The sequence below is a fragment of the Ovis canadensis genome, chromosome 26, assembly GCF_042477335.2.
Source record: "Ovis canadensis isolate MfBH-ARS-UI-01 breed Bighorn chromosome 26, ARS-UI_OviCan_v2, whole genome shotgun sequence".
Taxonomy (NCBI): Eukaryota; Metazoa; Chordata; class Mammalia; order Artiodactyla; family Bovidae; genus Ovis; species Ovis canadensis.
In genome coordinates this window covers 7,805,328-7,876,254 of record NC_091270.1, presented here as the reverse complement: position 1 = coordinate 7,876,254, position 70,927 = coordinate 7,805,328, and positions in this window count along the sequence as shown.

Here is a 70,927-nt window from a genome sequence, read left to right as displayed (position 1 = left end):
TTTCCCTGCACTGCCTTGACGTTCAAGCCGAGGATCGACTCCCACCACGTGTGCACGTGGGACAGCCCTGTGGGAAAGCCTCGTGGGAAAGCCTCGTGGGAAAGACTCGAGGGAAAACCATAGATCCTTTGATCCACGCGGCGGACTGCGTGACACTGCTGCTACCGCTCTGGAGGAAAGCGCAAGTGCATGCCCGCATTCGAGACGAGGACTGACTCCCCTGGGGAGACTCCAGAAGTACCCCAAGATCCATGTCAGCGCTGGAGAGGAATGCTCTGGTTCCGGCCCCGACTCCACACAAGGTCTTCGGCCCCGGCATCGACGGGAGAGGAATCCCGAGAGGCCCCCAGGAACTCGCATGGGGACTGGCCTTTCCTGAGGCCACCAGAGCGGGTCCCTGAGGTCCCCGTCGTAAGTCGAGAGCACCTGCCGCAACTCGACGAAATCCAGGAGGTTTTGCCCTCCAGGCGAGATGAGGCCCATTTCCGCTGAGGCTTCTCGAGGCCAATCACATCTAACCACTGGAACTCCCAAAGGGTCCTTCACACCATTGCTGCAACTCAAGAAGTTCCCCGACATACCCGTCTCCACTCAAGAGGAAGCACGTGGGGTCCCGCACACATCCAGGGGAGCCCCGTTTCCGCCTCCTAGCTCGAGATGAGGGAACCTTTCCCTGTTTCGTAGGGAAAGAATTCCCGGCGTTCCCGTCGCATCTCAAGAGGAGGCGCTCTCCGCAGGAAAGGCGAGAGGAACTCCAGGGTCCTGCCACCATTCCAAGAGCCCCCAGATGTGTCAGTCCATTCCAGAGGAACCTGTTTTCCCTGCACTGCCTTGACTTTCAAGCCGAGGATCGACTCCCACCACGTGTGCACGTGGGACAGCCCTGTGGGAAAGTCTCGTGGGAAAGCCTCGTGCGAAAGACTCGAGGGAAAACCATAGATCCTTTGATCCACGCGGCGGACTGCGTGACACTGCTGCTACCGCTCTGGAGGAAAGCGCAAGTGCATGCCCGCATTCGAGACGAGGACTGACTCCCCTGGGGAGACTCCAGAAGTACCCCAAGATCCATGTCAGCACTGGAGAGGAATCCTCAGGTTCCGGCCCCGACTCCACACAAGGTCTTAGGCCCCGGCATCGATGGGAGAGGAATCCCGAGACGCCCCCGAGGAACTCGCATGGGGACTGGCCTTTCCTGAGGCCACCAGAGCGGGTCCCTGAGGTCCCCGTCGTAAGTCGAGAGCACCTGCCGCAACTCGAGAAAATCCAGGAGGTTTTGCCCTCCAGGCGAGATGAGGCCCATTTCCGCTGAGGCTTCTCGAGGCCAATCACGTCTAACCACTGGAACTTCCAAAGGGTCATTCACACCCTTGCTGCAACTCAAGAAGTTCCCCGACATACCCGTCTCCACTCGAGACGAAACACGTGGCTCCCGCACACATCCAGGGGAGCCCCGTTTCCGCCTCCTAGCTCGAGATGAGGGATCCTTTCCCTGTTTCGTAGGGAAAGATTTCCCGGCGTTCCCGTCGCATCTCAAGAGGAGGCGCTCTCCACAGGAAAGGCGAGAGGAACTCCAGGGTCGTGCCACCATTCCAAGAGTCCCCCAGATGTGTCAGTCCATTCCAGAGGAACCTGTTTTCCCTGCACTGCCTTGACGTTCAAGCCGAGGATCGACTCCCACCACGTGTGCACGTGGGACAGCCCTGTGGGAAAGCCTCGTGGGAAAGCCTCGTTGGAAAGACTCGAGGGAAAACCATAGATCCTTTGATCCACGCGGCGGACTGCATGACACTGCTGCTACCGCTCTGGAGGAAAGGGCAATGCATGCCCGCATTCGAGACGAGTACTGACTCCCCTGGGGAGACTCCAGAAGTACCCCAAGATCCATGTCAGCACTGGAGAGGAATCCTCAGGTTCCGGCCCCGACTCCACACAAGGTCTGAGGCCCCGGCATCGACGGAAGTGGAATCCTGAGAGGCCCCCGAGGAACTCACATGGGGACTGGCCTTTCCTGAGGCCACCAGAGCGGGTCCCTGAGGTCCCCGTCGTAAGTCGAGAGCACCTGCCGCAACTCGAGAAAATCCAGGAGGTTTTGCCCTCCAGGCGAGATGACGCCCATTTCCGCTGAGGCTTCTCGAGGCCAATCACGTCTAACCACTGTAACTTCCAAAGGGTCCTTCACACCCTTGCTGCAACTCAAGAAGTTCCCCGACATACCCGTCTGCACTCGAGAGGAAGCACGTGGGTCCCGCACACATCCAGGGGAGCACGGTTTCCGCCTCCTAGCTCGAGATGAGGGATCCTTGCCCTGTTTCGTAGGGAAAGAATTCCCGGCGTTCCCGTCGCATCTCAAGAGGAGGCGCTCTCCACAGGAAAGGCGAGAGGAACTCCAGGGTCGTGCCACCATTCCAAGAGTCCCCCAGATGTGTCAGTCCATTCCAGAGGAACCTGTTTTCCCTGCACTGCCTTGACGTTCAAGCCGAGGATCGACTCCCACCACGTGTGCACGTGGGACAGCCCTGTGGGAAAGCCTCATGGGAAATCCTCGTGGGAAAGACTCGAGGGAAAACCATAGATCCTTTGATCCACGCGGCGGACTGCGTGACACTGCTGCTACCGCTCTGGAGGAAAGCGCAAGTGCAGGCCCACATTCGAGACGAGGACTGACTCCCCTGGGGAGACTCCAGAAGTACCCCAAGATCCATGTCAGCACTGGAGAGGAATCCTCAGGTTCCGGCCCCGACTCCACACAAGGTCTTAGGCCCCGGCATTGACGGGAGAGGAATCCCGAGAGGCCCCCGTGGAACTCGCATGGGGACTGGCCTTTCCTGAGGCCACCAGAGCGGTTCCCTGAGGTCCCCGTCGTAAGACGAGAGCACCTGCCGCAACTCGAGAAAATCCATTAGGTTTTGCCCTCCAGGCGAGATGAGGCCCATTTCCCCTGAGGCTTCTCGAGGCCAATCATATCTAACCACTGGAACTTCCAAAGGGTCCTTCACACCATTGCTGCAACTCAGAAAGTTCCCCGACATACCCGTCTCCACTCGAGAGGAAGCACGTGGGGTCCCGCACACATCCAGGGGAGCTCCGTTTCCGCCCCCTAGCTCGAGATGAGGGATCCTTTCCCTGTTTCGTAGGGAAAGAATTCCCGGCGTTCCCGTCGCATCTCAAGAGGAGACGCTCTCCACAGGAAAGGCGAGAGGAACTCCAGGGTCGTGACACCATTCCAAGAGTCCCCCAGATGTGTCAGTCCATTCCAGAGGAACCTGTTTTCCCTGCACTGCCTTGACGTTCAAGCCGAGGATCGACTCCCACCACGTGTGCACGTGGGACAGCCCTGTGGGAAAGCCTCGTGGGAAAGCCTCGTGGGAAAGACTCGAGGGAAAACCATAGATCCTTTGATCCACGCGGCGGACTGCGTGACACTGCTGCTACCGCTCTGGAGGAAAGCGCAAGTGCATGCCCGCATTCGAGACGAGGACTGACTCCCCTGGGGAGACTCCAGAAGTACCCCAAGATCCATGTCAGCACTGGAGAGGAATCCTCAGGTTCCGGCCCCGGCTCCACACAAGGTCTTAGGCCCCGGCATCGACGGGAGAGGAATCCCCAGAGGAACTCGCATGGGGACCCCGGCATCCACGGGAGAGGAATCCCGAGAGGCCCCCGAGGACCTCGCATGGGGACTGGCCTTTCCTGAGGCCACCAGAGCGGGTCCCTGAGGTCCCCGTCGTAAGTCGAGAGCACCTGCCGCAACTCGAGAAAATCCAGGAGGTTTCGCCCTCCAGGCGAGATGAGGCCCATTTCCGCTGAGGCTTCTCGAGGCCAATCACATCTAACCACTGGAATTTCCAAAGGGTCCTTCACACCCTTCCTACAACTCAAGAAGTTCCCCGACATACCCGTCTCCACTCGAGAGGATGCACGTGGGGTCCCGCACACATCCAGGGGAGCCCCGTTTCCGCCTCCAGCTCGAGATGAGGGATCCTTTCCCTGTTTCGTAGGGAAAGAATTCCCGGCGTTCCCGTCGCATCTCAAGAGGAGGCGCTCTCCACAGGAAAGGCGAGAGGAACTCCAGGGTCGTGACACCATTCCAAGAGTCCCCCAGATGTGTCAGTCCATTCCAGAGGAACCTGTTTTCCCTGCACTGCCTTGACGTTCAAGCCGAGGATCGACTCCCACCACGTGTGCACGTGGGACAGCCCTGTGGGAAAGCCTCGTGGGAAAGCCTCATGGGAAAGCCTCGAGGGAAAACCATAGATCCTTTGATCCACGCGGCGGACTGCGTGACACTGCTGCTACCGCTCTGGAGGAAAGCGCAAGTGCATGCCCGCATTCGAGACGAGGACTGACTCCCCTGGGGAGACTCCAGAAGTACCCCAAGATCCATGTCAGCACTGGAGAGGAATCCTCAGGTTCCGGCCCCGACTCCACACAAGGTCTTAGGCCCCGGCATCAACGGGAGTGGAATCCTGAGAGGCCCCCGAGGAACTCGCATGGGGACTGGCCTTTCCTGAGGCCACCAGAGCGGGTCCCTGAGGTCCCCGTCGTAAGTCGAGAGCACCTGCCGCAACTCGAGAAAATCCAGGAGGTTTGCCCTCCAGGCGAGATGAGGCCCATTTCCGCTGAGGCTTCTCGAGGCTAATCACGTCTAACCACTGGAACTTCCAAAGGGTCTTCACACCCTTGCTGCAACTCAAGAAGTTCCCCGACATACCCGTCTCCACTCGAGAGGAAGCACGTGGGGTCCCGCCCACATCCAGGGGAGCCCCGTTTCCGGCTCCTAGCTCGAGATGAGGGATCCTTTCCCTGTTTCGTAGGGAAAGAATTCTCGGCGTTCCCGTCGCATCTCAAGAGGAGGCGCTCTCCACAGGAAAGGCGAGAAGAACTCCAGGGTCGTGCCACCAGTTCAAGAGTCCCCCAGATGTGTCAGTCCATTCCAGAGCAACCTGTTTTCCCTGCACTGCCTTGACGTTCAAGCCGAGGATCGACTCCCACCACGTGTGCACGTGGGACAGCCCTGTGGGAAAGCCTCGTGGGAAAGCCTCGTGGGAAAGACTCGAGGGAAAACCATAGATCCTTTGATCCATGCGGCGGACTGCGTGACACTGCTGCTACCGCTCTGGAGGAAAGCGCAAGTGCATGCCCGCATTTGAGACGAGGACTGACTCCCCTGGGGAGACTCCAGAAGTACCCCAAGATCCATGTCAGCACTGGAGAGGAATCCTCAGGTTCCGGCCCCTACTCCACACAAGGTCTTAGGCCCCGGCATCGACGGGAGAGGAATCCCCAGAGGAACTCGCATGGGGACTGGCCTTTCCTGAGGCCACCAGAGCGGGTCCCTGAGGTCCCCGTCGTAAGTCGAGAGCACCTGCCGCAACTCGAGAAAATCCAGGAGGTTTTGCCCTCCAGGCGAGATGAGGCCCATTTCCGTTGAGGCTTCTAGTGGCTAATCACGTCTAACCACTGGAACTTCCAAAGGGTCCTTCACACCGTTGCTGCAACTCAAGAAGTTCCCCGACATACCCGTCTCCACTCGAGACGAAGCACGTGGGGTCCCGCACACATCCAGGGGAGCCCCGTTTCCGCCTCCTAGCTCGAGATGAGGGATCCTTTCCCTGTTTCGTAGGGAAAGAATTCCCGGCGTTCCCGTCGCATCTCAAGAGGAGGCGCTCTCCACAGGAAAGGCGAGAGGAACTCCAGGGTCGTGCCACCATTCCAAGAGTCCCCCAGATGTGTCAGTCCATTCCAGAAGAACCTGTTTTCCCTGCACTGCCTTGACGTTCAAGCCGAGGATCGACTCCCACCACGTGTGCACGTGGGACAGCCATGTGGGAAAGCCTCGTGGGAAAGCCTCGTGGGAAAGACTCGAGGGAAAACCATAGATCCTTTGATCAACGCGGCGGACTGCGTGACACTGCTGCTACCGCTCTGGAGGAAAGCGCAAGTGCATGCCCGCATTCGAGACGAGGACTGACTAACCTGGGGAGACTCCAGAAGTACCCCAAGATCCATGTCAGCACTGGAGAGGAATCCTCAGGTTCCGGCCCCGACTCCACACAAGGTCTTAGGCCCCGGCATCGACGGGAGAGGAATCCCGAGAGGCCCCCGTGGAACTCGCATGGTGACTGGCCTTTCCTGAGGCCACCAGAGCGGTTCCCTGAGGTCCCCATCGTAAGTCGAGAGCACCTGCCGCAACTCGAGAAAATCCAAGAGGTTTTGCCCTCCAGGCGAGAGGAGGCCCATTTCCGCTGAAGCTTCTCGAGGCCAATCACATCTAACCACTGGAACTTCCAAAGGGTCCTTCACACCCTTGCTGCAACTCAAGAAGTTCCCCGACATACCCGTCTCCACTCGAGAGGAAGCACGTGGGGTCCCGCACACATCCAGGGGAGCTCCGTTTCCGCCCCCTAGCTCGAGGTGAGGGATCCTTTCCCTGTTTCGTAGGGAAAGAATTCCCGGCGTTCCCGTCGCATCTCAAGAGGAGGCGCTCTCCACAGGAAAGGCGAGGGGAACTCCAGGGTCGTGACACCATTCCAAGAGTCCCCCAGATGTGTCAGTCCATTCCAGAGGAACCTGTTTTCCCTGCACTGCCTTGACGTTCAAGCCGAGGATCGACTCCCACCACGTGTGCACGTGGGACAGCCCTGTGGGAAAGCCTCGTGGGAAAGCCTCGTGGGAAAGACTCGAGGGAAAACCATAGATCCTTTGATCCACGCGGCGGACTGCGTGACACTGCTGCTACCCCTCTGGAGGAAAGCGCAAGTGCATGCCCGCATTTGAGACGAGAACTGACTCCCCTGGGGAGACTCCAGAAGTACCCCAAGATCCATGTCAGCACTGGAGAGGAATCCTCAGGTTCCGGCCCCGACTCCACACAAGGTCTTAGGCCCCGGCATCGACGGGAGAGGAATCCCGAGAGGCCCCCGAGGAACTCGCATGGGGACTGGCCTTTCCTGAGGCCAACAAGCGGGTCCCTGAGGTCCCGGTCGTAAGTCGAGAGCACCTGCCGCAACTCGAGAAAATCCAGGAGGTTTTGCCCTCCAGGCGAGAAGGCCCATTTCCGCTGAGGCTTCTCGAGGCCAATCACATCTAACCACTGGAACTTCGAAAGGGTCCTTCACACCATTGCTGCAACTCAAGAAGTTCCCCGACATACCCGTCTCCACTCGAGAGGAAGCACGTGGGGTCCCGCACACATCCAGGGGAGCTCCGTTTCCGCCCCCTAGCTCGAGGTGAGGGATCCTTTCCCTGTTTCGTAGGGAAAGAATTCCCGGCGTTCCCGTCGCATCTCAAGAGGTGGCGCTCTCCACAGGAAAGGCGAGAGGAACTCCAGGGTCGTGACACCATTCCAAGAGTCCCCCAGATGTGTCAGTCCATTCCAAAGGAACCTGTTTTCCCTGCACTGCCTTGACGTTCAAGCCGAGGATCCACTCCCACCACGTGTGCACGTGGGACAGCCCTGTGGGAAAGCCTCGTGGGAAAGCCTCGTGGGAAAGACTCGAGGGAAAACCATAGATCCTTTGATCCACGCGGCGGACTGCGTGACACTGCTGCTACCCCTCTGGAGGAAAGCGCAAGTGCATGCCCGCATTTGAGACGAGAACTGACTCCCCTGGGGAGACTCCAGAAGTACCCCAAGATCCATGTCAGCACTGGAGAGGAATCCTCAGGTTCCGGCCCCGACTCCACACAAGGTCTTAGGCCGCGGCATCGACGGGAGAGGAATCCCGAGAGGCCCCCGAGGAACTCGCATGGGGACTGGCCTTTCCTGAGGCCAACAAGCGGGTCCCTGAGGTCCCGGTCGTAAGTCGAGAGCACCTGCCGCAACTCGAGAAAATCCAGGAGGTTTTGCCCTCCAGGCGAGATGAGGCCCATTTCCGCTGAGGCTTCTCGAGGCCAATCACATCTAACCACTGGAACTTCCAAAGGGTCCTTCACACCCTTGTTGCAACTCAAGAAGTTCCCAGACATACCCGTCTGCACTCGAGAGGAAGCACGTGGTGTCCCGCACACATCCAGGGGAGCCCCGTTTCCGCCTCCTAGCTCGAGATGAGGGATCCTTTCCCTGTTTCGTAGGGAAAGAATTCCCGGCTTTCCCATCGCATCTCAAGAGGAGGCACTCTCCACAGGAAAGGCGAGAGGAACTCCAGGGTCATGCCACCATTCCAAGAGTCCCCCAGATGTGTCAGTCCATTCCAGAGGAACCTGTTTTCCCTTCACTGCCTTGACGTTGAAGCCGAGGATCGACTCCCACCAGGTGTGCACGTGGGACAGCCCTGTGGGAAAGCCTCGTTGGAAAGACTCGAGGGAAAACCACAGATCCTTTGATCCACGCGGCGGACTGCGTGACACTGCTGCTGCCGCTCTGGAGGAAAGCGCAAGTGCATGCCCGCATTCGAGACGAGGACTGACTCCCCTGGGGAGACTCCAGAAGTACCCCAAGATCCATGTTAGCGCTGGAGAGGAATCCTCAGGTTCCAGCCCCGACTCCACACAAGGTCTTAGGCCCCGGCATCGACGGGAGAGAAATCCCGAGAGGCCCCCGAGGAACTCGCATGGGGACTGGCCTTTCCTGAGGCCACCAGAGCGGGTCCCTGAGGTCCCCGTCGTAAGTCGAGAGCACCTGCCGCAACTCGAGAAAATCCAGGAGGTTTTGCCCTCCAGGCGAGATGAGGCCCATTTTCGCTGAGGCTTCTCGAGGCCAATCATATCTAACCACTGTAACTTCCAAAGGGTCCTTCACACCCTTGCTGCAACTCAAGAAGTTCCCCGACATACCCGTCTCCACTCGAGAGGAAGCACGTGGGGTCCCGCACACATCCAGGGGAGCCCCGTTTCCGCCTCCTAGCTCGAAATGAGGGATCCTTTCCCTGTTTCGTAGGGAAAGAATTCCCGGCGTTCCCGTCGCATCTCAAGAGGAGGCGCTCTCCACAGGAAAGGCGAGAGGGACTCCAGGGTCGTGCCACCATTCCAAGAGTCCCCCAGATGTGTCAGTCCATTCCAGAGGAACCTGTTTTCCCTGCACTGCCTTGACGTTCAAGCCGAGGATCGACTCCCACCAGGTGTGCACGTGGGACAGCCCTGTGGGAAAGCCTCGTGGGAAAGCCTCGTGGGAAAGATTCGAGGGAAAACCACAGATCCTTTGATCCACGCGGCGGACTGCGTGACACTGCTGCTGCCGCTCTGGAGGAAAGCGCAAGTGAATGCCCTCCTTCGAGACGAGGACAGACTCCCCTGGGGAGACTCCAGAAGTACCCCAAGATCCATGTCAGCACTGGAGAGGAATCCTCAGGTTCCAGGCCCGACTGCACACAAGGTCTTAGGCCCCGGCATCGACGGGAGAGGAATCCCGAGAGGCCCCAGAGGAACTCGCATGGGGACTGGCCTTTCCTAAGGCCACCAGAGCGGGTCCCTGAGGTCCCCGTCGTAAGTGGAGAGCACCTGCCGCAACTCGAGAAAATCCAGGAGGTTTTGCCCTCCAGGCGAGATGAGGCCCATTTCCGCTGAGGCTTCTCGAGGCCAATCACATCTAACCACTGGAACTTCCAAAGGGTCCTTCACACCCTTGCTGCAACTCAAGAAGTTCCCCGACATACCCGTCTCCACTCTAGAGGAAGCACGTGGGGTCCCGCACACATCCAGGGAAGCACGGTTTCCGCCTCCTAGCTCGAGATGAGGGATCCTTTCCCTGTTTCGTAGGGAAAGAATTCCCGGCGTTCCCGTCGCATCTCAAGAGGAGGCGCTCTCCACAGGAAAGGCGAGAGGAACTCCAGGGTCGTGCCACCATTCCAAGAGTCCCCCAGATGTGTCAGTCCATTCCAGAGGAACCTGTTTTCCCTGCACTGCCTTGACGTTCAAGCCGAGGATCGACTCCCACCACGTGTGCACGTGGGACAGCCCTGTGGGAAAGCCTCGTGGGAAAGCCTCGTGGGAAAGACTCGAGGGAAAACCATAGATCCTTTGATCCATGCAGCGGACTGCGTGACACTGCTGCTACCGCTCTGGAGGAAAGCGCAAGTGCATGCCCGCATTCGAGACGAGGACTGACTAACCTGGGGAGACACCAGAAGTACCCCAAGATCCATGTCAGCACTAGAGAGGAATCCTCAGGTTCCGGCCCCGACTCCACACAAGGTCTTAGGCCCCGACATCGACGGGAGAGGAATCCCGAGAGGCACCCGAGGAACTCGCATGGGGACTGGCCTTTCCTGAGGCCACCAGAGCGGGTCCCTGAGGTCCCTGTCGTAAGTCGAGAGCACCTGCCGCAACTCGAGAAAATCCAGGAGGTTTTGCCCTCCAGGCGAGATGAGGCCCATTTCCGCTGAGGCTTCTCGAGGCCAATCACATCTAACCACTGGAACTTCCAAAGGGTCCTTCACACCCTTTCTGCAACTCAAGAAGTTCCCCGACATACCCGTCTCCACTCGAGAGGAAGCACGTGGTGTCCCGCATACATCCAGGGGAGCCCCGTTTCCGCCTCCTAGCACGAGATCAGGGATCCTTTCCCTGTTTCGTAGGGAAAGAATTCTCGGTGTTCCCGTCGCATCTCAAGAGGAGGCGCTCTCCACAGGAAAGGCGAGAGGAACTCCAGGGTCGTGCCACCATTCCAAGAGTCCCCCAGATGTGTCAGTCCATTCCAGAGGAACCTGTTTTCCCTGCACTGCCTTGACGTTCAAGCCGAGGATCGACTCCCACCACGTGTGCACATGGGACAGCCCTGTGGGAAAGCCTCGTGGGAAAGCCTCGTGGGAAAGACTCGAGGGAAAACCATAGATCCTTTGATCCACGCGGCGGACTGCGTGACACTGCTGCTACCGCTCTGGAGGAAAGCGCAAGTGCATGCCCGCATTCGAGACGAGGACTGACTCTCCTGGGGAGACTCCAGAAGTACCCCAAGATCCATGTCAGCATTGGAGAGGAATCCTCAGGTTCCGGCCCCGACTCCACACAAGGTCTTAGGCCCCGGCATCGACGGGAGAGGAATCCCTAGAGGCCCCCGAGGAACTCGCATGGGGACTGGCCTTTCCTGAGGCCACCAGAGCGGGTCCCTGAGGTCCCCGTCGTAAGTCGAGAGCACCTGCCGCAACTCGAGAAAATCCAGGAGGTTTTGCCCTCCAGGCGAGATGAGGCCCATTTCCGCTGAGGCTTCTCGAGGCCAATCACATCTAACCACTGAAACTTCCAAAGGGTCCTTCACACCATTGCTGCAACTCAAGAAGTTCCCCGACATACCCGTCTCCACTAGAGAGGAAGCACGTGGGGTCCCGCACACATCCAGGGGAGCCCCGTTTACGCCTCCTAGCTCCAGATGAAGGATCCATTCCCTGTTGCGTAGGGAAAGAATTCCCGGCGTTCCCGTCGCATCTCAAGAGGAGGCGCTCTCCACAGGAAAGGCGAGAGGAACTCCAGGGTCGTGCCACCATTCCAAGAGTCCCCCAGATGTGTCAGTCCATTCCAGAGGAACCTGTTTTCCCTGCACTGCCTTGACGTTCAAACCGAGGATCGACTCCCACCACGTGTGCACGTGGGACAGCCCTGTGGGAAAGCCTCGTGGGAAAGCCTCGTGGGAAAGACTCGAGGGAAAACCATAGTTCCTTTCATCCACGTGGCGGACTGCGTGACACTGCTGCTACCGCTCTGGAGGAAAGCGCAAGTGCATGCCCGCATTCGAGACGAGGACTGACTCCCCTGGGGAGACTCCAGAAGTACCCCAAGATCCATGTCAGCACTGGAGAGGAATCCTCAGGTTCCGGCCCCGACTCCACACAAGGTCTTAGGCCGGGGCATCGACGGGAGAGGAATCCCGAGAGGCCCCCGAGGAACTCGCATGGGGACTGGCCTTTCCTGAGGCCACCAGAGCGGGTCCCTGAGGTCCCCGTCGTAAGTCGAGAGCACCTGCCGCAACTCGAGAGAATCCAGGAGGTTTTGCCCTCCAGGCGAGATGAGGCCCATTTCTACTGAGGCTTCTCGAGGCCAATCACATCTAACCACTGGAACTTGCAAAGGGTCCTTCACACCCTTGCTGCAAATCAAGAAGTTCCCCGACATACCCGGCTGCACTCGAGAGGAAGCACGTGGTGTCCCGCACACATCCAGGGGACCCCCGTTTCCGCCTCCTAGCTCGAGATGAGGGATCCTTTCCCTGTTTCGTAGGGAAAGAATTCCCGGCGTTCCCGTCGAATCTCAAGAGGAGGCGCTCTCCACAGGAAAGGCGAGAGGAACTCCAGGGTCATGCCACCATTCCAAGAGTCTCCCAGATGTGTCAGTCCATTCCAGAGGAACCTGTTTTCCCTGCACTGCCTTGACGTTCAAGCCGAGGATCGACTCCCACCACGTGTGCACGTGGGACAGCCCTGTGGGAAAGCCTCGTGGGAAAGCCTCGTGGGAAAGACTCGAGGGAAAACCATAGATCCTTTGATCCACGCGGCGGACTGCGTGACACTGCTGCTACCGCTCTGGAGGAAAGCGCAAGTGCATGCCCGCAATCGAGACGAGGACTGACTCCCCTGGGGAGACTCCAGAAGTACCCCAAGATCCATGTCAGCATTGGAGAGGAATCCTCAGGTTCCGGCCCCGAGTCCACACAAGGTCTTAGGCCCCGGCATCGACGGGAGAGGAATCCCTAGAGGCCCCCGAGGAACTCGCATGGGGACTGGCCTTTCCTGAGGCCACCAGAGCGGGTCCCTGAGGTCCCCGTCGTAAGTCGAGAGCACCTGCCGCAACTCGAGAAAATCCAGGAGGTTTTGCCCTCCAGGCGAGATGAGGCCCATTTCCGCTGAGGCTTCTCGAGGCCAATCACATCTAACCACTGAAACTTCCAAAGGGTCCTTCACACCATTGCTGCAACTCAAGAAGTTCCCCGACATACCCGTCTCCACTAGAGAGGAAGCACGTGGGGTCCCGCACACATCCAGGGGAGCCCCGTTTACGCCTCCTAGCTCCAGATGAAGGATCCATTCCCTGTTGCGTAGGGAAAGAATTCCCGGCGTTCCCGTCGCATCTCAAGAGGAGGCGCTCTCCACAGGAAAGGCGAGAGGAACTCCAGGGTCGTGCCACCATTCCAAGAGTCCCCCAGATGTGTCAGTCCATTCCAGAGGAACCTGTTTTCCCTGCACTGCCTTGACGTTCAAACCGAGGATCGACTCCCACCACGTGTGCACGTGGGACAGCCCTGTGGGAAAGCCTCGTGGGAAAGCCTCGTGGGAAAGACTCGAGGGAAAACCATAGTTCCTTTCATCCACGTGGCGGACTGCGTGACACTGCTGCTACCGCTCTGGAGGAAAGCGCAAGTGCATGCCCGCATTCGAGACGAGGACTGACTCCCCTGGGGAGACTCCAGAAGTACCCCAAGATCCATGTCAGCACTGGAGAGGAATCCTCAGGTTCCGGCCCCGACTCCACACAAGGTCTTAGGCCGGGGCATCGACGGGAGAGGAATCCCGAGAGGCCCCCGAGGAACTCGCATGGGGACTGGCCTTTCCTGAGGCCACCAGAGCGGGTCCCTGAGGTCCCCGTCGTAAGTCGAGAGCACCTGCCGCAACTCGAGAGAATCCAGGAGGTTTTGCCCTCCAGGCGAGATGAGGCCCATTTCTACTGAGGCTTCTCGAGGCCAATCACATCTAACCACTGGAACTTGCAAAGGGTCCTTCACACCCTTGCTGCAAATCAAGAAGTTCCCCGACATACCCGGCTGCACTCGAGAGGAAGCACGTGGTGTCCCGCACACATCCAGGGGACCCCCGTTTCCGCCTCCTAGCTCGAGATGAGGGATCCTTTCCCTGTTTCGTAGGGAAAGAATTCCCGGCGTTCCCGTCGAATCTCAAGAGGAGGCGCTCTCCACAGGAAAGGCGAGAGGAACTCCAGGGTCATGCCACCATTCCAAGAGTCTCCCAGATGTGTCAGTCCATTCCAGAGGAACCTGTTTTCCCTGCACTGCCTTGACGTTCAAGCCGAGGATCGACTCCCACCACGTGTGCACGTGGGACAGCCCTGTGGGAAAGCCTCGTGGGAAAGCCTCGTGGGAAAGACTCGAGGGAAAACCATAGATCCTTTGATCCACGCGGCGGACTGCGTGACACTGCTGCTACCGCTCTGGAGGAAAGCGCAAGTGCATGCCCGCAATCGAGACGAGGACTGACTCCCCTGGGGAGACTCCAGAAGTACCCCAAGATCCATGTCAGCACTGGAGAGGAATCCTCAGGTTCCGGCCCCGACTCCACACAAGGTCTTAGGCCCCGACATCGACGGGAGAGGAATCCCGAGAGGCCCCCGAGGAACTCGCATGGGGACTGGCCTTTCCTGAGGCCACCAGAGCGGGTCCCTGAGGTCCCCGTCGTAAGTGGAGAGCACCTGCCGCAACTCGAGAAAATCCAGGAGGTTTTGCCCTCCAGGCGAGATGAGGCCCATTTCCGCTGAGGCTTCTCGAGGCCAATCACATCTAACCACTGGAACTTCCAAAGGGTCCTTCACACCATTGCTGCAACTCAAGAAGTTCCCCGACATAACCGTCTCCACTCGAGAGGAAGCACGTGGGGTCCCGCACACATCCAGGGGAGCCCCGTTTCCGCCTCCTAGCTCGAGATGAGGGATCCTTTCCCTGTTTCGTAGGGAAAGAATTCCTGGCGTTCCCGTCGCATCTCAAGAGGAGGCGCTCTCCACAGGAAAGGCGAGAGGAACTCCAGGGTCGTGCCACCATTCCAAGAGTCCCCCAGATGTGTCAGTCCATTCCAGAGGAACCTGTTTTCCCTGCACTGCCTTGACGTTGAAGCCGAGGATCGACTCCCACCACGTGTGCACGTGGGACAGCCCTGTGGGAAAGCCTCGTGGGAAAGCCTCGTGGGAAAGATTCGAGGGAAAACCATAGATCCTTTGATCCACGCGGCGAACTGCGTGACACAGCTGCTACCGCTCTGGAGGAAAGCGCAAGTGCATGCCCGCATTCGAGACGAGGACTGACTCCCCTGGGGAGACTCCAGTAGTACCCCAAGATCCATGTCAGCACTGGAGAGGAATCCTCAGGTTCCGGCCCCGACTCCACACAAGGTCTTAGGCCCCGGCATCGACGTGAGAGGAATCCCGAGAGGCCCCCGAGGAACTCGCATGGGGACTGGCCTTTCCTGAGGCCACCAGAGCGGGTCCCTGAGGTCCCCGTCGTAAGTTGAGAGCACCTGCCGAAACTTGAGAAAATCCAGGAGGTTTTGCCCTCCAGGCGAGATGAGGCCCATTTCCGCTGAGGCTTCTCGAGGCCAATCACATCTAACCACTGGAACTTCCAAAGGGTCCTTCACACCATTGCCGCAACTCAAGAAGTTCCCCGACATACCCGTCTCCACTCGAGAGGAAGCACGTGGTGTCCCGCACACATCCAGGGGAGCCCCGTTTCCGCCTCCTAGCTCGAGATGAGGGATCCTTTCCCTGTTTCGTAGGGAAAGAATTCCCGGCGTTCCCGTCGCATCTCAAGAGGAGGCGCTCTCCACAGGAAAGGCGAGAGGAACTCCAGGGTCGTGCCACCATTCCAAGAGTCCCCCAGATGTGTCAGTCCATTCCAGAGGAACCTGTTTTCCCTGCACTGCCTTGACGTTCAAGCCGAGGATCGACTCCCACCACGTGTGCACGTGGGACAGCCCTGTGGGAAACCCTCGTGGGAAAGCCTCGTGGGAAAGATTCGAGGGAAAACCATAGATCCTTTGATCCACGCGGCGGACTGCGTGACACAGCTGCTACCGCTCTGGAGGAAAGCGCAAGTGCATGCCCGCATTCAAGACGAGGACTGACTCCCCTGGGGAGACTCCAGAAGTACCCCAAGATCCATGTCAGCACTGGAGAGGAATCCTCAGGTTCCGGCCCCGACTCCACACAAGGTCTTAGGCCCCGGCATCGACGGGAGAGGAATCACGAGAGGCCCCCGAGGAACTCACATGGGGACTGGCCTTTCCTGAGGCCACCAGAGCGGGTCCCTGAGGTCCCCGTCGTAAGTCGAGAGCACCTGCCGCAACTCGAGAAAATCCAGGAAGTTTTGCCCTCCAGGCGCGATGAGGCCCATTTCCGCTGAGGCTTCTTGAGGCTAATCACGTCTAACCACTGGAACTTCCAAAGGGTCCTTCACACCCTTGCTGCAACTCAAGAAGTTCCCCGACATACCCGTCTCCACTCGAGAGGAAGCACGTGGGTCCCGCACACATCCAGGGGAGCCCCGTTTTCGCCTCCTGGCTCGAGATGAGGGATCCTTTCCCTGTTTCGTAGGGAAAGAATTCCCGGCGTTCCCGTCGCATCTCAAGAGGAGGCGCTCTCCACAGGAAATGCAAGAGGAACTCCAGGGTCGTGACACCATTCCAAGAGTCGCCCAAATGTGTCAGTCCATTCCAGAGGAACCTGTTTTCCCTGCACTGCCTTGACGTTCAAGCCGAGGATCGACTCCCACCACGTGTGCACGTGGGACAGCCCTGTGGGAAAGCCTCGTGGGAAAGCCTCGTGGGAAAGACTCGGGGGAAAACCATAGATCCTTTGATCCACGCGGCGGACTGCGTGACACTGCTGCTACCGCTCTGGAGGAAAGGGCAATGCATGCCCGCATTCGAGACGAGGACTGACTCCCCTGGGGAGACTCCAGAAGTACCCCAAGATCCATGTCAGCACTGGAGAGGAATCCTCAGGTTCCGGCCCCGACTCCACACAAGGTCTTAGGCCGCGGCATCGACGGGAGAGGAATCCCGAGAGGCCCCCGAGGAACTCGCATGGGGACTGGCCTTTCCTGAGGCCACCAGAGCGGGTCCCTGAGGTCCCCGTCGTAAGTCGAGTGCACCTGCCGCAACTCGAGAGAATCCAGGAGGTTTTGCCCTCCAGGCGAGATGAGGCCCATTTCTGCTGAGGCTTCTCGAGGCCAATCACATCTAACCACTGGAACTTCCAAAGGGTCCTTCACACCCTTGCTGCAACTCAAGAAGTTCCCCGACATACCCGTCTCCACTCGAGAGGAAGCACGTGGGGTCCCGCACACATCCAGGGGAGCTCCGTTTCCGCCCCCTAGCTCGAGGTGAGGGATCCTTTCCCTGTTTCGTAGGGAAAGAATTCCCGGCGTTCCCGTCGCATCTCAAGAGGAGGCGCTCTCCACAGGAAAGGCGAGAGGAACTCCAGGGTCGTGACACCATTCCAAGAGTCCCCCAGATGTGTCAGTCCATTCCAGAGGAACCTGTTTTCCCTGCACAAGCCGAGGATCCACTCCCACCACGTGTGCACGTGGGACAGCCCTGTGGGAAAGCCTCGTGGGAAAGCCTCGTGGGAAAGACTCGAGGGAAAACCATAGATCCTTTGATCCACGCGGCGGACTGCGTGACACTGCTGCTACCCCTCTGGAGGAAAGCGCAAGTGCATGCCCGCATTTGAGACGAGAACTGACTCCCCTGGGGAGACTCCAGAAGTACCCCAAGATCCATGTCAGCACTGGAGAGGAATCCTCAGGTTCCGGCCCCGACTCCACACAAGGTCTTAGGCCCCGGCATCGACGGGAGAGGAATCCCGAGAGGCCCCCGAGGAACTCGCATGGGGACTGGCCTTTCCTGAGGCCAACAAGCGGGTCCCTGAGGTCCCGGTCGTAAGTCGAGAGCACCTGCCGCAACTCGAGAAAATCCAGGAGGTTTTGCCCTCCAGGCGAGATGAGGCCCATTTCCGCTGAGGCTTCTCGAGGCCAATCACATCTAACCACTGGAACTTCCAAAGGGTCCTTCACACCCTTGTTGCAACTCAAGAAGTTCCCCGACATACCCGTCTCCACTCGAGAGGAAGCACGTGGTGTCCCGCACACATCCAGGGGAGCCCCGTTTCCGCCTCCTAGCTCGAGATGAGGGATCCTTTCCCTGTTTCGTAGGGAAAGAATTCCCGGCTTTCCCATCGCATCTCAAGAGGAGGCACTCTCCACAGGAAAGGCGAGAGGAACTCCAGGGTCATGCCACCATTCCAAGAGTCCCCCAGATGTGTCAGTCCATTCCAGAGGAACCTGTTTTCCCTTCACTGCCTTGACGTTGAAGCCGAGGATCGACTCCCACCAGGTGTGCACGTGGGACAGCCCTGTGGGAAAGCCTCGTGGGAAAGACTCGAGGGAAAACCACAGATCCTTTGATCCACGCGGCGGACTGCGTGACACTGCTGCTGCCGCTCTGGAGGAAAGCGCAAGTGCATGCCCGCATTCGAGACGAGGACTGACTCCCCTGGGGAGACTCCAGAAGTACCCCAAGATCCATGTCAGCGCTGGAGAGGAATCCTCAGGTTCCAGCCCCGACTCCACACAAGGTCTTAGGCCCCGGCATCGACGGGAGAGAAATCCCGAGAGGCCCCCGAGGAACTCGCATGGGGACTGGCCTTTCCTGAGGCCACCAGAGCGGGTCCCTGAGGTCCCCGTCGTAAGTCGAGAGCACCTGCCGCAACTCGAGAAAATCCACGAGGTTTTGCCCTCCAGGCGAGATGAGGCCCATTTTCGCTGAGGCTTCTCGAGGCCAATCATATCTAACCACTGTAACTTCCAAAGGGTCCTTCACACCCTTGCTGCAACTCAAGAAGTTCCCCGACATACCCGTCTCCACTCGAGAGGAAGCACGTGGGGTCCCGCACACATCCAGGGGAGCCCCGTTTCCGCCTCCTAGCTCGAAATGAGGGATCCTTTCCCTGTTTCGTAGGGAAAGAATTCCCGGCGTTCCCGTCGCATCTCAAGAGGAGGCGCTCTCCACAGGAAAGGCGAGAGGGACTCCAGGGTCGTGCCACCATTCCAAGAGTCCCCCAGATGTGTCAGTCCATTCCAGAGGAACCTGTTTTCCCTGCACTGCCTTGACGTTCAAGCCGAGGATCGACTCCCACCAGGTGTGCACGTGGGACAGCCCTGTGGGAAAGCCTCGTGGGAAAGCCTCGTGGGAAAGATTCGAGGGAAAACCACAGATCCTTTGATCCACACGGCGGACTGCGTGACACTGCTGCTACCGCTCTGGAGGAAAGCGCAATGCATGCCCGCATTCGAGACGAGGACTGACTCCCCTGGGGAGACTCCAGAAGTACCCCAAGATCCATGTCAGCACTGGAGAGGAATCCTCAGGTTCCGGCCCCGACTACACACAAGGTCTTAGGCCCCGGCATCGACGGGAGAGGAATCCCGAGACGCCCCCGAGGAACTCGCATGGGGACTGGCCTTTCCTGAGGCCACCAGAGCGGGTCCCTGAGGTCCCCGTCGTAAGTCGAGAGCACCTGCCGCAACTCGAGAAAATCCAGGAGGTTTTGCCCTCCAGGCGAGATGAGGCCCATTTCCGCTGAGGCTTCTCGAGGCCAATCACATCTAACCACTGGAACTTCCAAAGGGTCCTTCACACCCTTGCTGCAACTCAAGAAGTTCCCCGACATACCCGTCTCCACTCGAGAGGAAGCACGTTGGTTCCCGCACACATCCAGGGGAGCCCTGTTTCCGCCTCGTAGCTCGAGATGAGGGATCCTTTCCCTGTTTCGTAGGGAAAGAATTCCCGGCGTTCCCGTCGCATCTCAAGAGGAGGCGCTCTCCATAGGAAAGGCGAGAGGAACTCCAGGGTCGTGACACCATTCCAAGAGTCCCCCAGATGTGTCAGTCCATTCCAGAGGAACCTGTTTTCCCTGCACTGCCTTGACGTTCAAGCCGAGGATCGACTCCCACCACGTGTGCACGTGGGACAGCCCTGTGGGAAAGCCTCGTGGGAAAGCCTCGTGGGAAAGACTCGAGGGAAAACCATAGATCCTTTGATCCACGCGGCGGACTGCGTGACACTGCTGCTACCGCTCTGGAGGAAAGCGCAAGTGCATGCCCGCATTCGAGACGAGGACTGACTCCCCTGGGGAGACTCCAGAAGTACCCCAAGATCCATGTCAGCACTGGAGAGGAATCCTCAGGTTCCGGCCCCGACTCCATACAAGGTCTTAGGCCCCGGCATCGACGGGAGAGGAATCCCGAGAGGCCCGCGAGGAACTCGCATGGGGACTGGCCTTTCCTGAGGCCACCAGAGCGGGTCCCTGAGGTCCCCGTCGTAAGTCGAGAGCACCTGCCACAACTCGAGAAAATCCAGGAGGTTTTGCCCTCCCGGCGAGATGAGGCCCATTTCCGCTGAGGCTTCTCGAGGCCAATCACATCTAACCACTGGAACTTCCAAAGGGTCCTTCACACCCTTGCTGCAACTCAAGAAGTTCCCCGACATACCCGTCTGCACTTGAGAGGAAGCTCGTGGTGTCCCGCACACATCCAGGGGAGCCCCGTTTCCGCCTCCTATCTCGAGATAAGGGATCCTTTCCCTGTTTCGTAGGGAAAGAATTCCCGGCGTTCCCGTCGCATCTCAAGAGGAGGCGCTCTCCACAGGAAAGGCGAGAGGAACTCCAGGGTCGTGACACCATTCCAAGAGTCCCCCAGATGTGTCAGTCCATTCCAGAGGAACCTGTTTTCCCTGCACTGCCTTGACGTTCAAGCCGAGGATCGACTCCCACCACATGTGCACGTGGGACAGCCCTGTGGGAAAGCCTCGTGGGAAAGCCTCGTGGGAAAGACTCGAGGGAAAACCATAGATCCTTTGATCCACGCGGCGGACTGCGTGACACTGCTGCTACCGCTCTGGAGGAAAGCGCAAGTGCATGCCCGCATTCGAGACGAGGACTGACTCCCCTGGGGAGACTCCAGAAGTACCCCAAGATCCATGTCAGCACTGGAGAGGAATCCTCAGGTTCCGGCCCCGACTCCACACAAGGTCTTAGGCCCCGGCATCGACGGGAGAGGAATCCCGAGAGGCCCGCGAGGAACTCGCATGGGGACTGGCCTTTCCTGAGGCCACCAGAGCGGGTCCCTGAGGTCCCCGTCGTAAGTCGAGAGCACCTGCCACAACTCGAGAAAATCCAGGAGGTTTTGCCCTCCAGGCGAGATGAGGCCCATTTCCGCTGAGGCTTCTCGAGGCCAATCACATCTAACCACTGGAACTTCCAAAGGGTCCTTCACACCCTTGCTGCAACTCAAGAAGTTCCCCGACATACCCGTCTCCACTCGAGAGGAAGCACGTGGGGTCCCGCACACATCCAGGGGAGCCCCGTTTCCGCCTCCTAGCTCGAGATGAGGGATCCCTTCCCTGTTTCGTAGGGTAAGAATTCCCGGCGTTCCCGTCGCATCTCAAGAGGAGGCGCTCTCCACAGGAAAGGCGAGAGGAACTCCAGGGTCATGCCACCATTCCAAGAGTCCCCCAGATATGTCAGTCCATTCCAGAGGAACCTGTTTTCCCTGCACTGCCTTGACGTTCAAGCCGAGGATCGACTCCCACCACGTGTGCACGTGGGACAGCCCTGTGGGAAAGCCTCGTGGGAAAGCCTCGTGGGAAAGACTCGAGGGAAAACCATAGATCCTTTGATCCACGCGGCGGACTGCGTGACACTGCTGCTACCGCTCTGGAGGAAAGCGCAAGTGCATGCCCGCATTCGAGACGAAGACTGACTCCCCTGGGGAGACTCCAGAAGTACCCCAAGATCCATGTCAGCACTGGAGAGGAATCCTCAGGTTCCGGCCCCGACTCCACACAAGGTCTTAGGCCCCGGCATCGACGGGAGAGGAATCCCGAGAGGCCCCCGAGGAACTCGCATGGGGACTGGCCTTTCCTGAGGCCACCAGAGCTGGTCCCTGAGGTCCCCGTCGTAAGTCGAGAGCACCTGCCGCAACTCGAGAAAATCCAGGAGGTTTTGCCCTCCAGGCGAGATGAGGCCCATTTCCGCTGAGGCTTCTCGAGGCCAATCACGTCTAACCACTGGAACTTCCAAAGGGTCCTTCACACCCTTGCTGCAACTCAAGAAGTTCCCCGACATACCCGTCTGCACTCGAGAGGAAGCACGTGGTGTCCCGCACACATTCAGGGGAGCCCCGTTTCCGCCTCCTAGCTCGAGATGAGGGATCCTTTCCCTGTTTCGTAGGGAAAGAATTCCCGGCGTTCCCGTCGCATCTCAAGAGGAGGCGCTCTCCTCAGGAAATGCGAGAGGAACTCCAGGGTCGTGACACCATTCCAAGAGTCGCCCAAATGTGTCAGTCCATTCCAGAGGAACCTGTTTACCCTGCACTGCCTTGACGTTCAAGCCGAGGATCGACTCCCACCACGTGTGCACGTGGGACAGCCCTGTGGGAAAGCCTCGTGGGAAAGCCTCGTGGGAAAGACTCGGGGGAAAACCATAGATCCTTTGATCCACGCGGCGGACTGCGTGACACTGCTGCTACCGCTCTGGAGGAAAGCGCAATGCATGCCCGCATTCGAGACGAGGACTGACTCCCCTGGGGAGACTCCAGAAGTACCCCAAGATCCATGTCAGCACTGGAGAGGAATCCTCAGGTTCCGGCCCCGACTCCACACAAGGTCTTAGGCCCCGGCATCGACGGGAGAGGAATCCCGAGAGGCCCCCGAGGAACTCGCATGGGGACTGGCCTTTCCTGAGGCCACCAGAGCGGGTCCCTGAGGTCCCCGTCGTAAGTCGAGAGCACCTGCCGCAACTCGAGAAAATCCAGGAGGTTTTGCCCTCCAGGCGAATGAGGCCCATTTCCGCTGAGGCTTCTCGAGGCCAATCACATCTAACCACTGGAACTTCCAAAGGGTCCTTCACACCATTGCTGCAACTCAAGAAGTTCCCCGACATACCCGTCTCCACTCGAGAGGAAGCACGTGGTGTCCCGCACACATCCAGGGGAGCCCCGTTTCCGCCTCCTAGCTCGAGATGAGGGATCCTTTCCCTGTTTCGTAGGGAAAGAATTCCCGGCGTTCCCGTCGCATCTCAAGAGGAGGCGCTCTCCACAGGAAAGGCGAGAGGAACTCCAGGGTCGTGACACCATTCCAAGAGTCCCCCAGATGTGTCAGTCCATTCCAGAGGAACCTGTTTTCCCTGCACTGCCTTGACGTTCAAGCCGAGGATCGACTCCCACCACGTGTGCACGTGGGACAGCCCTGTGGGAAAGCTTCGTGGGAAAGCCTCGTGGGAAAGATTCGAGGGAAAAACATAGATCGTTTGATCCACGCGGCGGACTGCGTGACACAGCTGCTACCGCTCTGGAGGAAAGCGCAAGTGCATGCCCGCATTCAAGACGAGGACTGACTCCCCTGGGGAGACTCCAGAAGTACCCCAAGATCCATGTCAGCACTGGAGAGGAATCCTCAGGTTCCGGCCCCGACTCCACACAAGGTCTTAGGCCCCGGCATCGACGGGAGAGGAATCACGAGAGGCCCCCGAGGAACTCACATGGGGACTGGCCTTTCCTGAGGCCACCAGAGCGGGTCCCTGAGGTCCCCGTCGTAAGTCGAGAGCACCTGCCGCAACTCGAGAAAATCCAGGAAGTTTTGCCCTCCAGGCGCGATGAGGCCCATTTCCGCTGAGGCTTCTTGAGGCTAATCACGTCTAACCACTGGAACTTCCAAAGGGTCCTTCACACCCTTGCTGCAACTCAAGAAGTTCCCCGACATACCCGTCTCCACTCGAGAGGAAGCACGTGGTGTCCCGCACACATTCAGGGGAGCCCCGTTTCCGCCTCCTACCTCTAGATGAGGGATCCTTTCCCTGTTTCGTAGGGAAAGAATTCCCGGCGTTCCCGTCGCATCTCAAGAGGAGGCGCTCTCCACAGGAAATGTGAGAGGAACTCCAGGGTCGTGACACAATTCCAAGAGTCGCCCAAATGTGTCAGTCCATTCCAGAGGAACCTGTTTACCCTGCACTGCCTTGACGTTCAAGCCGAGGATCGACTCCCACCACGTGTGCACGTGGGACAGCCTTGTGGGAAAGCCTCGTGGGAAAGCCTCGTGGGAAAGACTCGGGGGAAAACCATAGATCCTTTGATCCACGCGGCGGACTGCGTGACACTGCTGCTACCGCTCTGGAGGAAAGCGCAATGCATGCCCGCATTCGAGACGAGGACTGACTCCCCTGGGGCGACTCCAGAAGTACCCCAAGATCCATGTCAGCACTGGAGAGGAATCCTCAGGTTCCGGCCCCGACTCCACACAAGGTCTTAGGCCGCGGCATCGACGGGAGAGGAATGCCGAGAGGCCCCCGAGGAACTCGCATGGGGACTGGCCTTTCCTGAGGCCACCAGAGCGGTTCCCTGAGGTCCTCGTCGTAAGTCGAGAGCACCTGCCGCAACTCGAGAAAACCCAGGAGGTTTTGCCCTCCAGGCGAGATGAGGCCCATTTCCGCTGAGGCTTCTCGAGGCCAATCACATCTAACCACTGGAACCTCCAAAGGGTCCTTCACACCATTGCTGCAACTCAAGAAGTTCCCCGACATACCCGTCTCCACTAGAGGGGAAGCACGTGGGGTCCCGCACACATCCAGGGGAGCCCCGTTTCCGCTTCCTAGCTCGAGATGAGGGATCCTTTCCCTGTTTCGTAGGGAAAGAATTCCCGGCGTTCCCGTCGCATCTCAAGAGGAGGCGCTCTCCACAGGAAAGGCGAGAGGAACTCCAGGGTCGTGACACCATTCCAAGAGACCCCAGATGTGTCAGTCCATTCCAGAGGAACCTGTTTTCCCTGCACTGCCTTGACGTTCAAGCCGAGGATCGACTCCCACCACGTGTGCACGTGGGACAGCCCTGTGGGAAAGCCTCGTGGGAAAGCCTCGTGGTAAAGACTCGAGGGAAAACCATAGATCCTTTGATCCACGCGGCGGACTGCGTGACACTGCTGCTACCGCTCTGGAGGAAAGCGCAAGTGCATGCCCGCATTCGAGACGAGGACTGACTCCCCTGGGGAGACTCCAGAAGTACCCCAAGATCCATGTCAGCACTGGAGAGGAATCCTCAGGTTCCGGCCCCGACTCCACACAAGGTCTTAGGCCCCGGCATCGACGGGAGAGGAATCCCCAGAGGAACTCGCATGGGGACTGGCCTTTCCTGAGGCCACCAGAGCGGTTCCCTGAGGTCCTCGTCATAAGTCGAGAGCACCTGCCTCAACTCGAGAAAATCCAGGAGGTTTTGCCCTCCAGGCGAGATGAGGCCCATTTCCGCTGAGGCTTCTCGAGGCCAATCACATCTAACCACTGGAACCTCCAAAGGGTCCTTCACACCATTGCTGCAACTCAAGAAGTTCCCCGACATACCCGTCTCCACTAGAGGGGAAGCACGTGGGGTCCCGCACACATCCAGGGGAGCCCCGTTTCCACTTCCTAGCTCAAGATGAGGGATCCTTTCCCTGTTTCGTAGGGAAAGAATTCCCGGCGTTCCCGTCGCATCTCAAGAGGAGGCGCTCTCCACAGGAAAGGCGAGAGGAACTCCAGGGTCGTGCCACCATTCCAAGAGTCCCCCAGATGTGTCAGTCCATTCCAGAGGAACCTGTTTTCCCTGCACTGCCTTGACGTTCAAGCCGAGGATCGACTCCCACCACGTGTGCACGTGGGACAGCCCTGTGGGAAAGCCTAGTGGGAAAGCCTCGTGGGAAAGACTCGAGGGAAAACCATAGATCCTTTGATCCACGCGGCGGACTGCGTGACACTGCTGCTACCGCTCTGGAGGAAAGCGCAAGTGCATGCCCGCATTCGAGACGAGGACTGACTCCCCTGGGGAGACTCCAGAAGTACCCCAAGATCCATGTCAGCACTGGAGAGGAATCCTCAGGTTCCGGCCCCGAGTCCACACAAGGTCTTAGGCCCCGGCATCGACGGGAGAGGAATCCCGAGAGGCCCGCGAGGATCTCGCATGGGGACTGGCCTTTCTTGAGGCCACCAGAGCGGGTCCCTGAGGTCCCCGTCGTAAGTCGAGAGCACCTGCCACAACTCGAGAAAATCCAGGAGGTTTTGCCCTTCAGGCGAGATGAGGCCCATTTCCGCTGAGGCTTCTCGAGGCCAATCACATCTAACCACTGGAACTTCCAAAGGGTCCTTCACACCCTTGCTGCAACTCAAGAAGTTCCCCGACATACCCGTCTGCACTCGAGAGGAAGCACGTGGTGTCCCGCACACATCCAGGGGAGCCCCGTTTCCGCCTCCTAGCTCGAGATGAGGGATCCCTTCCCTGTTTCGTAGGGTAAGAATTCCCGGCGTTCCCGTCGCATCTCAAGAGGAGGCGCTCTCCACAGGAAAGGCGAGAGGAACTCCAGGGTCATGCCACCATTCCAAGAGTCCCCCAGATATGTCAGTCCATTCCAGAGGAACCTGTTTTCCCTGCACTGCCTTGACGTTCAAGCCGAGGATCGACTCCCACCACGTGTGCACGTGGGACAGCCCTGTGGGAAAGCCTCGTGGGAAAGCCTCGTGGGAAAGACTCGAGGGAAAACCATAGATCCTTTGATCCACGCGGCGGACTGCGTGACACTGCTGCTACCGCTCTGGAGGAAAGCGCAAGTGCATGCCCGCATTCGAGACGAGGACTGACTCCCCTGGGGAGACTCCAGAAGTACTCCAAGATCCATGTCAGCACTGGAGAAGAATCCTCAGGTTCCGGCCCCGACTCCACACAAGGTCTTAGGCCCCGGCATCGACGGGAGAGGAATCCCGAGACGCCCCCGAGGAACTCGCATGGGGACTGGCCTTTCCTGAGGCCACCAGAGCTGGTCCCTGAGGTCCCCGTCGTAAGTCGAGAGCACCTGCCGCAACTCGAGAAAATCCAGGAGGTTTTGCCCTCCAGGCGAGATGAGGCCCATTTCCGCTGAGGCTTCTCGAGGCCAATCACGTCTAACCACTGGAACTTCCAAAGGGTCCTTCACACCCTTGCTGCAACTCAAGAAGTTCCCCGACATACCCGTCTCCACTCGAGAGGAAGCACGTGGTGTCCCGCACACATTCAGGGGAGCCCCGTTTCTGCCTCCTAGCTCGAGATGAGGGATCCTTTCCCTGTTTCGTAGGGAAAGAATTCCCGGCGTTCCCGTCGCATCTCAAGAGGAGGCGCTCTCCACAGGAAATGCGAGAGGAACTCCAGGGTCGTGACACCATTCCAAGAGTCGCCCAAATGTGTCAGTCCATTCCAGAGGAACCTGTTTACCCTGCACTGCCTTGACGTTCAAGCCGAGGATCGACTCCCACCACGTGTGCACGTGGGACAGCCCTGTGGGAAAGCCTCGTGGGAAAGCCTCGTGGGAAAGACTCGGGGGAAAACCATAGATCCTTTGATCCACGCGGCGGACTGCGTGACACTGCTGCTACCGCTCTGGAGGAAAGCGCAATGCATGCCCGCATTCGAGACGAGGACTGACTCCGCTGGGGAGACTCCAGAAGTACCCCAAGATCCATGTCAGCACTGGAGAGGAATCCTCAGGTTCCGGCCCCGACTCCACACAAGGTCTTAGGCCCCGGCATCGACGGGAGAGGAATCCCGAGACGCCCCCGAGGAACTCGCATGGGGACTGGCCTTTCCTGAGGCCACCAGAGCGGGTCCCTGAGGTCCCCGTCGTAAGTCGAGAGCACCTGCCGCAACTCGAGAAAATCCAGGAGGTTTTGCCCTCCAGGCGAGATGAGGCCCATTTCCGCTGAGGCTTCTCGAGGCCAATCACATCTAACCACTGGAACTTCCAAAGGGTCCTTCACACCCTTGCTGCAACTCAAGAAGTTCCCCGACATAATCGTTTCCACTCGAGAGGAAGCACGTGGGTTCCCGCACACATCCAGGGGAGCCCTGTTTCCGCCTCGTAGCTCGAGATGAGGGATCCTTTCCCTGTTTCGTAGGGAAAGAATTCCCGGCATTCCCGTCGCATCTCAAGAGGAGGCGCTCTCCACAGGAAAGGCGAGAGGAACTCCAGGGTCGTGACACCATTCCAAGAGTCCCCCAGATGTGTCAGTCCATTCCAGAGGAACCTGTTTTCCCTGCACTGCCTTGACGTTCAAGCCGAGGATCGACTCCCACCACGTGTGCACGTGGGACAGCCCTGTGGGAAAGCCTCGTGGGAAAGCCTCGTGGGAAAGACTCGAGGGAAAACCATAGATCCTTTGATCCACGCGGCGGACTGCGTGACACTGCTGCTACCGCTCTGGAGGAAAGCGCAACTGCATGCCCGCATTCGAGACGAGGACTGATTCCCCTGGGGAGACTCCAGAAGTACTCCAAGATCCATGTCAGCACTGGAGAGGAATCCGCAGGTTCCGGCCCCGACTCCACACAAGGTCTTAGGCCCCGGCATCGACGGGAGAGGAATCCCGAGAGGCCCCCGAGGAACTCGCATGGGGACTGGCCTTTCCCGAGGCCACCAGAGCGGGTCCCTGAGGTCCCCGTCGTAAGTCGAGAGCACCTGCCGCAACTTGAGAAAATCCAGGAGGTTTTGACCTCCAGGCGAGATGAGGCCCATTTCCGCTGAGGCTTCTCGAGGCCAATCACATCTAACCACTGGAACTTCCAAAGGGTCCTTCACACCATTGCTGCAACTCAAGAAGTTCCCCGACATACCCGTCTCCACTCGAGAGGAAGCACGTGGGTTCCCGCACACATCCAGGGGAGCCCCGTTTCCGCCTCCTAGCTCGAGATGAGGGATCCTTTCCCTGTTTCGTAGGGAAAGAATTCCCGGCGTTCCCGTCGCATCACAAGAGGAGGCGCTCTCCACAGGAAAGGCGAGAGGAACTCCAGGGTCGTGACACCATTCCAAGAGTCCCCCAGATGTGTCAGTCCATTCCAGAGGAACCTGTTTTCCCTGCACTGCCTTGACGTTCAAGCCGAGGATCGACTCCCACCACGTGTGCACGTGGGACAGCCCTGTGGGAAAGCCTCGTGGGAAAGCCTCGTGGGAAAGGCTCGAGGGAAAACCATAGATCCTTTGATCCACGCGGCGGACTGCGTGACACTGCTGCTACCGCTCTGTAGGAAAGCGCAAGTGCATGCCCGCATTCGAGACGAGGACTGACTCCCCTGGGGAGACTCCAGAAGTACCCCAAGATCCATGTCAGCACTGGAGAGGAATCCTGAGGTTCCGGCCCCGACTCCACACAAGGTCTTAGGCCCCGGCATCGACTGGAGAGGAATCCCGAGAGGCCCCCGAGGAACTCGCATGGGGACTGGCCTTTCCTGCGGCCACCAGAGCGGGTCCCTGAGGTCCCCGTCGTAAGTCGAGAGCACCTGCCGCAACTCGAGAAAATCCAGGAGGTTTTGCCCTCCAGGCGAGATGAGGCCCATTTCCGCTGAGGCTTCTCGAGGCTAATCACGTCTAACCACTGGAACTTCCAAAGGGTCCTTCACACCGTTGCTGCAACTCAAGAAGTTCCCCGACATACCCGTCTCCACTCGAGAGGAAGCACGTGGGTCCCGCACACATCCAGGGGAGCCCCGTTTCCGCCTCCTAGCTCGAGATGAGGCATCCTTTCCCTGTTTCGTAGGGAAAGAATTCCCGGCGTTCCCGTCGCATCTCAAGAGGACGCGCTCTCCACAGGAAAGGCGAGAGGAACTCCAGGGTCGTGCCACCATTCCAAGAGTCCCCCAGATGTGTCAGTCCATTCCAGAAGAACCTGATTTCCCTGCACTGCCTTGACGTTCAAGCCGAGGATCGACTCCCACCACGTGTGCACGTGGGACAGCCCTGTGGGAAAGCCTCGTGGGAAAGCCTCGGGGGAAGACTCGAGGGAAAACCATAGATCCTTTGATCCACGCGGCGGACTGCGTGACACTGCTGCTACCGCTCTGGAGGAAAGCGCAAGTGCATGCCCGCATTCGAGACGAGGACTGACTCCCCTGGGGAGACTCCAGAAGTACCCCAAGATCCATGTCAGCACTGGAGAGGAATCCTCAGGTTCCGGCCCCGACTCCACACAAGGTCTTAGGCCCCGGCATCGACGGGAGAGGGATCCCGAGAGGCCCCCGAGGAACTCGCATGGGGACTGGCTTTTCCTGAGGCCTCCAGAGCGGGTCTCTGAGGTCCCCGTCGTAAGTCGAGATCACCTGCCGCAACTCGAGAAAATCCAGGAGGTTTTGCCCTTCAGGCGAGATGAGGCTCATTTCCTCTGAGGCTTCTCGAGGCTAACCACGTCTAAACACTGGAACTTCCAAAGGGTCCTTCACACCCTTGCTGCAACTCAAGAAGTTCCCCGACATACCCGTCTGCACTCGAGAGGAAGCACGTGGGGTCCCGCACACATCCAGGGGAGCCCCGTTTCCACCTCCTAGCTCAAGATGAGGGATCCTTTCCCTGTTTCGTAGGGAAAGAATTCCCGGCGTTCCCGTCGCATCTCAAGAGGAGGCGCTCTCCACAGGAAAGGCGAGAGGAACTCCAGGGTCGTGACACCATTCCAAGAGTCCCCCAGATGTGTCAGTCCATTCCAGAGGAACCTGTTTTCCCTGCACTGCCTTGACGTTCAAGCCGAGGATCGACTCCCACCACGTGTGCACGTGGGACAGCCCTGTGGGAAAGCCACGTGGGAAAGCCTCGTGGGAAAGACTCGAGGGAAAAACATAGATCCTTTGATCCATGCGGCGGACTGCGTGACACTGTTGCTACCGCTCTGGAGGAAAGCGCAAGTGCATGCCCGCATTCGAGACGAGGACTGACTCCCCTGGGGAGACTCCAGAAGTACCCCAAGATCCATGTCAGCACTGGAGAGGAATCCTCAGGTTCCGGCCCCGAGTCCACACAAGGTCTTAGGCCCCGGCATCGAAGGGAGAGGGATCCCGAGAGGCCCCGAGGAACTCGCATGGGGACTCGTTTTTCCTGAGGCCACCAGAGCGGGTCCCTGAGGTCCTCGTCGTAAGTCGAGATCACCTGCCGCAACTCGAGAAAATCCAGGAGGTTTTGCCCTCCCGGCGAGATGAGGCTCATTTCCGCTGAGGCTTCTCCAGGCTAATCACGTCTAAACACTGGAACTTCCAAAGGTTCCTTCACACCCTTGCTGCAACTCAAGAAGTTCCCCGACATACCCGTCTGCACTCGAGAGGAAGCACGTGGGGTCCCGCACACATCCAGGGGAGCCCCGTTTCCGCCTCCTAGCTCGAGATGAGGGATCCTTTCCCTTTTTCATAGGGAAAGAATTCCCGGCGTTCCCGTCGCATCTCAAGAGGAGGCGCTCTCCACAAGAAAGGCGAGAGGAACTCCAGGGTCGTGCCACCATTCCAAGAGTCCCCCAGATGTGTCAGTCCATTCCAGAGGAACCTGTTTTCCCTGCACTGCCTTGACGTTCAAGCCGAGGATCGACTCCCACCACGTGTGCACGTGGGACAGCCCTGTGGGAAAGCCTCGTGGGAAAGCCTCGTGGGAAAGACTCGAGGGAAAACCATAGATCCTTTGATCCACGCGGCGGACTGCGTGACACTGCTGCTACCGCTCTGGAGGAAAGCGCAAGTGCATGCCCGCATTCGAGACGAGGACTGACTCCCCTGGGGAGACTCCAGAAGTACCCCAAGATCCATGTCAGCACTGGAGAGGAATCCTCAGGTTCCGGCCCCGACTCCACACAAGGTCTTAGGCCCCGGCATCGATGGGAGAGGAATCCCGAGAGGCCCCGAGGAACTCGCATGGGGACAGGCCTTTCCTGAGGCCACCAGAGCGGTTCCCTGAGGTCCCCGTCGTAAGTCGAGAGCACCTGCCGCAACTCGAGAAAATCCAGGAGGTTTTGCCCTCCAGGCGAGATGAGGCCCATTTCCGCTGAGGCTTCTCGAGGCTAATCACGTCTAACCACTGGAACTTCCAAAGGGTCCTTCACACCCTTGCTGCAACTCAAGAAGTTCCCCGACATACCAGTCTCCACTCGAGAGGAAGCACGTGGGGTCCCGCACACATCCAGGGGAGCCCCGTTTCCGCCTCCTAGCTCGAGATGAGGGATCCTTTCCCTTTTTCGTAGGGAAAGAATTCCCGGCGATCCCGTCGCATCTCAAGAGGAGGCGCTCTCCACAGGAAAGGGGAGAGGAACTCCAGGGTCGTGCCACCATTCCAAGAGACCCCCATATGTGTCAGTCCATTACAGAGGAACCTGTTTTCCCTGCAGTGCCTTGACGTTCAAGCCGAGGATCGACTCCCACCACGTGTGCACGTGGGACAGCCCTGTGGGAAAGCCTCGTGGGAAAGCCTCGTGGGAAAGACTCGAGGGAAAACCATAGATCCTTTGATCAACGCGGCGGACTGCGTGACACTGCTGCTACCGCTCTGGAGGAAAGCGCAAGTGCATGCCCGCATTCGAGACGAGGACTGACTCCCCTGGGGAGACTCCAGAAGTACCCCAAGATCCATGTCAGCACTGGAGAGGAATCCTCAGGTTCCGGCCCCGACTCAACACAAGGTCTTAGGCCCCGGCATCGATGGGAGAGGAATCCCGAGAGGCCCCCGTGGAACTCGCATGGGGACAGGCCTTTCCTGAGGCCACCAGAGCGGGTCCCTGAGGTCCCCGTCGTAAGTCGAGAGCACCTGCCGCAACTCGAGAAAATCCAGGAGGTTTTGCCCTCCAGGCGAGATGAGGCCCATTTCCGCTGAGGCTTCTCGAGGCCAATCACATCTAACCACTGGAACTTCCAAAGGGTCCTTCACACCCTTGCTGCAACTCAAGAAGTTCCCCGACATACCCGTCTCCACTCGAGAGGAAGCACGTGGGTTCCCGCACACATCCAGGGGAGCCCTGTTTCCGCCTCGTAGCTCGAGATGAGGGATCCTTTCCCTGTTTCGTAGGGAAAGAATTCCCGGCATTCCCGTCGCATCTCAAGAGGAGGCGCTCTCCACAGGAAAGGCGAGAGGAACTCCAGGGTCGTGACACCATTCCAAGAGTCCCCCAGATGTGTCAGTCCATTCCAGAGGAACCTGTTTTCCCTGCACTGCCTTGACGTTCAAGCCGAGGATCGACTCCCACCACGTGTGCACGTGGGACAGCCCTGTGGGAAAGCCTCGTGGGAAAGCCTCGTGGGAAAGACTCGAGGGAAAACCATAGATCCTTTGATCCACGCGGCGGACTGCGTGACACTGCTGCTACCGCTCTGGAGGAAAGCGCAACTGCATGCCCGCATTCGAGACGAGGACTGATTCCCCTGGGGAGACTCCAGAAGTACTCCAAGATCCATGTCAGCACTGGAGAGGAATCCGCAGGTTCCGGCCCCGACTCCACACAAGGTCTTAGGCCCCGGCATCGACGGGAGAGGAATCCCGAGAGGCCCCCGAGGAACTCGCATGGGGACTGGCCTTTCCCGAGGCCACCAGAGCGGGTCCCTGAGGTCCCCGTCGTAAGTCGAGAGCACCTGCCGCAACTCGAGAAAATCCACGAGGTTTTGCCCTCCAGGCGAGATGAGGCCCATTTCCGCTGAGGCTTCTCGAGGCCAATCACATCTAACCACTGGAACTTCCAAAGGGTCCTTCACACCATTGCTGCAACTCAAGAAGTTCCCCGACATAGCCGTCTCCACTCGAGAGGAAGCACGTGGGGTCCGCACACATCCAGGGGAGCCCCGTTTCCGCCTCCTAGCTCGAGATGAGGGATCCTTTCCCTGTTTCGTAGGGAAAGAATTCCCGGCGTTCCCGTCGCATCTCAAGAGGAGGCGCTCTCCACAGGAAAGGCGAGAGGAACTCCAGGGTCGTGCCACCATTCCAAGAGTCCCCCAGATGTGTCAGTCCATTCCAGAGGAACCTGTTTTCCCTGCACTGCCTTGACGTTCAAGCCGAGGATCGACTCCCACCACGTGTGCACGTGGGACAGCCCTGTGGGAAAGCCTCGTGGAAAGCCTCGTGGGAAAGACTCGAGGGAAAACCATAGATCCTTTGATCCACGCGGCGGACTGCGTGACACTGCTGCTACCGCTCTGGAGGAAAGCGCAAGTGCATGCCCGCATACGAGACGAGGACTGACTCCCCTGGGGAGACTCCAGAAGTACCCCAAGATCCATGTCAGCACTGGAGAGGAATCCTCAGGTTCCGGCCCCGACTCCACACAAGGTCTTAGGCCCCGGCATCGACGGGAGAGGAATCCCGAGAGGCCCCCGAGGAACTCGCATGGGGACTGGCCTTTCCTGAGGCCACCAGAGCGGGTCCCTGAGGTCCCCGTCGTAAGTCGAGAGCACCTGCCGCAACTCGAGAAAATCCACGAGGTTTTGCCCTCCAGGCGAGATGAGGCCCATTTCCGCTGAGGCTTCTCGAGGCCAATCATATCTAACCACTGGAACTTCCAAAGGGTCCTTCACACCATTGCTGCAACTCAAGAAGTTCCCCGACATACCCGTCTCCACTCGAGAGGAAGCACGTGGGTTCCCGCACACATCCAGGGGAGCCCCGTTTCCGCCTCCTAGCTCGAGATGAGGGATCCTTTCCCTGTTTCGTAGGGAAAGAATTCCCGGCGTTCCCGTCGCATCACAAGAGGAGGCGCTCTCCACAGGAAAGGCGAGAGGAACTCCAGGGTCGTGACACCATTCCAAGAGTCCCCCAGATGTGTCAGTCCATTCCAGAGGAACCTGTTTTCCCTGCACTGCCTTGACGTTCAAGCCGAGGATCGACTCCCACCACGTGTGCACGTGGGACAGCCCTGTGGGAAAGCCTCGTGGGAAAGCCTCGTGGGAAAGACTCGAGGGAAAACCATAGATCCTTTGATCCACGCGGCGGACTGCGTGACACTGCTGCTACCGCTCTGTAGGAAAGCGCAAGTGCATGCCCGCATTCGAGACGAGGACTGACTCCCCTGGGGAGACTCCAGAAGTACCCCAAGATCCATGTCAGCACTGGAGAGGAATCCTGAGGTTCCGGCCCCGACTCCACACAAGGTCTTAGGCCCCGGCATCGACGGGAGAGGAATCCCGAGAGGCCCCCGAGGAACTCGCATGGGGACTGGCCTTTCCTGAGGCCACCAGAGCGGGTCCCTGAGGTCCCCGTCGTAAGTCGAGAGCACCTGCCGCAACTCGAGAAAATCCAGGAGGTTTTGCCCTCCAGGCGAGATGAGGCCCATTTCCGCTGAGGCTTCTCGAGGCTAATCACGTCTAACCACTGGAACTTCCAAAGGGTCCTTCACACCGTTGCTGCAACTCAAGAAGTTCCCCGACATACCCGTCTCCACTCGAGAGGAAGCACGTGGGTCCCGCACACATCCAGGGGAGCCCCGTTTCCGCCTCCTAGCTCGAGATGAGGGATCCTTTCCCTGTTTCGTAGGGAAAGAATTCCCGGCGTTCCCGTCGCATCTCAAGAGGAGGCGCTCTCCACAGGAAAGGCGAGAGGAACTCCAGGGTCGTGCCACCATTCCAAGAGTCCCCCAGATGTGTCAGTCCATTCCAGAGGAACCTGATTTCCCTGCACTGCCTTGACGTTCAAGCCGAGGATCGACTCCCACCACGTGTGCACGTGGGACAGCCCTGTGGGAAAGCCTCGTGGGAAAGCCTCGGGGGAAGACTCGAGGGAAAACCATAGATCCTTTGATCCACGCGGCGGACTGCGTGACACTGCTGCTACCGCTCTGGAGGAAAGCGCAAGTGCATGCCCGCATTCGAGACGAGGACTGACTCCCCTGGGGAGACTCCAGAAGTACCCCAAGATCCATGTCAGCACTGGAGAGGAATCCTCAGGTTCCGGCCCCGACTCCACACAAGGTCTTAGGCCCCGGCATCGACGGGAGAGGGATCCCGAGAGGCCCCAGAGGAACTCACATGGGGACTGGCTTTTCCTGAGGCCTCCAGAGCTGGTCTCTGAGGTCCCCGTCGTAAGTCGAGATCACCTGCCGCAACTCGAGAAAATCCAGGAGGTTTTGCCCTTCAGGCGAGATGAGGCTCATTTCCTCTGAGGCTTCTCGAGGCTAACCACGTCTAAACACTGGAACTTCCAAAGGGTCCTTCACACCCTTGCTGCAACTCAAGAAGTTCCCCGACATACCCGTCTGCACTCAAGAGGAAGCACGTGGGGTCCCGCACACATCCAGGGGAGCCCCGTTTCCACCTCCTAGCTCAAGATGAGGGATCCTTTCCCTGTTTCGTAGGGAAAGAATTCCCGGCGTTCCCGTCGCATCTCAAGAGGAGGCGCTCTCCACAGGAAAGGCGAGAGGAACTCCAGGGTCGTGACACCATTCCAAGAGTCCCCCAGATGTGTCAGTCCATTCCAGAGGAACCTTTTTTCCCTGCACTGCCTTGACGTTCAAGCCGAGGATCGACTCCCACCACGTGTGCACGTGGGACAGCCCTGTGAGAAAGCCTCGTGGGAAAGCCTCGTGGGAAAGACTCGAGGGAAAACCATAGATCCTTTGATCCACGCGGTGGACTGCGTGACACTGCTGCTACCGCTCTGGAGGAAAGCGCAAGTGCATGCCCGCATTCGAGACGAGGACTGACTCCCCTGGGGAGACTCCAGAAGTACCCCAAGATCCATGTCAGCACTGGAGAGGAATCCTCAGGTTCCGGCCCCGACTCCACACAAGGTCTTAGGCCCCGGCATCGATGGGAGAGGAATCCCGAGAGGCCCCCGAGGAACTCGCATGGGGACAGGCCTTTCCTGAGGCCACCAGAGCGGTTCCCTGAGGTCCCCGTCGTAAGTCGAGAGCACCTGCCGCAACTCGAGAAAATCCAGGAGGTTTTGCCCTCCAGGCGAGATGAGGCCCATTTCCGCTGAGGCTTCTCGAGGCTAATCACGTCTAACCACTGGAACTTCCAAAGGGTCCTTCACACCCTTGCTGCAACTCAAGAAGTTCCCCGACATACCCGTCTCCACTCGAGAGGAAGCACGTGGGGTCCCGCACACATCCAGGGGAGCCCCGTTTCGCCTCCTAGCTCGAGATGAGGGATCCTTTCCCTGTTTCGTAGGGAAAGAATTCCCGGCGATCCCGTCGCATATCAAGAGGAGGCGCTCTCCACAGGAAAGGGGAGAGGAACTCCAGGGTCGTGCCACCATTCCAAGAGACCACCAGATGTGTCAGTCCATTACAGAGGAACCTGTTTTCCCTGCACTGCCTTGACGTTCAAGCCGAGGATCGACTCCCACCACGTGTGCACGTGGGACAGCCCTGTGGGAAAGCCTCGTGGGAAAGCCTCGTGGGAAAGACTCGAGGGAAAACCATAGATCCTTTGATCAACGCGGCGGACTGCGTGACACTGCTGCTACCGCTCTGGAGGAAAGCGCAAGTGCATGCCCGCATTCCAGACGAGGACTGACTCCCCTGGGGAGACTCCAGAAGTACCCCAAGATCCATGTCAGCACTGGAGAGGAATCCTCAGGTTCCGGCCCCGACTCCACACAAGGTCTTAGGCCCCGGCATCGACGGGAGAGGAATCCCGAGACGCCCCCGAGGAACTTGCATGGGGACTGGCCTTTCCTGAGGCCACCAGAGCGGGTCCCTGAGGTCCTCGTCGTAAGTCGAGAGCACCTGCCGCAACTCGAGAAAATCCAGGAGGTTTTGCCCTCCAGGCGAGATGAGGCCCATTTCCGCTGAGGCTTCTCGAGGCTAATCACATCTAACCACTGGAACTTCCAAAGGGTCCTTCACACCCTTGCTGCAACTAAAGAAGTTCCCCGACATACCCGTCTCCACTCGAGGGGAAGCACGTGGGGTCCCACACACTTCCAGGGGATCCCCGTTTCCGCCTCCTAGCTCGAGATGAGGGATCCTTTTCCTGTTTCGTAGGGAAAGAATTCCCGGCGTTCCCGTCGCATCTCAAGAGGAGGCGCTCTCCACAGGAAAGGCGAGAGGAACTCCAGGGTCATGCCACCATTCCAAGAGTCCCCCAGATGTGTCAGTCCATTCCAGAGGAACCAGTTTTCCCTGCACTGCCTTGACGTTCAAGCCGAGGATCGACTCCCACCACGTGGGCACGTGGGACAGCCCTGTGGGAAAGCCTCGTGGGAAAGCCTCGTGGGAAAGACTCGAGGGAAAAACATAGATCCTTTGATCCACGCGGCGGACTGCGTGACACTGCTGCTACCCCTCTGGAGGAAAGCGCAAGTGCATGCCCGCATTCGAGACGAGGACTGACTCCCCTGGGGAGACTCCAGAAGTACCCCAAGATCCATGTCAGCACTGGAGAGGAATCCTCAGGTTCCGGCCCCGACTCCACACAAGGTCTTAGGCCCCGGCATCGACGGGAGAGGAATCCCCAGAGGAACTCGCATGGGGACAGGCCTTTCCTGAGGCCACCAGAGCGGTTCCCTGAGGTCCTCGTCGTAAGTCGAGAGCACCTGCCGCAACTCGAGAAAATCCAGGAGGTTTTGCCCTCCAGGCGAGATGAGGCCCATTTCCGCTGAGGCTTCTCGAGGCCAATCACATCTAACCACTGGAACCTCCAAAGGGTCCTTCACACCATTGCTGCAACTCAAGAAGTTCCCCGACATACCCGTCTCCACTAGAGGGGAAGCACGTGGGGTCCCGCACACATCCAGGGGAGCCCCGTTTCCGCTTCCTAGCTCGAGATGAGGGATCCTTTACCTGTTTCTTAGGGAAAGAATTCCCGGCGTTCCCGTCGCATCTCAAGAGGAGGCGCACTCCACAGGAAAGGCGAGAGGAACTCCAGGGTCGTGACACCATTCCAAGAGTCCCCCGGATGTGTCAGTCCATTCCAGAGGAACCTGTTTTCCCTGCACTGCCTTGACGTTCAAGCCGAGGATCGACTCCCACCACGTGTGCACGTGGGACAGCCCTGTGGGAAAGCCTCGTGGGAAAGCCTCGTGGGAAAGACTCGAGGGAAAAACATAGATCCTTTGATCCATGCGGCGGACTGCGTGACACTGCTGCTACCGCTCTGGAGGAAAGCGCAAGTGCATGCCCGCATTCGAGACGAGGACTGACTCCCCTGGGGAGACTCCAGAAGTACCCCAAGATCCATGTCAGCACTGGAGAGGAATCCTCAGGTTCCGGCCCCGAGTCCACACAAGGTTTTAGGCCCCGGCATCGACGGGAGAGGGATCCCGAGAGGCCCCCGAGGAACTCGCATGGGGACTGGTTTTTCCTGAGGCCACCAGAGCGGGTCCCTGAGGTCCTCGTCGTAAGTCGAGATCACCTGCCGCAACTCGAGAAAATCCAGGAGGTTTTGCCCTCCCGGCGAGATGAGGCTCATTTCCGCTGAGGCTTCTCCAGGCTAATCACGTCTAAACACTGGAACTTCCAAAGGTTCCTTCACACCCTTGCTGCAACTCAAGAAGTTCCCCGACATACCCGTCTGCACTCGAGAGGAAGCACGTGGGGTCCCGCACACATCCAGGGGAGCCCCGTTTCCGCCTCCTAGCTCGAGATGAGGGATCCTTTCCCTTTTTCATAGGGAAAGAATTCCCGGCGTTCCCGTCGCATCTCAAGAGGAGGCGCTCTCCACAGGAAAGGCGAGAGGAACTCCAGGGTCGTGACACCATTCCAAGAGTCCCCCAGATGTGTCAGTCCATTCCAGAGGAACCTGTTTTCCCTGCACTGCCTTGACGTTCAAGCCGAGGATCGACTCCCACCACGTGTGCACGTGGGACAGCCCTGTGGGAAAGCCTCGTGGGAAAGCCTCGTGGGAAAGACTCGAGGGAAAACCATAGATCCTTTGATCCACGCGGCGGACTGCGTGACACTGCTGCTACCGCTCTGGAGGAAAGCGCAAGTGCATGCCCGCATTCGAGACGAGGACTGACTCCCCTGGGGAGACTCCAGAAGTACCCCAAGATCCATGTCAGCACTGGAGAGGAATCCTCAGGTTCCGGCCCCGACTCCACACAAGGTCTTAGGCCCCAGCATCGATGGGAGAGGAATCCCGAGAGGCCCCCGAGGAACTCGCATGGGGACAGGCCTTTCCTGAGGCCACCAGAGCGGTTCCCTGAGGTCCCCGTCGTAAGTCGAGAGCACCTGCCGCAACTCGAGAAAATCCAGGAGGTTTTGCCCTCCAGGCGAGATGAGGCCCATTTCCGCTGAGGCTTCTCGAGGCTAATCACGTCTAACCACTGGAACTTCCAAAGGGTCCTTCACACCATTGCTGCAACTCAAGAAGTTCCCCGACATACCCGTCTCCATTCGAGAGGAAGCACGTGGGGTCCCGCACACATCCAGGGGAGCCCCGTTTCCGCCTCCTAGCTCGAGATGAGGGATCCTTTCCCTGTTTCGTAGGGAAAGAATTCCCGGCGATCCCGTCGCATATCAAGAGGAGGCGCTCTCCACAGGAAAGGGGAGAGGAACTCCAGGGTCGTGCCACCATTCCAAGAGACCCCCAGATGTGTCAGTCCATTACAGAGGAACCTGTTTTCCCTGCACTGCCTTGACGTTCAAGCCGAGGATCGACTCCCACCACGTGTGCACGTGGGACAGCCCTGTGGGAAAGCCTCGTGGGAAAGCCTCGTGGGAAAGACTCGAGGGAAAACCATAGATCCTTTGATCAACGCGGCGGACTGCGTGACACTGCTGCTCCCGCTCTGGAGGAAAGCGCAAGTGCATGCCCGCATTCGAGACGAGGACTGACTCCCCTGGGGAGACTCCAGAAGTACCCCAAGATCCATGTCAGCACTGGAGAGGAATCCTCAGGTTCCGGCCCCGACTCCACACAAGGTCTTAGGCCCCGGCATCGACGGGAGAGGAATCCCGAGACGCCCCCGAGGAACTTGCATGGGGACTGGCCTTTCCTGAGGCCACCAGAGCGGGTCCCTGAGGTCCTCGTCGTAAGTCGAGAGCACCTGCCGCAACTCGAGAAAATCCAGGAGGTTTTGCCCTCCAGGCAAGATGAGGCCCATTTCCGCTGAGGCTTCTCGAGGCTAATCACATCTAACCACTGGAACTTCCAAAGGGTCCTTCACACCCTTGCTGCAACTAAAGAAGTTCCCCGACATACCTGTCTCCACTCGAGGGGAAGCACGTGGGGTCCCACACACTTCCAGGGGAGCCCCGTTTCCGCCTCCTAGCTCGAGATGAGGGATCCTTTCCCTGTTTCGTAGGGAAAGAATTCCCAGCGTTCCCGTCGCATCTCAAGAGGAGGCGCTCTCCACAGGAAAGGCGAGAGGAACTCCAGGGTCATGCCACCATTCCAAGAGTCCCCCAGATGTGTCAGTCCATTCCAGAGGAACCTGTTTTCCCTGCACTGCCTTGACGTTCAAGCCGAGGATCGACTCCCACCACGTGGGCACGTGGGACAGCCCTGTGGGAAAGCCTCGTGGGAAAGCCTCGTGGGAAAGACTCGAGGGAAAACCATAGATCCTTTGATCCACGCGGCGGTCTGCGTGACACTGCTGCTACCGCTCTGGAGGAAAGCGCAAGTGCATGCCCGCATTCGAGACGAGGACTGACTCCCCTGGGGAGACTCCAGAAGTACCCCAAGATCCATGTCAGCACTGGAGAGGAATCCTCAGGTTCCGGCCCCGACTCCACACAAGGTCTTAGGCCCCGGCATCGACGGGAGAGGAATCCCCAGAGGAACTCGCATGGGGACTGGCCTTTCCTGAGGCCACCAGAGCGGTTCCCTGAGGTCCTCGTCGTAAGTCGAGAGCACCTGCCGCAACTCGAGAAAATCCAGGAGGTTTTGCCCTCCAGGCGAGATGAGGCCCATTTCCGCTGAGGCTTCTCGAGGCCAATCACATCTAACCACTGGAACCTCCAAAGGGTCCTTCACACCATTGCTGCAACTCAAGAAGTTCCCCGACATACCCGTCTCCACTAGAGGGGAAGCACGTGGGGTCCCGCACACATCCAGGGGAGCCCCGTTTCCGCTTCCTAGCTCGAGATGAGGGATCCTTTCCCTGTTTCGTAGGGAAAGAATTCCCGGCGTTCCCGTCGCATCTCAAGAGGAGGCGCTCTCCACAGGAAAGGCGAGAGGAACTCCAGGGTCGTGACACCATTCCAAGAGTCCCCCAGATGTGTCAGTCCATTCCAGAGGAACCTGTTTTCCCTGCACTGCCTTGACGTTCAAGCCGAGGATCGACTCCCACCACGTGTGCACGTGGGACAGCCCTGTGGGAAAGCCTCGTGGGAAAGCCTCGTGGGAAAGACTCGAGGGAAAAACATAGATCCTTTGATCCATGCGGCGGACTGCGTGACACTGCTGCTACCGCTCTGGAGGAAAGCGCAAGTGCATGCCCGCATTCGAGACGAGGACTGACTCCCCTGGGGAGACTCCAGAAGTACCCCAAGATCCATGTCAGCACTGGAGAGGAATCCTCAGGTTCCGGCCCCGAGTCCACACAAGGTTTTAGGCCCCGGCATCGACGGGAGAGGGATCCCGAGAGGCCCCCGAGGAACTCGCATGGGGACTGGTTTTTCCTGACGCCACCAGAGCGGGTCCCTGAGGTCCTCGTCGTAAGTCGAGATCACCTGCCTCAACTCGAGAAAATCCAGGAGGTTTTGCCCTCCCGGCGAGATGAGGCTCATTTCCGCTGAGGCTTCTCCAGGCTAATCACGTCTAAACACTGGAACTTCCAAAGGTTCCGTCACACCCTTGCTGCAACTCAAGAAGTTCCCCGACATACCCGTCTCCACTCGAGAGGAAGCACGTGGGTTCCCGCACACATCCAGGGGAGCCCCGTTTCCGCCTCCTAGCTCGAGATGAGGGATCCTTTCCCTGTTTCGTAGGGAAAGAATTCCCGGCGTTCCCGTCGCATCTCAAGAGGAGGTGCTCTCCACAGGAAAGGCGAGAGGAACTCCAGGGTCGTGCCACCATTCCAAGAGTCCCCCAGATGTGTCAGTCCATTCCAGAGGAACCTGTTTTCCCTGCACTGCCTTGACGTTCAAACCGAGGATGGACTCCCACCACGTGTGCACGTGGGACAGCCCTGTGGGAAAGCCTCGTGGGAAAGCCTCGTGGGAAAGACTCGAGGGAAAACCATAGATCCTTTGATCCACGCGGAGGACTGCGTGACACTGCTGCTACCGCTCTGGAGGAAAGCGCAATGCATGCCCGCATTCGAGACGAGGACTGACTCCCCTGGGGAGACTCCAGAAGTACCCCAAGATCCATGTCAGCACTGGAGAGGAATCCTCAGGTTCCGACCCCGACTCCACACAAGGTCTTAGGCCCCGGCATCGACGGGAGAGGAATCCCGAGACGCCCCCGAGGAACTCGCATGGGGACTGGCCTTTCCTGAGGCCACCAGAGCGGTTCCCTGAGGTCCCCGTCGTAAGTCGAGAGCACCTGCCGCAACTCGAGAAAATCCAGTAGGTTTTGCCCTCCAGGCGAGATGAGGCCCATTTCCGCTGAGGCTTCTCGAGGCCAATCATATCTAACCACTGGAACTTCCAAAGGGTCCTTCACACCATTGCTGCAACTCAAGAAGTTCCCCGACATACCCGTCTCCACTCGAGAGGAAGCACGTGGGTTCCCGCACACATCCAGGGGAGCCCCGTTTCCGCCTCCTAGCTCGAGATGAGGGATCCTTTCCCTGTTTGGTAGGGAAAGAATTCCCGGCGTTCCCGTCGCATCACAAGAGGAGGCACTCTCCACAGGAAAGGCGAGAGGAACTCCAGGGTCGTGACACCATTCCAAGAGTCCCCCAGATGTGTCAGTCCATTCCAGAGGAACCTGTTTTCCCTGCACTGCCTTGACGTTCAAGCCGAGGATCGACTCCCACCACGTGTGCACGTGGGACAGCCCTGTGGGAAAGCCTCGTGGGAAAGCCTCGTGGGAAAGACTCGAGGGAAAACCATAGATCCTTTGATCCACGCGGCGGACTGCGTGACACTGCTGCTACCGCTCTGTAGGAAAGCGCAAGTGCATGCCCGCATTCGAGACGAGGACTGACTCCCCTGGGGAGACTCCAGAAGTACCCCAAGATCCATGTCAGCACTGGAGAGGAATCCTGAGGTTCTGGCCCCGACTCCACACAAGGTCTTAGGCCCCGGCATCGACGGGAGAGGAATCCCGAGAGGCCCCCGAGGAACTCGCATGGGGACTGGCCTTTCCTGAGGCCACCAGAGCGGGTCCCTGAGGTCCCCGTCGTAAGTCGAGAGCACCTGCCGCAACTCGAGAAAATCCAGGAGGTTTTGCCCTCCAGGCGAGATGAGGCCCATTTCCGCTGAGGCTTCTCGAGGCTAATCACGTCTAACCACTGGAACTTCCAAAGGGTCCTTCACACCGTTGCTGCAACTCAAGAAGTTACCCGACATACCCGTCTCCACTCGAGAGGAAGCACGAGGGTCCCGCACACATCCAGGGGAGCCCCGTTTCTGCCTCCTAGCTCGAGATGAGGGATCCTTTCCCTGTTTCGTAGGGAAAGAATTCCCGGCGTTCCCGTCGCATCTCAAGAGGAGGCGCTCTCCACAGGAAAGGCGAGAGGAACTCCAGGGTCGTGCCACCATTCCAAGAGTCCCCCAGATGTGTCAGTCCATTCCAGAGGAACCTGATTTCCCTGCACTGCCTTGACGTTCAAGCCGAGGATCGACTCCCACCACGTGTGCACGTGGGACAGCCCTGTGGGAAAGCCTCGTGGGAAAGCCTCGTGGGAAGACTCGAGGGAAAACCATAGATCCTTTGATCCATGCGGCGGACTGCGTGACACTGCTGCTACCGCTCTGGAGGAAAGCGCAAGTGCATGCCCGCATTCGAGACGAGGACTGACTCCCCTGGGGAGACTCCAGAAGTACCCCAAGATCCATGTCAGCACTGGAGAGGAATCCTCAGGTTCCGGCCCCGAGTCCACACAAGGTTTTAGGCCCCGGCATCGACGGGAGAGGGATCCCGAGAGGCCCCCGAGGAACTCGCATGGGGACTGGTTTTTCCTGACGCCACCAGAGCGGGTCCCTGAGGTCCTCGTCGTAAGTCGAGATCACCTGCCTCAACTCGAGAAAATCCAGGAGGTTTTGCCCTCCCGGCGAGATGAGGCTCATTTCCGCTGAGGCTTCTCCAGGCTAATCACGTCTAAACACTGGAACTTCCAAAGGTTCCGTCACACCCTTGCTGCAACTCAAGAAGTTCCCCGACATACCCGTCTCCACTCGAGAGGAAGCACGTGGGTTCCCGCACACATCCAGGGGAGCCCCGTTTCCGCCTCCTAGCTCGAGATGAGGGATCCTTTCCCTGTTTCGTAGGGAAAGAATTCCCGGCGTTCCCGTCGCATCTCAAGAGGAGGTGCTCTCCACAGGAAAGGCGAGAGGAACTCCAGGGTCGTGCCACCATTCCAAGAGTCCCCCAGATGTGTCAGTCCATTCCAGAGGAACCTGTTTTCCCTGCACTGCCTTGACGTTCAAAACGAGGATCGACTCCCACCACGTGTGCACGTGGGACAGCCCTGTGGGAAAGCCTCGTGGGAAAGCCTCGTGGGAAAGACTCGAGGGAAAACCATAGATCCTTTGATCCACGCGGAGGACTGCGTGACACTGCTGCTACCGCTCTGGAGGAAAGCGCAATGCATGCCCGCATTCGAGACGAGGACTGACTCCCCTGGGGAGACTCCAGAAGTACCCCAAGATCCATGTCAGCACTGGAGAGGAATCCTCAGGTTCCGACCCCGACTCCACACAAGGTCTTAGGCCCCGGCATCGACGGGAGAGGAATCCCGAGACGCCCCCGAGGAACTCGCATGGGGACTGGCCTTTCCTGAGGCCACCAGAGCGGTTCCCTGAGGTCCCCGTCGTAAGTCGAGAGCACCTGCCGCAACTCGAGAAAATCCAGTAGGTTTTGCCCTCCAGGCGAGATGAGGCCCATTTCCGCTGAGGCTTCTCGAGGCCAATCATATCTAACCACTGGAACTTCCAAAGGGTCCTTCACACCATTGCTGCAACTCAAGAAGTTCCCCGACATACCCGTCTCCACTCGAGAGGAAGCACGTGGGTTCCCGCACACATCCAGGGGAGCCCCGTTTCCGCCTCCTAGCTCGAGATGAGGGATCCTTTCCCTGTTTGGTAGGGAAAGAATTCCCGGCGTTCCCGTCGCATCACAAGAGGAGGCACTCTCCACAGGAAAGGCGAGAGGAACTCCAGGGTCGTGACACCATTCCAAGAGTCCCCCAGATGTGTCAGTCCATTCCAGAGGAACCTGTTTTCCCTGCACTGCCTTGACGTTCAAGCCGAGGATCGACTCCCACCACGTGTGCACGTGGGACAGCCCTGTGGGAAAGCCTCGTGGGAAAGCCTCGTGGGAAAGACTCGAGGGAAAACCATAGATCCTTTGATCCACGCGGCGGACTGCGTGACACTGCTGCTACCGCTCTGTAGGAAAGCGCAAGTGCATGCCCGCATTCGAGACGAGGACTGACTCCCCTGGGGAGACTCCAGAAGTACCCCAAGATCCATGTCAGCACTGGAGAGGAATCCTGAGGTTCTGGCCCCGACTCCACACAAGGTCTTAGGCCCCGGCATCGACGGGAGAGGAATCCCGAGAGGCCCCCGAGGAACTCGCATGGGGACTGGCCTTTCCTGAGGCCACCAGAGCGGGTCCCTGAGGTCCCCGTCGTAAGTCGAGAGCACCTGCCGCAACTCGAGAAAATCCAGGAGGTTTTGCCCTCCAGGCGAGATGAGGCCCATTTCCGCTGAGGCTTCTCGAGGCTAATCACGTCTAACCACTGGAACTTCCAAAGGGTCCTTCACACCGTTGCTGCAACTCAAGAAGTTACCCGACATACCCGTCTCCACTCGAGAGGAAGCACGAGGGTCCCGCACACATCCAGGGGAGCCCCGTTTCTGCCTCCTAGCTCGAGATGAGGGATCCTTTCCCTGTTTCGTAGGGAAAGAATTCCCGGCGTTCCCGTCGCATCTCAAGAGGAGGCGCTCTCCACAGGAAAGGCGAGAGGAACTCCAGGGTCGTGCCACCATTCCAAGAGTCCCCCAGATGTGTCAGTCCATTCCAGAGGAACCTGATTTCCCTGCACTGCCTTGACGTTCAAGCCGAGGATCGACTCCCACCACGTGTGCACGTGGGACAGCCCTGTGGGAAAGCCTCGTGGGAAAGCCTCGTGGGAAGACTCGAGGGAAAACCATAGATCCTTTGATCCATGCGGCGGACTGCGTGACACTGCTGCTACCGCTCTGGAGGAAAGCGCAAGTGCATGCCCGCATTCGAGACGAGGACTGACTCCCCTGGGGAGACTCCAGAAGTACCCCAAGATCCATGTCAGCACTGGAGAGGAATCCTCAGGTTCCGGCCCCGAGTCCACACAAGGTCTTAGGTCCCGGCATCGACGGGAGAGGGATCCCGAGAGGCCCCCGAGGAACTCGCATGGGGACTTGTTTTTCCTGAGGCCACCAGAGCGGGTCCCTGAGGTCCTCGTCGTAAGTCGAGATCACCTGCCGCAACTCGAGAAAATCCAGGAGGTTTTGCCCTCCCGGCGAGATGAGGCTCATTTCCGCTGAGGCTTCTCCAGGCTAATCACGTCTAAACACTGGAACTTCCAAAGGTTCCTTCACACCCTTGCTGCAACTCAAGAAGTTCCCCGACATACCAGTCTGCACTCGAGAGGAAGCATGTGGGGTCCCGCACACATCCAGGGGAGCCCCGTTTCCGCCTCCTAGCTCGAGATGAGGGATCCTTTCCCTTTTTCATAGGGAAAGAATTCCCGGCGTTCCCGTCGCATCTCAAGAGGAGGCGCTCTCCACAGGAAAGGCGAGAGGAACTCCAGGGTCGTGCCACCATTCCAAGAGTCCCCCAGATGTGTCAGTCCATTCCAGAGGAACCTGTTTTCCCTGCACTGCCTTGTCGTTCAAGCCGAGGATCGACTCCCACCACGTGTGCACGTGGGACAGCCCTGTGGGAAAGCCTCGTGGGAAAGCCTCGTGGGAAAGACTCGAGGGAAAACCATAGATCCTTTGATCCACGCGGCGGACTGCGTGACACTGCTGCTACCGCTCTGTAGGAAAGCGCAAGTGCATGCCCGCATTCGAGACGAGGACTGACTCCCCTGGGGAGACTCCAGAAGTACCCCAAGATCCATGTCAGCACTGGAGAGGAATCCTCAGGTTCCGGCCCCGACTCCACACAAGGTCTTAGGCCCCGGCATCGATGGGAGAGGAATCCCGAGAGGCCCCCGAGGAACTCGCATGGGGACAGGCCTTTCCTGAGGCCACCAGAGCGGTTCCCTGAGGTCCCCGTCGTAAGTCGAGAGCACCTGCCGCAACTCGAGAAAATCCAGGAGGTTTTGACCTCCAGGCGAGATGAGGCCCATTTCCGCTGAGGCTTCTCGAGGCTAATCACGTCTAACCACTGGAACTTCCAAAGGGTCCTTCACACCCTTGCTGCAACTCAAGAAGTTCCCCGACATACCCGTCTCCACTCGAGAGGAAGCACGTGGGGTCCCGCACACATCCAGGGGAGCCCCGTTTCCGCCTCCTAGCTCGAGATGAGGGATCCTTTCCCTGTTTCGTAGGGAAAGAATTCCCGGCGATCCCGTCGCATATCAAGAGGAGGCGCTCTCCACAGGAAAGGGGAGAGGAACTCCAGGGTCGTGCCACCATTCCAAGAGACCCCCAGATGTGTCAGTCCATTAAAGAGGAACCTGTTTTCCCTGCACTACCTTGACGTTCAAGCCGAGGATCGACTCCCACCACGTGTGCACGTGGGACAGCCCTGTGGGAAAGCCTCGTGGGAAAGCTTTGTGGGAAAGACTCGAGGGAAAACCATAGATCCTTTGATCAACGCGGCGGACTGCGTGACACTGCTGCAACCGCTCTGGAGGAAAGCGCAAGTGCATGCCCGCATTCGAGACGAGGACTGACTCCCCTGGGGAGACTCCAGAAGTACCCCAAGATCCATGTCAGCACTGGAGAGGAATCCTCCGGTTCCGGCCCCGACTCCACACAAGGTCTTAGGCCCCGGCATCGACGGGAGAGGAATCCCGAGAGGCCTCCGAGGAACTTGCATGGGGACTGGCCTTTCCTGAGGCCACCAGAGCGGGTCCCTGAGGTCCTCGTCGTAAGTCGAGAGCACCTGCCGCAACTCGAGAAAATCCAGGAGGTTTTGCCCTCCAGGCGAGATGAGGCCCATTTCCGCTGACGCTTCTCGAGGCTAATCACATCTAACCACTGGAACTTCCAAAGGGTCCTTCACACCCTTGCTGCAACTAAAGAAGTTCCCCGACATACCCGTCTCCACTCGAGGGGAAGCACGTGGGGTCCCACACACTTCCAGGGGAGCCCCGTTTCCGCCTCCTAGCTCGAGATGAGGGATCCTTTCCCTGTTTCCTAGGGAAAGAATTCCCGGCGTTCCCGTCGCATCTCAAGAGGAGGCGCTCTCCACAGGAAAGGCGAGAGGAACTCCAGGGTCATGCCACCATTCCAAGAGTCCCCCAGATGTGTCAGTCCATTCCAGAGGAACCTGTTTTCCCTGCACTGCCTTGACGTTCAAGCCGAGGATCGACTCCCACCACGTGGGCACGTGGGACAGCCCTGTGGGAAAGCCTCGTGGGAAAGCCTCGTGGGAAAGACTCGAGGGAAAACCATAGATCCTTTGATCCACGCGGCGGACTGCGTGACACTGCTGCTACCGCTCTGGAGGAAAGCGCAAGTGCATGCCCGCATTCGAGACGAGGACTGACTCCCCTGGGGAGACTCCAGAAGTACCCCAAGATCCATGTCAGCACTGGAGAGGAATCCTCAGGTTCCGGCCCCGACTCCACACAAGGTCTTAGGCCCCGGCATCGACGGGAGAGGAATCCCCAGAGGAACTCGCATGGGGACTGGCCTTCCTGAGGCCACCAGAGCGGTTCCCTGAGGTCCTCGTCGTAAGTCGAGAGCACCTGCCGCAACTCGAGAAAATCCAGGAGGTTTTGCCCTCCAGGCGAGATGAGGCCCATTTCCGCTGAGGCTTCTCGAGGCCAATCACATCTAACCACTGGAACCTCCAAAGGGTCCTTAACACCATTGCTGCAACTCAAGAAGTTCCCCGACATACCCGTCTCCACTAGAGGGGAAGCACGTGGGGTCCCGCACACATCCAGGGGAGCCCCGTTTCCGCCTCCTAGCTCGAGATGAGGGATCCTTTCCCTGTTTCGTAGGGAAAGAATTCCCGGCGATCCCGTCGCATATCAAGAGGAGGCGCTCTCCACAGGAAAGGGGAGAGGAACTCCAGGGTCGTGCCACCATTCCAAGAGACCCCCAGATGTGTCAGTCCATTACAGAGGAACCTGTTTTCCCTGCACTGCCTTGACGTTCAAGCCGAGGATCGACTCCCACCACGTGTGCACGTGGGACAGCCCTGTGGGAAAGCCTCGTGGGAAAGCCTCGTGGGAAAGACTCGAGGGAAAACCATAGATCCTTTGATCAACGCGGCGGACTGCGTGACACTGCTGCTCCCGCTCTGGAGGAAAGCGCAAGTGCATGCCCGCATTCGAGACGAGGACTGACTCCCCTGGGGAGACTCCAGAAGTACCCCAAGATCCATGTCAGCACTGGAGAGGAATCCTCAGGTTCCGGCCCCGACTCCACACAAGGTCTTAGGCCCCGGCATCGACGGGAGAGGAATCCCGAGACGCCCCCGAGGAACTTGCATGGGGACTGGCCTTTCCTGAGGCCACCAGAGCGGGTCCCTGAGGTCCTCGTCGTAAGTCGAGAGCACCTGCCGCAACTCGAGAAAATCCAGGAGGTTTTGCCCTCCAGGCAAGATGAGGCCCATTTCCGCTGAGGCTTCTCGAGGCTAATCACATCTAACCACTGGAACTTCCAAAGGGTCCTTCACACCCTTGCTGCAACTAAAGAAGTTCCCCGACATACCCGTCTCCACTCGAGGGGAAGCACGTGGGGTCCCACACACTTCCAGGGGAGCCCCGTTTCCGCCTCCTAGCTCGAGATGAGGGATCCTTTCCCTGTTTCGTAGGGAAAGAATTCCCGGCGTTCCCGTCGCATCTCAAGAGGAGGCGCTCTCCACAGGAAAGGCGAGAGGAACTCCAGGGTCATGCCACCATTCCAAGAGTCCCCCAGATGTGTCAGTCCATTCCAGAGGAACCTGTTTTCCCTGCACTGCCTTGACGTTCAAGCCGAGGATCGACTCCCACCACGTGGGCACGTGGGACAGCCCTGTGGGAAAGCCTCGTGGGAAAGCCTCGTGGGAAAGACTCGTGGGAAAACCATAGATCCTTTGATCCACGCGGCGGTCTGCGTGACACTGCTGCTACCGCTCTGGAGGAAAGCGGAAGTGCATGCCCGCATTCGAGACGAGGACTGACTCCCCTGGGGAGACTCCAGAAGTACCCCAAGATCCATGTCAGCACTGGAGAGGAATCCTCAGGTTCCGGCCCCGACTCCACACAAGGTCTTAGGCCCCGGCATCTACGGGAGAGGAATCCCCAGAGGAACTCGCATGGGGACTGGCCTTTCCTGAGGCCACCAGAGCGGTTCCCTGAGGTCCTCGTCGTAAGTCGAGAGCACCTGCCGCAACTCGAGAAAATCCAGGAGGTTTTGCCCTCCAGGCGAGATGAGGCCCATTTCCGCTGAGGCTTCTCGAGGCCAATCACATCTAACCACTGGAACCTCCAAAGGGTCCTTCACACCATTGCTGCAACTCAAGAAGTTCCCCGACATACCCGTCTCCACTAGAGGGGAAGCACGTGGGGTCCCGCACACATCCAGGGGAGCCCCGTTTCCGCTTCCTAGCTCGAGATGAGGGATCCTTTCCCTGTTTCGTAGGGAAAGAATTCCCGGCGTTCCCGTCGCATCTCAAGAGGAGGCGCTCTCCACAGGAAAGGCGAGAGGAACTCCAGGGTCGTGACACCATTCCAAGAGTCCCCCAGATGTGTCAGTCCATTCCAGAGGAACCTGTTTTCCCTGCACTGCCTTGACGTTCAAGCCGAGGATCGACTCCCACCACGTGTGCACGTGGGACAGCCCTGTGGGAAAGCCTCGTGGGAAAGCCTCGTGGGAAAGACTCGAGGGAAAAACATAGATCCTTTGATCCATGCGGCGGACTGCGTGACACTGCTGCTACCGCTCTGGAGGAAAGCGCAAGTGCATGCCCGCATTCGAGACGAGGACTGACTCCCCTGGGGAGACTCCAGAAGTACCCCAAGATCCATGTCAGCACTGGAGAGGAATCCTCAGGTTCCGGCCCCGAGTCCACACAAGGTTTTAGGCCCCGGCATCGACGGGAGAGGGATCCCGAGAGGCCCCCGAGGAACTCGCATGGGGACTGGTTTTTCCTGAGGCCACCAGAGCGGGTCCCTGAGGTCCTCGTCGTAAGTCGAGATCACCTGCCGCAACTCGAGAAAATCCAGGAGGTTTTGCCCTCCCGGCGAGATGAGGCTCATTTCCGCTGAGGCTTCTCCAGGCTAATCACGTCTAAACACTGGAACTTCCAAAGGTTCCTTCACAACCTTGCTGCAACTCAAGAAGTTCCCCGACATACCCGTCTGCACTCGAGAGGAAGCACGTGGGGTCCCGCACACATCCAGGGGAGCCCCGTTTCCGCCTCCTAGCTCGAGATGAGGGATCCTTTCCCTTTTTCATAGGGAAAGAATTCCCGGCGTTCCCGTCGCATCTCAAGAGGAGGCGCTCTCCACAGGAAAGGCGAGAGGAACTCCAGGGTCGTGCCACCATTCCAAGAGTCCCCCAGATGTGTCAGTCCATTCCAGAGGAACCTGTTTTCCCTGCACTGCCTTGACGTTCAAGCCGAGGATCGACTCCCACCACGTGTGCACGTGGGACAGCCCTGTGGGAAAGCCTCGTGGGAAAGCCTCGTGGGAAAGACTCGAGGGAAAACCATAGATCCTTTGATCCACGCGGCGGACTGCGTGACACTGCTGCTACCGCTCTGGAGGAAAGCGCAAGTGCATGCCCGCATTCGAGACGAGGACTGACTCCCCTGGGGAGACTCCAGAAGTACCCCAAGATCCATGTCAGCACTTTAGAGGAATCCTCAGGTTCCGGCCCCGACTCCACACAAGGTCTTAGGCCCCAGCATCGATGGGAGAGGAATCCCGAGAGGCCCCCGAGGAACTCGCATGGGGACAGGCCTTTCCTGAGGCCACCAGAGCGGTTCCCTGAGGTCCCCGTCGTAAGTCGAGAGCACCTGCCGCAACTCGAGAAAATCCAGGAGGTTTTGCCCTCCAGGCGAGATGAGGCCCATTTCCGCTGAGGCTTCTCGAGGCTAATCACGTCTAACCACTGGAACTTCCAAAGGGTCCTTCACACCATTGCTGCAACTCAAGAAGTTCCCCGACATACCCGTCTCCATTCGAGAGGAAGCACGTGGGGTCCCGCACACATCCAGGGGAGCCCCGTTTCCGCCTCCTAGCTCGAGATGAGGGATCCTTTCCCTGTTTCGTAGGGAAAGAATTCCCGGCGATCCCGTCGCATATCAAGAGGAGGCGCTCTCCACAGGAAAGGCGAGAGGAACTCCAGGGTCGTGCCACCATTCCATGAGACCCCCAGATGTGTCAGTCCATTACAGAGGAACCTGTTTTCCCTGCACTGCCTTGACGTTCAAGCCGAGGATCGACTCCCACCACGTGTGCACGTGGGACAGCCCTGTGGGAAAGCCTCGTGGGAAAGCCTCGTGGGAAAGACTCGAGGGAAAACCATAGATCCTTTGATCAACGCGGCGGACTGCGTGACACTGCTGCTCCCGCTCTGGAGGAAAGCGCAAGTGCATGCCCGCATTCGAGACGAGGACTGACTCCCCTGGGGAGACTCCAGAAGTACCCCAAGATCCATGTCAGCACTGGAGAGGAATCCTCAGGTTCCGGCCCCGACTCCACACAAGGTCTTAGGCCCCGGCATCGACGGGAGAGGAATCCCGAGACGCCCCCGAAGAACTTGCATGGGGACTGGCCTTTCCTGAGGCCACCAGAGCGGGTCCCTGAGGTCCTCGTCGTAAGTCGAGAGCACCTGCCGCAACTCGACAAAATCCAGGAGGTTTTGCCCTCCAGGCAAGATGAGGCCCATTTCCGCTGAGGCTTCTCGAGGCTAATCACATCTAACCACTGGAACTTCCAAAGGGTCCTTCACACCCTTGCTGCAACTAAAGAAGTTCCCCGACATACCCGTCTCCACTCGAGGGGAAGCACGTGGGGTCCCACACACTTCCAGGGGAGCCCCGTTTCCACCTCCTAGCTCGAGATGAGGGATCCTTTCCCTGTTTCGTAGGGAAAGAATTCCCGGCGTTCCCGTCGCATCTCAAGAGGAGGCGCTCTCCACAGGAAAGGCGAGAGGAACTCCAGGGTCATGCCACCATTCCAAGAGTCCCCCAGATGTGTCAGTCCATTCCAGAGGAACCTGTTTTCCCTGCACTGCCTTGACGTTCAAGCCGAGGATCGACTCCCACCACGTGGGCACGTGGGACAGCCCTGTGGGAAAGCCTCGTGGGAAAGCCTCGTGGGAAAGACTCGAGGGAAAACCATAGATCCTTTGATCCACGCGGCGGTCTGCGTGACACTGCTGCTACCGCTCTGGAGGAAAGCGCAAGTGCATGCCCGCATTCGAGACGAGGACTGACTCCCCTGGGGAGACTCCAGAAGTACCCCAAGATCCATGTCAGCACTGGAGAGGAATCCTCAGGTTCCGGCCCCGACTCCACACAAGGTCTTAGGCCCCGGCATCGACGGGAGAGGAATCCCCAGAGGAACTCGCATGGGGACTGGCCTTTCCTGAGGCCACCAGAGCGGTTCCCTGAGGTCCTCGTCGTAAGTCGAGAGCACCTGCCGCAACTCGAGAAAATCCAGGAGGTTTTGCCCTCCAGGCGAGATGAGGCCCATTTCCGCTGAGGCTTCTCGAGGCCAATCACATCTAACCACTGGAACCTCCAAAGGGTCCTTCACACCATTGCTGCAACTCAAGAAGTTCCCCGACATACCCGTCTCCACTAGAGGGGAAGCACGTGGGGTCCCGCACACATCCAGGGGAGCCCCGTTTCCGCTTCCTAGCTCGAGATGAGGGATCCTTTCCCTGTTTCGTAGGGAAAGAATTCCCGGCGTTCCCGTCGCATCTCAAGAGGAGGCGCTCTCCACAGGAAAGGCGAGAGGAACTCCAGGGTCGTGACACCATTCCAAGAGTCCCCCAGATGTGTCAGTCCATTCCAGAGGAACCTGTTTTCCCTGCACTGCCTTGACGTTCAAGCCGAGGATCGACTCCCACCACGTGTGCACGTGGGACAGCCCTGTGGGAAAGCCTCGTGGGAAAGCCTCGTGGGAAAGACTCGAGGGAAAAACATAGATCCTTTGATCCATGCGGCGGACTGCGTGACACTGCTGCTACCGCTCTGGAGGAAAGCGCAAGTGCATGCCCGCATTCGAGACGAGGACTGACTCCCCTGGGGAGACTCCAGAAGTACCCCAAGATCCATGTCAGCACTGGAGAGGAATCCTCAGGTTCCGGCCCCGAGTCCACACAAGGTTTTAGGCCCCGGCATCGACGGGAGAGGGATCCCGAGAGGCCCCCGAGGAACTCGCATGGGGACTGGTTTTTCCTGACGTCACCAGAGCGGGTCCCTGAGGTCCTCGTCGTAAGTCGAGATCACCTGCCTCAACTCGAGAAAATCCAGGAGGTTTTGCCCTCCCGGCGAGATGAGGCTCATTTCCGCTGAGGCTTCTCCAGGCTAATCACGTCTAAACACTGGAACTTCCAAAGGTTCCGTCACACCCTTGCTGCAACTCAAGAAGTTCCCCGACATACCCGTCTCCACTCGAGAGGAAGCACGTGGGTTCCCGCACACATCCAGGGGAGCCCCGTTTCCGCCTCCTAGCTCGAGATGAGGGATCCTTTCCCTGTTTCGTAGGGAAAGAATTCCCGGCGTTCCCGTCGCATCTCAAGAGGAGGTGCTCTCCACAGGAAAGGCGAGAGGAACTCCAGGGTCGTGCCACCATTCCAAGAGTCCCCCAGATGTGTCAGTCCATTCCAGAGGAACCTGTTTTCCCTGCACTGCCTTGACGTTCAAACCGAGGATCGACTCCCACCACGTGTGCACGTGGGACAGCCCTGTGGGAAAGCCTCGTGGGAAAGCCTCGTGGGAAAGACTCGAGGGAAAACCATAGATCCTTTGATCCACGCGGAGGACTGCGTGACACTGCTGCTACCGCTCTGGAGGAAAGCGCAATGCATGCCCGCATTCGAGACGAGGACTGACTCCCCTGGGGAGACTCCAGAAGTACCCCAAGATCCATGTCAGCACTGGAGAGGAATCCTCAGGTTCCGACCCCGACTCCACACAAGGTCTTAGGCCCCGGCATCGACGGGAGAGGAATCCCGAGACGCCCCCGAGGAACTCGCATGGGGACTGGCCTTTCCTGAGGCCACCAGAGCGGTTCCCTGAGGTCCCCGTCGTAAGTCGAGAGCACCTGCCGCAACTCGAGAAAATCCAGTAGGTTTTGCCCTCCAGGCGAGATGAGGCCCATTTCCGCTGAGGCTTCTCGAGGCCAATCATATCTAACCACTGGAACTTCCAAAGGGTCCTTCACACCATTGCTGCAACTCAAGAAGTTCCCCGACATACCCGTCTCCACTCGAGAGGAAGCACGTGGGTTCCCGCACACATCCAGGGGAGCCCCGTTTCCGCCTCCTAGCTCGAGATGAGGGATCCTTTCCCTGTTTGGTAGGGAAAGAATTCCCGGCGTTCCCGTCGCATCACAAGAGGAGGCACTCTCCACAGGAAAGGCGAGAGGAACTCCAGGGTCGTGCCACCATTCCAAGAGTCCCCCAGATGTGTCAGTCCATTCCAGAGGAACCTGTTTTCCCTGCACTGCCTTGACGTTCAAGCCGAGGATCGACTCCCACCACGTGTGCACGTGGGACAGCCCTGTGGGAAAGCCTCGTGGGAAAGCCTCGTGGGAAAGACTCGAGGGAAAACCATAGATCCTTTGATCCACGCGGCGGACTGCGTGACACTGCTGCTACCGCTCTGTAGGAAAGCGCAAGTGCATGCCCGCATTCGAGACGAGGACTGACTCCCCTGGGGAGACTCCAGAAGTACCCCAAGATCCATGTCAGCACTGGAGAGGAATCCTGAGGTTCTGGCCCCGACTCCACACAAGGTCTTAGGCCCCGGCATCGACGGGAGAGGAATCCCGAGAGGCCCCCGAGGAACTCGCATGGGGACTGGCCTTTCCTGAGGCCACCAGAGCGGGTCCCTGAGGTCCCCGTCGTAAGTCGAGAGCACCTGCCGCAACTCGAGAAAATCCAGGAGGTTTTGCCCTCCAGGCGAGATGAGGCCCATTTCCGCTGAGGCTTCTCGAGGCTAATCACGTCTAACCACTGGAACTTCCAAAGGGTCCTTCACACCGTTGCTGCAACTCAAGAAGTTACCCGACATACCCGTCTCCACTCGAGAGGAAGCACGAGGGTCCCGCACACATCCAGGGGAGCCCCGTTTCTGCCTCCTAGCTCGAGATGAGGGATCCTTTCCCTGTTTCGTAGGGAAAGAATTCCCGGCGTTCCCGTCGCATCTCAAGAGGAGGCGCTCTCCACAGGAAAGGCGAGAGGAACTCCAGGGTCGTGCCACCATTCCAAGAGTCCCCCAGATGTGTCAGTCCATTCCAGAGGAACCTGATTTCCCTGCACTGCCTTGACGTTCAAGCCGAGGATCGACTCCCACCACGTGTGCACGTGGGACAGCCCTGTGGGAAAGCCTCGTGGGAAAGCCTCGTGGGAAGACTCGAGGGAAAACCATAGATCCTTTGATCCATGCGGCGGACTGCGTGACACTGCTGCTACCGCTCTGGAGGAAAGCGCAAGTGCATGCCCGCATTCGAGACGAGGACTGACTCCCCTGGGGAGACTCCAGAAGTACCCCAAGATCCATGTCAGCACTGGAGAGGAATCCTCAGGTTCCGGCCCCGAGTCCACACAAGGTTTTAGGCCCCGGCATCGACGGGAGAGGGATCCCGAGAGGCCCCCGAGGAACTCGCATGGGGACTGGTTTTTCCTGACGCCACCAGAGCGGGTCCCTGAGGTCCTCGTCGTAAGTCGAGATCACCTGCCTCAACTCGAGAAAATCCAGGAGGTTTTGCCCTCCCGGCGAGATGAGGCTCATTTCCGCTGAGGCTTCTCCAGGCTAATCACGTCTAAACACTGGAACTTCCAAAGGTTCCGTCACACCCTTGCTGCAACTCAAGAAGTTCCCCGACATACCCGTCTCCACTCGAGAGGAAGCACGTGGGTTCCCGCACACATCCAGGGGAGCCCCGTTTCCGCCTCCTAGCTCGAGATGAGGGATCCTTTCCCTGTTTCGTAGGGAAAGAATTCCCGGCGTTCCCGTCGCATCTCAAGAGGAGGTGCTCTCCACAGGAAAGGCGAGAGGAACTCCAGGGTCGTGCCACCATTCCAAGAGTCCCCCAGATGTGTCAGTCCATTCCAGAGGAACCTGTTTTCCCTGCACTGCCTTGACGTTCAAACCGAGGATCGACTCCCACCACGTGTGCACGTGGGACAGCCCTGTGGGAAAGCCTCGTGGGAAAGCCTCGTGGGAAAGACTCGAGGGAAAACCATAGATCCTTTGATCCACGCGGAGGACTGCGTGACACTGCTGCTACCGCTCTGGAGGAAAGCGCAATGCATGCCCGCATTCGAGACGAGGACTGACTCCCCTGGGGAGACTCCAGAAGTACCCCAAGATCCATGTCAGCACTGGAGAGGAATCCTCAGGTTCCGACCCCGACTCCACACAAGGTCTTAGGCCCCGGCATCGACGGGAGAGGAATCCCGAGACGCCCCCGAGGAACTCGCATGGGGACTGGCCTTTCCTGAGGCCACCAGAGCGGTTCCCTGAGGTCCCCGTCGTAAGTCGAGAGCACCTGCCGCAACTCGAGAAAATCCAGTAGGTTTTGCCCTCCAGGCGAGATGAGGCCCATTTCCGCTGAGGCTTCTCGAGGCCAATCATATCTAACCACTGGAACTTCCAAAGGGTCCTTCACACCATTGCTGCAACTCAAGAAGTTCCCCGACATACCCGTCTCCACTCGAGAGGAAGCACGTGGGTTCCCGCACACATCCAGGGGAGCCCCGTTTCCGCCTCCTAGCTCGAGATGAGGGATCCTTTCCCTGTTTGGTAGGGAAAGAATTCCCGGCGTTCCCGTCGCATCACAAGAGGAGGCACTCTCCACAGGAAAGGCGAGAGGAACTCCAGGGTCGTGACACCATTCCAAGAGTCCCCCAGATGTGTCAGTCCATTCCAGAGGAACCTGCTTTCCCTGCACTGCCTTGACGTTCAAGCCGAGGATCGACTCCCACCACGTGTGCACGTGGGACAGCCCTGTGGGAAAGCCTCGTGGGAAAGCCTCGTGGGAAGACTCGAGGGAAAACCATAGATCCTTTGATCCATGCGGCGGACTGCGTGACACTGCTGCTACCGCTCTGGAGGAAAGCGCAAGTGCATGCCCGCATTCGAGACGAGGACTGACTCCCCTGGGGAGACTCCAGAAGTACCCCAAGATCCATGTCAGCACTGGAGAGGAATCCTCAGGTTCCGGCCCCGAGTCCACACAAGGTCTTAGGTCCCGGCATCGACGGGAGAGGGATCCCGAGAGGCCCCCGAGGAACTCGCATGGGGACTTGTTTTTCCTGAGGCCACCAGAGCGGGTCCCTGAGGTCCTCGTCGTAAGTCGAGATCACCTGCCGCAACTCGAGAAAATCCAGGAGGTTTTGCCCTCCCGGCGAGATGAGGCTCATTTCCGCTGAGGCTTCTCCAGGCTAATCACGTCTAAACACTGGAACTTCCAAAGGTTCCTTCACACCCTTGCTGCAACTCAAGAAGTTCCCCGACATACACGTCTGCACTCGAGAGGAAGCACGTGGGGTCCCGCACACATCCAGGGGAGCCCCGTTTCCGCCTCCTAGCTCGAGATGAGGGATCCTTTCCCTTTTTCATAGGGAAAGAATTCCCGGCGTTCCCGTCGCATCTCAAGAGGAGGCGCTCTCCACAGGAAAGGCGAGAGGAACTCCAGGGTCGTGCCACCATTCCAAGAGTCCCCCAGATGTGTCAGTCCATTCCAGAGGAACCTGTTTTCCCTGCACTGCCTTGTCGTTCAAGCCGAGGATCGACTCCCACCACGTGTGCACGTGGGACAGCCCTGTGGGAAAGCCTCGTGGGAAAGCCTCGTGGGAAAGACTCGAGGGAAAACCATAGATCCTTTGATCCACGCGGCGGACTGCGTGACACTGCTGCTACCGCTTTGTAGGAAAGCGCAAGTGCATGCCCGCATTCGAGACGAGGACTGACTCCCCTGGGGAGACTCCAGAAGTACCCCAAGATCCATGTCAGCACTGGAGAGGAATCCTCAGGTTCCGGCCCCGACTCCACACAAGGTCTTAGGCCCCGGCATCGATGGGAGAGGAATCCCAAGAGGCCCCCGAGGAACTCGCATGGGGACAGGCCTTTCCTGAGGCCACCAGAGCGGTTCCCTGAGGTCCCCGTCGTAAGTCGAGAGCACCTGCCGCAACTCGAGAAAATCCAGGAGGTTTTGCCCTCCAGGCGAGATGAGGCCCATTTCCGCTGAGGCTTCTCGAGGCTAATCACATCTAACCACTGGAACTTCCAAAGGGTCCTTCACACCCTTGCTGCAACTAAAGAAGTTCCCCGACATACCCGTCTCCACTCGAGGGGAAGCACGTGGGGTCCCACACACTTCCACGGGAGCCCCGTTTCCGCCTCCTAGCTCGAGATGAGGGATCCTTTCCCTGTTTCCTAGGGAAAGAATTCCCGGCGTTCCCGTCGCATCTCAAGAGGAGGCGCTCTCCACAGGAAAGGCGAGAGGAACTCCAGGGTCATGCCACCATTCCAAGAGTCCCCCAGATGTGTCAGTCCATTCCAGAGGAACCTGTTTTCCCTGCACTGCCTTGACGTTCAAGCCGAGGATCGACTCCCACCACGTGGGCACGTGGGACAGCCCTGTGGGAAAGCCTCGTGGGAAAGCCTCGTGGGAAAGACTCGAGGGAAAACCATAGATCCTTTGATCCACGCGGCGGACTGCGTGACACTGCTGCTACCGCTCTGGAGGAAAGCGCAAGTGCATGCCCGCATTCGAGACGAGGACTGACTCCCCTGGGGAGACTCCAGAAGTACCCCAAGATCCATGTCAGCACTGGAGAGGAATCCTCAGGTTCCGGCCCCGACTCCACACAAGGTCTTAGGCCCCGGCATCGACGGGAGAGGAATCCCCAGAGGAACTCGCATGGGGACTGGCCTTTCCTGAGGCCACCAGAGCGGTTCCCTGAGGTCCTCGTCGTAAGTCGAGAGCACCTGCCGCAACTCGAGAAAATCCAGGAGGTTTTGCCCTCCAGGCGAGATGAGGCCCATTTCCGCTGAGGCTTCTCGAGGCCAATCACATCTAACCACTGGAACCTCCAAAGGGTCCTTAACACCATTGCTGCAACTCAAGAAGTTCCCCGACATACCCGTCTCCACTAGAGGGGAAGCACGTGGGGTCCCGCACACATCCAGGGGAGCCCCGTTTCCGCTTCCTAGCTCGAGATGAGGGATCCTATCACTGTTTCGTAGGGAAAGAATTCCCGGCGTTCCCGTCGCATCTCAAGAGGAGGCGCTCTCCACAGGAAAGGCGAGAGGAACTCCAGGGTCGTGACACCATTCCAAGAGTCCCCCAGATGTGTCAGTCCATTCCAGAGGAACCTGTTTTCCCTGCACTGCCTTGACGTTCAAGCCGAGGATCGACTCCCACCACGTGTGCACGTGGGAAAGCCCTGTGGGAAAGCCTCGTCGGAAAGCCTCGTGGGAAAGACTCGAGGGAAAAACATAGATCCTTTGATCCACGCGGCGGACTGCGTGACACTGCTGCTACCGCTCTGGAGGAAAGCGCAAGTGCATGCCCGCATTCGAGACGAGGACTGACTCCCCTGGGGAGACTCCAGAAGTACCCCAAGATCCATGTCAGCACTGGAGAGGAATCCTCAGGTTCCGGCCCCGACTCCACACAAGGTCTTAGGCCCCGGCATCGACGGGAGAGGGATCCCGAGAGGCCCCCGAGGAACTCGCATGGGGACTGGCTTTTCCTGAGGCCACCAGAGCGGGTCCCTGAGGTCCCCGTCGTAAGTCGAGAGCACCTGCCGCAACTCGACAAAATCCAGGAGGTTTTGCCCTTCAGGCGAGATGAGGCTCATTTCCGCTGAGGCTTCTCGAGGCTAATCACGTCTAAACACTGGAACTTCCAAAGAGTCCTTCACACCCTTGCTGCAACTAAAGAAGTTCCCCGACATACCCGTCTGCACTCGAGAGGAAGCACGTGGGGTCCCGCACACATCCAGGGAAGCCCCGTTTCCGCCTCCTAGCTCGAGATGAGGGATCCTTTCCCTGTTTCGTAGGGAAAGAATTCCCGGCGTTCCCGTCGCATCTCAAGAGGAGGCGCTCTCCACAGGAAAGGCGAGAGGAACTCCAGGGTCGTGACACCATTCCAAGAGTCCCCCAGATGTGTCAGTCCATTCCAGAGGAACCTGTTTTCCCTGCACTGCCTTGACGTTCAAGCCGAGGATCGACTCCCACCACGTGTGCACGTGGGACAGCCCTGTGGGAAAGCGTCGTGGGAAAGCCTCGTGGGAAAGACTCGAGGGAAAACCATAGATCCTTTGATCCACGCGGCGGACTGCGTGACACTGCTGCTACCGCTCTGTAGGAAAGCGCAAGTGCATGCCCGCATTCGAGACGAGGACTGACTCCCCTGGGGAGACTCCAGAAGTACCCCAAGATCCATGTCAGCACTGGAGAGGAATCCTCAGGTTCCGGCCCCGACTCCACACAAGGTCTTAGGCCCTGACATCGATGGGAGAGGAATCCCGAGACGCCCCCGAGGAACTCGCATGGGGACAGGCCTTTCCTGAGGCCACCAGAGCGGTTCCCTGAGGTCCCCGTCGTAAGTCGAGAGCACCTGCCGCTACTCGAGAAAATCCAGGAGGTTTTGCCCTCCAGGCGAGATGAGGCCCATTTCCGCTGAGGCTTCTCGAGGCCAATCACATCTAACCACTGGAACCTCCAAAGGGTCCTTCACACCATTGCTGCAAATCAAGAAGTTCCCCGACATACCCGTCTCCACTCGAGGGGAAGCACGTGGGGTCCCGCACACATCCAGGGGAGCCCCGTTTCCGCCTCCTAGCTCGAGATGAGGGATCCTTTCCCTGTTTGGTAGGGAAAGAATTCCCGGCGTTCCCGTCACATCTCAAGAGGAGGCGCTCTCCACAGGAAAGGCGAGAGGAACTCCAGGGTCGTGCCACCATTCCAAGAGTCCCCCAGATGTGTCAGTCCATTCCAGAGGAACCTGTTTTCCCTGCACTGCCTTGACGTTCAAGCCGAGGATCGACTCCCACCACGTGTGCACGAGGGATAGCCCTGTGGGAAAGCCTCGTGGGAAAGCCTCGTGGGAAAGACTCGAGGGAAAACCATAGATCCTTTGATCCACGCGGCGGACTGAGTGACACTGCTGCTACCGCTCTGGAGGAAAGTGCAAGTGCATGCCCGCATTCGAGACGAGGACTGAATCACCTGGGGAGACTCCAGAAGTACCCCAAGATCCATGTCAGCACTGGAGAGGAATCGTCAGGTTCCGGCCCCGACTCCACACAAGGTCTTAGGCCCCGGCATCGACGGGAGAGGAATCCCGAGACGCCCCCGAGGAATTCGCATGGGGACTGGCCTTTCCTGAGGCCACCAGAGCGGGTCCCTGAGGTCCCCGTCGTAAGTCGAGAGCACCTGCCGCAACTCGAGAAAATCCAGGAGGTTTTGCCCTCCAGGCGAGATGAGGCCCATTTCCGCTGAGGCTTCTCGAGGCCAATCACATCTAACCACTGGAACTTCCAAAGGATCCTTCACACCATTGCTGCAACTCAAGAAGTTCCCCGACATACCCGTCTCCACTCGAGAGGAAGCACGTGGGGTCCCGCACACATCCACGGGAGCCCCGTTTCCGCCTCCTAGCTCGAGATGAGGGATCCTTTCCCTGTTTCGTAGGGAAAGAATTCCCGGCGTTCCCGTCGCATCTCAAGAGGAGGCGCTCTCCACAGGAAAGGCGAGAGGAACTCCAAGGTCGTGCCACAATTCCAAGAGTCCCCCAGATGTGTCAGTCCATTCCAGAGGAACCTGTGTTGCCTGCACTGCCTTGACGTTCAAGCTGAGGATCGACTCCCACCACGTGTGCAGGTGGGACAGCCCTGTGGGAAAGCCTCGTGGGAAAGCCTCGTGGGAAAGACTTGAGGGAAAACCATAGATCCTTTGATCCACGCGGCGGACTGCGAGACACTGCTGCTACCGCTCTGGAGGAAAGCGCAAGTGCATGCCCGCATTCGAGACGAGGACTGACTACCCTGGGGAGACTCCAGAAGTACCACAAGATCCATGTCAGCACTGGAGAGGAATCCTCAGGTTCCGGCCCCGACTCCACACAAGGTCTTAGGCCCCGGCATCGACGGGAGAGGAATCCCGAGAGGCCCCCGAGGAACTCTCATGGGGACTGGCCTTTCCTGAGGCCACCAGAGCGGTTCCCTGAGGTCCCCGTCGTAAGTCGAGAGCACCTGCCGCAACTCAAGAAAATCCAGGAGGTTTTGCCCTCCAGGCGAGATGAGGCCCATTTCCGCTGAGGCTTCTCGAGGCCAATCACATCTAACCACTGGAACGTCCAAAGGGTCCTTCACAGCATGGCTGCAACTCAAGAAGTTCCCCGACATACCCGTCTGCACTCGAGAGGAAGCACGTGGGGTCCCGCACACATCCAGGGGAGCCCCGTTTCCGCCTCCTAGCTCGAGATGAGGGATCCTTTCCCTGTTTCGTAGGGAAAGAATTCCCGGCGTTCCCGTCGCATCTCAAGAGGAGGCGCTCTCCACAGGAAAGGCGAGAGGAACACCAGGGTCGTGCCACCAGTCCAAGAGTCCCCCAGATGTGTCAGTCCATTCCAGTGGAACCTGTTTTCCCTGCACTGCCTTGACGTTCAAGCCGAGGATCGACTCCCACGACGTGTGCACGTGGGACAGCCCTGTGGGAAAGCCTCGTGGGAAAGCCTCGTTGGAAAGACTCGAGGGAAAACCATAGATCCTTTGATCCACGCGGCGGACTGGGTGACACTGCTGCTACCGCTCTGGAGGAAAGCGCAAGTGCATGCCCGCATTCGAGACGAGGACTGACTCCCCTGTGGAGACTCCAAAAGTACCCCAAGATCCATGTCAGCACTGGAGAGGAATCCTCAGGTTTCGGCCCCGACTCCACACAAGGTCTTAGGCCCCGGCATCGACGGGAGAGGAATCCCCAGAGGAACTCGCATGGGGACTGGCCTTTCCTGAGGCCACCAGAGCGGTTCCCTGAGGTCCTCATCGTAAGTCGAGAGCACCTGCCGCAACTCGAGAAAATCCAGGAGGTTTTGCCCTCCAGGCAAGATGAGGCCCATTTCCGCTGAGGCTTCTCGAGGCTAATCACATCTAACCACTGGAACTTCCAAAGGGTCCTTCACACCCTTGCTGCAACAGAAGAAGTTCCACGACATACCCCTCTCCACTCGAGGGGAAGCACGTGGGGTCCCGCACACATCCAGGGGAGCCCCGTTTCCGCCTCCTAGCTCGAGATGTGGGATCCTTTCCCTGTTTCGTAGGGAAAGAATTCCCGGCGTTCCCGTCGCATCTCAAGAGGAGGCGCTCTCCACAGGAAAGGCGAGAGGAACTCCAGGGTCGTGCCACCATTCCAAGAGTCCCCCAGATGTGTCAGTCCATTCCAGAGGAACCTGTGTTGCCTGCACTGCCTTGACGTTCAAGCCGAGGATCGACTCCCACCACGTGTGCACGTGGGACAGCCCTGTGGGAAAGCCTCGTGGAAAAGCCTCGTGGGAAAGACTCGAGGGAAAACCATAGATCCTTTGATCCACGCGGCGGACTGAGTGACACTGCTGCTACCGCTCTGCAGGAAAGCGCAAGTGCATGCCCGCATTCGGGACGACGACTGACTCCCCTGGGGAGACTCCAGAAGTACCCCAAGATCCATGTCAGCACTGGAGAGGAATCCTCAGATTCTGGCCCCGACTCCACACAAGGTCTTAGGCCCCGGCATCGACGGGAGAGGAATCCCGAGAGGCCCCCGAGGAACTCTCATGGGGACTGGCCTTTCCTGAGGCCACCAGAGCGGTTCCCTGAGGTCCCCGTCGTAAGTCGAGAGCACCTGCCGCAACTCAAGAAAATCCAGGAGGTTTTGCCCTCCAGGCGAGATGAGGCCCATTTCCGCTGAGGCTTCTCGAGGCCAATCACATCTAACCACTGGAACTTCAAAAGGGTCCTTCACACCATTGCTGCAACTCAAGAAGTTCCCCGACATACCCGTCTCCACTCGAGAGGAAGCACGTGGGGTCCCGCACACATCCAGGGGAGCCCCGTTTCCGCCTCCTAGCTCGAGATGAGGGATCCTTTCCCTGTTTCGTAGGGAAAGAATTCCCGGCGTTCCCGTCGCATCTCAAGAGGAGGCGCTCTCCACAGGAAAGGCGAGAGGAACTCCAGAGTCGTGCCACCATTCCAAGAGTCCCCCAGATGTGTCAGTCCATTCCAGAGGAACCTGTGTTGCCTGCACTGCCTTGACGTTCAAGCCGAGGATCGACTCCCACCACGTGTGCACGTGGCACAGCCCTGTGGGAAAGCCTCGTGGGAAAGACTCGAGGGAAAACCATAGATCTTTTGATCCACACGGCGGACTGCGAGACACTGCTGCTACCGCTCTGGAGGAAAGCGCAAGTGCATGCCCGCATTCGAGACGAGGACTGACTCCCCTGGGGAGACTCCAGAAGTACCCCAAGATCCATGTCAGCACTGGAGAGGAATCCTCAGGTTCCGGCCCCGACTCCACACAAGGTCTTAGGCCCCGGCATCGATGGGAGATGAATCCCGAGAGGCCCCCGAGGAACTCGCATGGGGACTGGCCTTTCCTGAGGCCACCAGAGCGGTTCCCTGAGGTCCCCGTCGTAAGTCGAGAGCACCTGCCGCAACTCGAGAAAATCCAGGAGGTTTTGCCCTCCAGGCGAGATGAGGCCCATTTCCGCTGAGGCTTCTCGAGGCCAATCACATCTAACCACTGGAACTTCCAAAGGGTCCTTCACACCGTTGCTGCAATTCAAGAAGTTTCCCGACATACCCGTCTCCACTCGAGAGGAAGCACGTGGGGTCCCGCAAACATCCAGGGGAGCTCCGTTTCCGCCTCCTAGCTCGAGATGAGGGATCCTTTCCCTGTTTCGTAGGGAAAGAATTCCCGGCGTTCCCGTCGCATCTCAAGAGGAGGCGCTCTCCACAGGAAAGGCGAGAGGAACTCCAGGGTCGTGACACCATTCCAAGAGTCCCCCAGATGTGTCAGTCCATTCCAGAGGAACCTGTTTTCCCTGCACTGCCTTGACGTTCAAACCGAGGATCGACTCCCACCACGTGTGCACGTGGGACAGCCCTGTGGGAAAGCCTCGTGGGAAAGCCTCGTGGGAAAGACTCGAGGGAAAATCATAGATCCTTTGATCCACGCGGCGGACTGCGTGACACTGCTGCTACCGCTCTGGAGGAAAGCGCAAGTGCATGCCCGCATTCGAGACGAGGACTGACTCCCCTGGGGAGACTCCAGAAGTACCACAAGATCCGTGTCAGCACTGGAGAGGAATCCTCAGGTTCCGGCCCCGACTCCACACAAGGTCTTAGGCCCCGGCATCGACGGGAGAGGAATCCCGAGAGACCCCGAGGAACTCGCTTGGGGACTGGCCTTTCCTCAGGCCACCAGAGCGGGTCCCCGAGGTCCCCGTCATAAGTCGAGAGCACCTGCCGCAACTCGAGAAAATCCAGGAGGTTTTGCCCTCCAGGCGAGATGACGCCCATTTCCGCTGAGGCTTCTCGAGGCCAATCACATCTAACCACTGGAACTTCAAAAGGGTCTTTCACACCGTTGCTGCAACTCAAGAAGTTCCCCGACATACCCGACTCCACTCGAGAGGAAGCACGTGGTGTCCCGCACACATCCAGGGGAGCCCCGTTTCCGCCTCCTAGCTCGAGATGAGGGATCCTTTCCCTGTTTCCTAGGGAAAGAATTCCCGGCGTTCCCGTCGTATCTCAAGAGGAGGCGCTCTCCACAGGAAAGGCGAGAGGAACTCCAGGGTCATGCCACCATTCCAAGAGTCCCCCAGATGTGTCAGTGCATTCCACAGGAACCTGTTTTCCCTGCACTGCCTTGACGTTCAAGCCGAGGATCGACTCCCACCACGTGTGCACGTCGGACAGCCCTGTGGGAAAGTCTCGTGGGAAAGCCTCGTGGGAAAGACTCGTGGGAAAACCATAGATCCTTTGATCCACGCGGCAGACTGCGTGACACTGCTGCTACCGCTCTGGAGGAAAGCGCAAGTGCATGCCCGCATTCGAGACGAGGACTGACTCCCCTGGGGAGACTCCAGAAGTACCCCAAGATCCATGTCAGCACTGGAGAGGAATCCTCAGGTTCCGGCCCCGACTCCATACAAGGTCTTAGGCCCCGGCATCGACGGGAGAGGTATCCCGAGACGCCCCCGAGGAACTCGCAGGGGACTGGCCTTTCCTGAGGCCACCAGAGCGGTTCCCTGATGTCCCCGTCGTAAGTCGAGAGCACCTGCCGCAACTCGAGAAAATCCAGGAGGTTTTGCCCTCCAGGCGAGATGAGGCCCATTTCCGCTGAGGCTTTTCGAGGCCAATCACATCTAACCACTGGAACTTCCAAAGGGTCCTTCACACCCTTGCTGCAACTAAAGAAGTTCCCCGACATACCCGTCTGCACTCGAGAGGAAGCACGTGGTGTCCCGCACACATCCAGGGGAGCCCCGTTTCCGCCTCCTAGCTCGAGATGAGGGATCCTTTCCCTGTTTCGTAGGGAAAGAATTCCCAGCGTTCCCGTCGCCTCTCAAGAGGAGGCGCTCTCCACAGGAAAGGCGAGAGGAACTCCAGGGTCGTGACACCATTCCAAGAGTCCCCCAGAAGTGTCAGTCCATTCCAGAGGAACCTGTTTTCCCTGCACTGCCTTGACGTTCAAGCCGAGGATCGACTCCCACCACGTGTGCACGTGGGACAGCCCTGTGGGAAAGCCTCGTGGGAAAGCCTCGTGGGAAAGACTCAAGGGAAAACCATAGATCCTTTGATCCACGCGGCGGACTGCGTGACACTGCTGCTACCGCTCTGGAGGAAAGCGCAAGTGCATGCCCGCATTCGAGATGAGGACTGACTCCCCTGGGGAGACTCCAGAAGTACCCCAAGATCCATGTCAGCACTGGAGAGGAATCCTCAGGTTCCGGCCCCGACTCCACACAAGGTCTTAGGCCCCGGCATCGACGGGAGAGGAATCCCGAGAGGCCCCCGAGGAACTCGCATGGGGACTGGCCTTTCCTGTGGCCACCAGAGCGGGTCCCTGAGGTCCCCGTCGTAAGTCGAGAGCACCTGCCGCAACTCGAGAAAATCCAGGAGGTTTTGCCCTCCAGGCGAGATGAGGCCCATTTCCGCTGAGGCTTCTCGAGGCCAATCACATCTAACCACTGGAACTTCCAAAGGGTCCTGCACACCGTTGCTGCAACTCAAGAAGTTCCCCGACATACCCGTCTCCACTCGAGAGGAAGAACGTGGGGTCCCGCACACATCCAGGGGAGCCCCGTTTCCGCCTCCTAGCTCGAGAGGAGGGATCCTTTCCCTGTTTCATAGGGAAAGAATTCCGGCGTTCCCGTCGCATCTCAAGAGGAGGCGCTCTCCACAGGAAAGGCGAGAGGAACTCCAGGGTCGTGCCACCATTCCAAGAGTCCCCCAGATGTGTCAGTCCATTCCAGAGGAACCTGTTTTCCCTGCACTGCCTTGACGTTCAAGCCGAGGATCGACTCCCACCACGTGTGCACGTGGGACAGCCCTGTGGGAAAGCCTCGTGGGAAAGCCTCGTGGGAAAGACTCGAGGGAAAACCATAGATCCTTTGATCCACGCGGCGGACTGCGTGACACTGCTGCTACCGCTCTGGAGGAAAGCGCAAGTGCATGCCCGCATTCGAGACGAGGACTGACTCCCCTGGGGAGACTCCAGAAGTACCCCAAGATCCATGTCAGCACTGGAGAGGAATCCTCAGGTTCCGGCCCCGACACCACACAAGGTCTTAGGCCCCGGCATCGACGGGAGAGGAATCCCGAGAGGCCCGCGAGGAACTCTCATGGGGACTGGCCTTTCCTGAGGCCACCAGAGCGGGTCCCCGAGGTCCCCGTCGTAAGTCGAGAGCACCTGCCGCAACTCGAGAAAATCCAGGAGGTTTTGCCCTCCAGGCGAGATGAGGCCCATTTCCGCTGAGGCTTCTCGAGGCCAATCACATCTAACCACTGGACCTTCCAAAGGGTCCTTCACACCATTGCTGTAACTCAAGAAGTTCCCCGACATACCCGTCTGCACTCGAGAGGAAGCACGTGGTGTCCCGCACACATCCAGGGGAGCCCGGTTTCCGCCTCCTAGCTCGAGATGAGGGATCCTTTCCCTGTTTCGTAGGGAAAGAATTCCCGGCGTTCCCGTCGCATCTCAAGAGGAGGCGCTCTCCACAGGAAAGGCGAGAGGAACTCCAGGGTCGTGACACCATTCCAAGAGTCCCCCAGATGTGTCAGTCCATTCCAGAGGAACCTGTTTTCCCTGCACTGCCTTGACGTTCAAGCCGAGGATCGACTCCCACCACGTGTGCACGTGGGACAGCCCTGTGGGAAAGCCTCGTGGGAAAGCCTCGTGGGAAAGACTCGAGGGAAAACCATAGATCCTTTGATCCACGCGGCGGACTGCGTGACACTGCTGCTACCGCTCTGGAGGAAAGCGCAAGTGCATGCCCGCATTCGAGACGAGGACTGACTCCCCTGGGGAGACTCCAGAAGTACCCCAAGATCCATGTCAGCACTGGAGAGGAATCCTCAGGTTCCGGCCCCGACTCCACACAAGGTCTTAGGCCCCGGCATCAACGGGAGAGGAATCCCGAGAGGCCCGCGAGGAACTCGCATGGGGACTGGCCTTTCCTGAGGCCACCAGAGCGGGTCCCCGAGGTCCCCGTCGTAAGTCGAGAGCACCTGCCGCAACTCGAGAAAATCCAGGAGGTTTTGCCCTCCAGGCGAGATGAGGCCCATTTCCGCTGAGGCTTCTCGAGGCCAATCACATCTAACCACTGGAACTTCCAAAGGGTCCTGCACACCCTTGCTGCAACTCAAGAAGTTCCCCGACATACCCGTCTCCACTCGAGAGGAAGCACGTGGGGTCCCGCACACATCCAGGGGAGCCCCGTTTCCGCCTCCTAGCTCGAGATGAGGGATCCTTTCCCTGTTTCATAGGGAAAGAATTCCCGGCGTTCCCGTC